Consider the following 53,422-nt stretch of genomic DNA (forward strand, 5'->3'; position numbering starts at 1 on the left):
TAATAAAAGAAAGAAAACCCCTTTGAGAACTTCAGAAAAAAGAAACGTTTGTGATTTCTTTTACCTTTATCACGTCGCCAAGGTCATGATTGTTATTTCATATCCATTCAAATCGGTGTGTTTAGGTCACTGATTTTCTAAATCGCAAATAAATTACTTTACTGTTTTAACGTTTTATGAATTAAATCTTTTTGTACAAATCGAGAAATACTCCAAGTTTTAGTGAATGAATGGATAAAGTTACGCCCATTGAGAAAAGGCCAGGTCGCGGTTTAAAGATAAAAAACTACACGCATGAAGTACTGATAGTTAAAGTTCGCTACTCAAACTGTAATGATTGATAGCTTCATTGGCTACTAAGCCCGCCTTCTCTATACGCAGTGAATAGCCCGCTCAATTCAGCTTACAACGATATGGTATAGGATTCGTTATTGCGACGTCCCTGCCAGAGTATATCAGACAAATATAAACATACGTTTTATGCTGAACATGTCGAGTTTTGCAATGAGAATCTAGTGATTGGAAATTATGCAAAATTGTACAGATAGTCGATTGTGTCTTTTGTTTACCGTGTGGATCTAATTGAAAAAATTCTGAATATAAAATGTGAAAGCTCAGAAATGATTATTCAGAAAGGGTTTGGATAAACCACCTGTCGGATTATATTTTTATCAATAATTTTGGAATTTCATATTAAGCTATGAACAGATATGTGATGTATAATTTGCAATTAGATTTAAACAGTTAATGTATAAACAATATGTATCAATGCTGGACGTTATTACTATTTGTTACAATGCACGTGCAGAGTTCTCTTACTGCGGTTGCGACGTTCCCAAAAGTTTCGTCAGGCATGCAGCTTAGTAAGCACGTGCAAAGTACGGCAAAGGAGGAAACTTCAAAAACGTTCTCAACAAACTGGCCAGGTGAGATTAAAAAATAATGCACAGTTTGAAAAACAACAAAAAATTGAGAAAAGTAAATAAATATAATCATTAAAGTCATATATCTTTTTAATGAACGTACTATTGAAATTAAGGCCTGCATTGCATCACTCGTTACGGTAAGAAACTTGTAATTTAATGTCGAACATATTTATCTTAATGTTTTAAAACGCCACATAACGCGATGAAGCACGAATACAACCTTACATTATTTACCTCACAAAACATAAAAATCAGAACCAATTTCATAAATTCATAAACGACAAAGTTTGATAAAAACACAACCTGTCAACAGCGCGGTGAACACTAACGCCACGTGTTCATCCCCTTATTAGTAATTCAATGATATATTTGTCAAAATAATATACATCCCCTAAAATTGCAATTCGACAGATTTCGCACTTGGAGTATTTTCTATTAACACGTACATGTGTGCCAATAGTTTATCGTTTTCTTCATAAGATTTATATTCATTCCCCTTTAAAATCACACACTATTTGATATTGGTTTCTCCCTATTCAATTTCAAAACCTGTTAATTCAATCGCACCCATATATTACAACATATGATCGGAAATTGGTAAATAAAATTAAACTACCCGTACCAGTCATGTTTAATAATGAATTTAAGAAGATCCTTTTAAGGGAGTATTTATTCAGAGCCATAATCAACTGATCCCATCAAATGAAGTATTTAGGAAAATCGACAATATTGCCTGCTATATGTAGACATGGATATACAATTCACGTTTGATCGAACAATTACCGAGCGTCATGCCACCCGCCAGAGGATTGTAAAAAAAAAAAGAAAATTACTATAAAACTGACGATAACACACCGTGAAAATAATTTATAATCACGTGAGCTCGTAGAAAACATTGAACAAAGATTTAATCAAAATTTAACATATTGCTGTATTTTTTTTTCTGATGGATGATTCAATGTGTATACAAACACATTATCTCACTGAATCATAAATTCTTAAATGTCTGTTTTCGGAGTATTTTATGTAACATTAAAAAGGGTAACGTCAACATATTCGTTGAATTGAAATAATGCGCCAGCGATAACCTGTTTAATAACATAGCTTTGTAGTATGCACAGAAACCTTTTAATGTGATTATAGAATGATTTTCTTTGCAAACGAAAACTATTCAATTGACAGTTGTATTTTTTTTCAAAAGTGATTCATATGCACACGTTTTATATTTGATTATCGTACAGAAAATGACGTATTTGTGGGATCTTAACACTGTTTTTAAGCATACAAATCTTGAAAGTTCACGGACGGACTTTCTTTTTCCATTTAAACGAGTAAACATGAGAAGTTGTGACATAAAAATTTAAAAACAACTGCTTAAATATATGCACATGTGTGTAAGGTTGTGTGAAAGGAATAACAAAATATTAAATTTTATCGAACGGCATTTTCCCCCTTCCCTACCTGATGGTTGCAGGATGCCGAATACAACGCTACTCGTTTCACGCACTGTCACTAAAGTTATAATGTACATTTACTAAATGGCTTTCTTATCAGTTAGATCGTAATAAATTTAGGTTAGGAGTGTTGTAAAGCTGTGTAAAACGGTATTATATTAGGGGTAAGCATTAGATAGTTTTGTTCTTATTTAAAATGCAAGAAAGCATTTTATTTAGAGCAACAAATGTCAAACAAGGGGCGCGTTGCTTTCATTCCTGTCCAGCATTTCCTCTAGATCTTATAATAAGCCATATGATATCTTTTGGGTTCAATGCCTGATTATGCGTGACTGGGGTCAATTTCACCAACTTTATAAACAAATTCAGCATTTACTTACACTACTACATCAATACTTTAAGTTTTATGTGGTGAATATATTTCTTTGTGCCATAAAGCATCGCATTATCTGGCCAACATAAACTGTAAAAGAACTGTAATTGTTCAGATTTCAAGCCATAAACATGTCAAACACCTATCACATTTAGTATATGAAAAATTGACACAATACTTGGGGTGCCATAAAAGAAACATCGTGCGTTCACCTCTCTTGCCATTTTGGCTACTTTATTGAAAATATTTGACATTTTATTGTCTTCGTGGACAATTTATCAGCGTTAATACGATTTTAAAACGTGCACACACATGCATTTCACAGGTAAATCAACAATAAAATGCATAGGGAATATTGGTTTTTGTTGTTTATCAAAACGAATATGTGAACAAATGTTTTAAAATTTATCCTCAAACCAAGTCCGTCATCCGCAACATTCTTGTATACTATACTGTAAACTACAAGGAAGATTCAGCATGCCCGAGAAAATGACAAAATAAAATTGCAATATACTGTTACAGGGAAATGCATATTAGTACAATAATATAGACACATAGCCCATCACATCTCTGTAACAATGCATACAAAAATTTTATCATATGAAATATATGGATTGTACAACAGCGAGCGGTTATTACTGATACATGATATCACTTTCAAAGTTTTGAAATAGGTCCATATTTCGTCATTTACAACATATAAACTGAGATCAAGAAACCGATAAGCCGTCTAAAATGAAATATAGTATCTTCTTGATTGAATATTTAACAAATTGAAAACATAGAAAAGTAGCATTCCGATAAATTGCTTTTTCAATAGGAATAACTGGTAGATAACCTAAGAATATCGAGTAACAATTTTAATAGAGCCACCTCATGTTTTTTCGTATACTGCGACACGTGCATTCTACAGTTTCTTCTAAATACTTAAAATATGCCTTCTTGGACTTGTTTTTTTTTTTGCAACTGTGATACGTCTCCTTCAGTATCACGTCGTGTCTGCTTCTGCATCGGCAATTTGATTTTCCTGTATTTCCTATACCGTACCGTACTCTCTTCTGTGTTGTACTGAAGGTATTGTGTTCGATATTGCGGCATGCATTCTAACGGAACTGTGTTACCTTGGTCGGACTGCAATATAGTTAGGCATGTGAAATGATCGCTGTTTGACATCAGTTGATCAAGAGACGACATTAAATATGTCATTCAAATGTCATTTCAATACAATATTGTTGACCTTCAACAGAATTCCATGACGCTGTAGTGATCCCGAATGCTATAAAACTGCATTTTAGTGCGGTTTACTTCAAAGAGAAAAATTCCATCATGGTAAAATAATACACAAAAATAATTTGTTACATCACTTAGAAAAGAACGTTCGAAATAAAATCACTTTCATTGATTTTGTTTTAAAATGATAAATCATTGAAGGTACAATGTCACACAGTCGGTTACAGTGAAATATTCAGACGGCACTTGTCTGGTACAAAGTGTTCGGTATTTCTGTTGACTATAATAAGAGTTACAAAAATACGAAAGATCTCTAAAGCTGGCTCTTCTGTGATATTGCCATCTTCGCACCGAAAAATGACCGTTCTTATAAATGAACCATTATTGGAAGCGCACGAAAGCGAAACTGGTAGTATAGATTGTACATGTATTGAAACATGTTGTCGCTGGACCCTTACATTGCGATGCCATTCTGGCATTTAGACAACATTGCTTTGCCTGTATTTAAAATAGAATATAAAAGATTATTTGCATTGAGTCGCAACTGTGGTGCAGTATGTACAGTAATTATCATTGATTGATACTGGGCTACAATCTTCATTGTGTAAGACAGTACTTGGTGGCAAGTTCTGTACGTAAAACATGAAGACGACAAATTCTGCAGCCTTAAGCGGTACCACTTAGTAAATAATTGTAATTACTCAAAAGTGACCAGTTGAAAAAGAAGCAATTATTTTTGTGGCAGAAGAAAAAAAATCATGACTTAACATTTTATCTTTGTCATCAATGTAGTACTTTTCGTTCGCATTTTTACACTGTTTGCAGGAGGGCATGTCATTCTTCAAAAAAATCAATTGAGAGTATTCATTTCGCTGAAAGATGTCATTCTACCACCGTTGTTTCCCTCCTATGTTATCATTTACTTTACAGGAATTTCAATAATATTTAATTCTGTATGTCAAAGAATTACCTCTTACTTGGCTCAGCAATATATGACTGACATCTATTATGTTTAAAAGTAAAAATGTCTTTATAGATATTGACAAAATCAGTTTGCTCAACGATAATAGCTCGGTTTATTCACCCCTTTTCTAATAGAATGTAGCGATCATTTTAATCAACTTGCGACGCTGTGGCTATACCTTCCATTAAATCAATACAATGATTTGGTCTATATAAGTAGTACGTAGGTAAAATGTCAAAATGCATAAGGATATCTGTGCAGGGGAGCTCCAAACTACCCTTCGGACTATGTCAACAGTTAAAAGTTAAAGAACTTCTTATAGGTAATAAGATAGCACATTGTAAGGCTACCAATGAAGAGAGTGGGATATAAGTGAGCTGTATAAAATTTTGTTACTTAATCCAAGTGCAAAGTTTACAGATTGAAAAATATCGGAAGAGAAATTAAAGGTTGCATGTTCTCCGGTTCTAGTATAGGTCTGAACAACCTCAACAAACAGTAAAATGTATCATGAATTTGCAAAAGGCCTTCTGTCGATTTTTAGATGTTCATATTCAAACTTTTCTCACATTCTGTTAAGGAAGATTCTGTATTTTCACTGATACATATTTTCTTTACATTTCGATTGGACCTCTGATTGATTACCACTATATTCTGCAATTGTACAAACTGTCAGTTTCTTACACAATGTCTAGATAATTATGTTACATCTTGGTTATTGTTGAAGTTCCGCTTCTTACAGGATTCGATCGTGGATCTTGTAGCTAGGCAACCAAACCAGGTCGAATACCTTAATCACAGGCTTAGTGCTGTTGTTTTTATCTATGTAACACTTTTAAACTTCTTGCAGGTTGAGGTTCAAGGTTGAAAATAGTTTTACATTAATCTTCAAAGTGACGCACCTTGGTTATACATACAAAAAGATTTATCAAGATAGCGTGAACATAAATACCACAAAATGTATTGATGGTCAATTGCCGCCTTGACTGATCACGATCAAATGAAAACTTGACAAGCACCTTGTTTCTTTCGATCACCATATTTTTCCCACAAACTAACTTATGAATGAATTCGCCTGTATCAGTTGATTCACTGACACCTGAATGTTCATAATAATCAACCGAAGGTATGCTTTGATCCCAACAAACAGTGTGTCTAATATTAAATCATTATGAATGGACGATTGAATACAACAAGCTCTCTCAATATACTGTACGGTATTCTACATGCGTATGGCTTTTATGTTGAAATGATTTATTTAATTTTAGTGCATTTTCTTCACAGTTTCAAGCTTGATTCATAAATTATCATACAATTTGTCTGGCTGTCAGTACCCGTTCTGAGCGAATAAGAAGTTATCGAATCTAATTTGAAAGCAAAAAAAGATTCTTCTTTGTGAACCATAGACTCCCACATGCTATGGTATAGGATTTAAATCCATTAAACATAGAATAATTAATACGCGCAATTTAATTGACGAAACTGTTCGCATTGGTCAGTATGTAATTCTCCTTTTGTTATTATATAATCAACTGAATTGCACTTCCAGAAAACAGGTTTTTTTCTCTCTCTCTCTTAACCAGAATCTTGCAGATATATGTTAGACTTTCTATCAGTTGAATCAAGCCTCAGGTCAGAGCATTCATTTTGGGTGTTTTAAAGCAGTCAAATAGAATGACCTATCCACCTATAAAAATAACGTTTAATTTCATTCATGGGTTTATTTGTTTTGGATTTCATGAATGGAAACGTATTAATAAATCAAGGTTAATCCAGATTGTTGCTTATCCTTTTAACTTTTCATTTTTTCATAATATCATTATTATGTATTTAATACGATTTTAAACCACGGGGAATTTTTAGATTATATATGTACAGTGATTCAAGGACAGAAAGCATATTTTGTATTTCTGGCTTTTTCTGCAAAGCATTTTACAGTTTTACCTGCAACAGCGATGATTTTAGGTTCTACACTGTACATAAACCTTTCAGTAAAACGGCATCTAAAGAAATTAAATTTACCGCCATTATCGATGCATTTTCTTTCGATGAAACTAGTTTTACCTAAACGCTCGTATTACTTTTATTAAGTGATTTCACATTAAATTCACTTTTAAGCCTTCTATTCAGGAACAATTCGCTTATACAACGCTTATTTTTTTATACATACGAGTTATAATTAGAACGCATTTATCATATAAAACACAAGTGGAGAATTTCAAATGTAGCATAAAATATTTAAATGAAGAATTTCGTTAATAAGCAAAAAAAAAAGGAAAAGTAATAGTTACTTGCTTTTTTGTATAATTACTTTGTTGAATTAAAGTATTGTGTAATTGCTTTGCTGAATTAAAGTTAGCTGCTTCAAGTTTCAAATTGTGATTAATCGGACGCAATAATTATGCAAACATTATAAAAATGAACAGATTTGTTGAATATGAGATTAAGTTATATCTAATTACAAGTTATGGGTTAATGGCTGCGCCGAGCATAAAACAGTTCATATCGTATGCTTTCAATATACAGTTATAACTGAACTGAAATAGATCAGTGCTGCAATGAATTACTCGAAGAAAAGCAGAAAAACAAAAGCGCTGAAACGTCAGTTTCAGGTAGACAAAAACTCAGCTCAAATTAATTAACCCTTATCATGCTGAACACGATTGATTTTGCCTTTGCGACCAGTGTAGATCATGATCAGCCTGCACATCCTTGCAGTCTGATCATGATCTGCACTGTTCGCTATTCAGTCAGTACCTTTTTGGTAAGCACCCCTTTTTAACAGATAATGGTACTGTCCAAATTGAAAGATGGACAAGTTCATTACAGAAATTTAGCAGGGTAAGGGTTAAACTTCCAAAATAGTTAACCACATCGTAAAAAAAATGTTATACGTTAGATCACACGTCTTTAGATTAATACTAAAGGATGTTGGTGACTCTGCGATTACAGTATTTTTAAGCGTTAACACAAAAGTTATTTTAGGCTCTACAACATATTAAGGAGCATAAGTCACGGGTCATGAGGGTAAACTTCTACGAAATTACTTGAAAACAATGCTTTTGGAGAATTTGACTTAAAGAGAGAAGTTTAGGAAATGTTTTCAGTTTTATTCAAATAGCCTCCTTTCATTTTTAAGATCACCTTGACCAAAATTACGATTTTTTGTTACTCTGAATTGATTGTAGATATTAAACTCAACAGTGACATCTAAATTTTCATTATTTTGACGCGCAATGTAATGTTTATTAATGTGAGGCAGGTATTCATCTTATACAAGGCCATGTAAAAAATACATCGCTGACATGAACAAAAACATAAATGAATTGGTTTCATTATAAATCTTTATCGCCAAACATATGGTCTTGATTCAGTCCCTGTTCAAAACAAATCTACGTATTTGCACATCACTGACCCAAATGCTGTACCAGATCATGCTAATATAATCGCATGCCTTAAATGGCTGTACAGATCTCTAAGCAGTTACAAACGCCATTACGTACTACTTACTCTTTATGTCACTTATAGCAGTTACAGATTTACTGGTAATAAATACTGCTGACGTCATGATTCTGCCTCCAGTCAGTGTACGAGGGCTATAGCACGGAGTGGAGCCAAGATTCCTACTTTAGGTTCGAACTTATTCATAGTAAATAAGGCAGGATCTTCTGTCTATGCTGAAATAAGCCGGGAGACCGGTATCCAGATACGTTAGATGATGTCAGAAAGGATATTTGCGAGAGATTGCATCAGCTTCGTTTTTTTGCTCAGTTATGAATACGGTATTTTTTCTTTGGTTTAAACAATATTTATTAATCAAATAGCATATAATTACAATACATATTTACAAAAACTAGGGATCGAGTAGAAAGCTAATAAGCTTTTTCAGAAACTCTTTTTTCTTTATTGACCTTTCATCTCCAACAACAATACTCAAAAATAACCAACACATGTCACCAATAGACTGCCCATGATCTAAATACACCTTTAAATCAACTTGAGCAAAAACATCATGTTCAGAGGCACAACACCTGTACAAAATAAAAATAGTTGGTTTCTCATTTTACCGATCTTGAGACTTTTCCAGTAAAGCAATCGTTAACAAGGACTTTAATTACGTACAAAACGAAGGCACACCTTTTGTTTATACTAATTCATTTTAGGCAGATTTTGAAACAACTCATTCCTGATGGAATCAGTCGCCACAATAGTACGCGAGAAGAGGCCAGAGCTGAGCGCTCATGTAAACATGTACTGGTACAATCACGAGGCCAGGGGTTGAACCCACGACCCAGCACTAGAAGCGGAGGTCCTACCACTAGGCTTCATAGGCTGTAAAAAGAAAGTAAAATGATGGCAAACGTGACATGCAGCAATGACAAAAAGTATTGAGAGACATTTGTAGGTTTGTGGAGTCACAAATTCATTGAAAGCCACCATAGCATTCTGGTGACCTGCTTTTACCATCGTAAGTCGGTAACACTCGTACCTTTAGAACGTGCTTCGTTAGACCCAACAAGGGGTCCTCGACGAAATTTTATGCTCCACAATCACTCATTTCGATACAAATTGGAGTAAAAATGAAGATGAATCAAATGAATATTAATGAGAAAACCCGCATAAAAGATTCATTTTCTGAGATTTTATCGTTAACGACAGCCTTCAGCTGAGGAGGACAACTTAATCAAAATTATTGAAAAAGAAAATTAAGGTATATAGATACCGTTTACAGGTGATCTTGAACAAATACTTACTAATTTACTTGTTTGGAAATCGTCAAATGATTTACTTTCGTGTTCTATGGAAACTAAACAGAAAACGATCATAAAGTACTAATACTAATACGAAACATGCTTGATAAAAGGTCATTTAAAGATAACATAATGGTGTAGTTTCACAGATTCTATTTTTGTTTTGCACAAGCCTTAAGTGCAAAATGGTGTTATTAATACTGAATGCAAAAATCAGTGAAACTGTATCGTTACAAAAAAAGACATATCTTACAGATATAATAATTTTGCAATCATTTTTATAACAAAAAAACTGACACAAGTAACAACTAAAATACAGACCTATATGTTCACAACAGAAATAACATCGTTTTTTTTTCACTTCAGTTTTTAAATTGTCGAATTGCTCTTTACACAGGAAAATACTTCATGATATTTTACCATTTTTTATAATCTATACAAGCCACTGGTTTTGAAACTAATGTACTTGATGCAATTTCAACATTCAAAACTGACATTTAGGGAAAATGTTTTGGAGCAAACTTTTCGACAAAGCATGGCGCCTTAATGCCTAGTATTCATTGTTTTATATCGTTTTGGCGGCAAACAGATATGTCAGACTAGCTATTGTGTCCATTCAGTTTGTGAATGAACGAAACAGAGAGTAATTTAAAGTCGATAAGTAACGGTACAGTGGGTAAAGTAAGATAGTAATCGTGACCATTTGACAACTGAAATATTTCGTTTACACATGTACCTATATATACCATATATACAGCTATATCGACGGTTTTCGGGGTAAAATGTACCAGTCTTCTTAGATACCCTGTTTGATAGTAATCATAACAACTTAGTTTTATATTATCTACTTTTAAAAACTACTAAAATTGGTCATACATCAGCAATAAAACAATTCCACGTAATTTCCACGACACAGAACGTTGTATTCAATTGCAGAAAAGAATTATGTTTCTGAAACGGTAGTGCTTTTCTTAAGAGTTAATGAATACAAGTATTTCACAATAGAGTTTACCACACTTTAAAGACAACGTTTTCAAATATTTGCTTTAACAGGGAATTTTCTTATTTACAAGTACTGTACCATGTGCAAATAGTTTATGATATATACGCTATATCAATCACGTAAATTGGGCAAAAAGAACAATTTATTTGTAATTACGGTAATAGATCATGACAGTATTCATCTTTTAGTGTTTTAAAAATTCATATTGTTCTTTAATGTAAACTTACATGACATTGTATAGTTATCACTCTGGCAGCCTCCATGACAAAGTGGTTAAGGTCGCTGACTTCAAAGCTCTTGCCCCTCGCCTGATTGGGTTCGAACCTCGCTTGAGTCGTCATAGAATTCGTTATGTGAGGATGTTATCTAGCTGGCTAACGGAAGGAAAGTGGTTCTACACAGGTGCCCACTCGTGATGAAATAAAGCACAGAGGGGCACCTACTCCACCATCAAAAGCTGGGAAGTTGCCACATGACTTATAATTGTGTCGGTGTGACAATAAACCCAACTAAAATTGAAAAACAAACACACACAAATAAAACAACAAAGTCATCACTCTGTGTCTCTATACGAGTACATAAAATTACTCCGTGAACAAAGGGTTAAGGCCGCTAGCTACGAGCCACGTGTTCCTTCACTTCTGTTCGTTGTGTTCCATTTTTTTCCGAAGCACAGGACGCAAACAGGCACAATCATCACGAGAGTTAATGGAATTTGCAATAGCCTCACGTCCCTAAGCACTGACTTAAACAAATTTCTTTTATATGAATTTTAAATGGACTTTATGGTGCCAAAGGATCAAGAAAAGTAACAAAATCGAATGCAGGTACGGAGAGAAAGTTTACGGCCGCTACATAGAATTTTTTCCAGGAATAATACATGGAAGAAACAAGAAGCTTCATCTGTCATTCAAGCTTCAAAGTCTTAGTATAACTGTAACTTATATACCAAAAACAAAGCAGTTGTACGAAAAAGGACCAGTGTACGACCTTGACCGAAGTTACAGCAGTATAAAGTAGAATATACTGATAGAACATTTGTTCTTATATTATATATTTAGTCAAAAAGCCTTCTGAAATAATTTATATTGTATGGCACCATTAAATGGTATCATTTATTTGAAAAAAAAATGTAATTTTTGTCCCCAGTCACTGGACATTAAATCCGTATACCGTACAAACAAACGTATGGATTAAGATTAAATATCAAGGTTTCCACAGGGACACATATTTGTTGCATATTATTGCTTCGGGTAAATGCTGTACCTTTTTAAAACTGGTATTTAATGCCACACCGACCACGTAGAAGAAATACAAGTTGAACAATATAATCGTCAGAAATTGTGTAGATAAATCGTAACGAAATGTTAAGACAAGTAAAATACTGTGGTTTTTTTTTGCCATCTACAAAACACAATATCTACTAGTAACATACAAATAACGGATAACACCAAAAACATAGTGTTCGAAAAACTGTTTGCATGTGTCTCTGAAGTAGTTTTAAATCAAAGTTCTGTCACAATGTACTGTACAATTTATATACCTAATATGCTGAAAAGTGCAAAATGATATATTACAGTAACCGAGAATAGCGCATTAGTAGTAAAGACATAAACACAAATTATGATTAAACAGGATTTTATATTTCACGTTTTTTGCACAATTACAAAGCATTTTCTTCACAAATACATATGGAGCCAGCTGAAAATTGAACTGTCTAACATTGAGACAATAATTTGAAAGGGTATTTTAAAAAGATATAGATGTTTTCTCTTTGTATATATGTACGAGAGCTTATCTTAGGCTAAATAACCGTTACATGTGTTAGGGATTCACCTGATGCACAAAATTTTAAGTAATCTGTCCTGTGCCTTTGAAACAAGGCATGTTGCGGATAATAGATGTAGTTTTATTCATGGTGAAAATGTTGCTTTTCTGTATGTGTTTGTTTTTTCTCGTTATCTGTATGTTTTAATAAAAAAACAAACTTATTTCTGTGTACAGATCTAATATATGTACGACCAAACACAGACTGCTTTCAGGGGTCCGTTTGAAAAAAAGATTACGTTATTAAACTGTAGCTGTTCTTATTAAGATCGTTGTCCATCATTTTAAAAATAAATACATCTCATCAAAGTTTAAACTTTTTTTGGAATTTGAGGAATAGGAAGCAGTCTCAACTGACACGACATAGTAAGTCGTTCCCATGACATAGCTAACTCGTTACCACGACATAGCTATCTCGTTCTCACGAGTTAGTCAGCAAATCAAATTGTTTGTTATATTGATTATACCTGTGATCATCCTTCGAATCACTTCAAAGGGAACCCCTCTTCTCACCATGATATATTAGTCATCTTCCATAATGGCGACTTTATTACAAAGGGAAGTAACTTATCGTTTATAGCAAATAAATATAAATTACGCATGTTACGCAAAGTTTGATTGGTTGACTAATTCCCATGACATAGCTAACTCGTTCCCACGAGTTACTAAGTCGTTACCTCGACATAGCTAGCAAGCACTATTCTTTTTTATTGCACTATTCTTTTTTTATTACACTACTCTTTTTTGTTTTGCAGTGCAATACATTTTTTTAAATTGCGCTTCTCTTTTATTTATGTCGTTCCCCAAAGACTTAATAACTCGTTACCACGACATTCTAAGTCGTTCCCTCGAGTTAGTATCTCGTGGGAACGACATAAAAATAGAAAAGTGCAATTAAAAAAATGAGTAGTGCATGTCACCTCTGTGTCACCGTAATATCTTTATAGCTGATAATAAATTGCAGTCCCCATTAATTGAACGACATATATTGGCATACAAATATAAAATAAGGAGTAGTTCTACATTTTATCTGCCCATGAAGCCGCACAGGCATATTAAAACTCAAGAACACATATTAACGTACCATAACAACCATTTCTGAATCGCCAATAATGTTTTTAAAGCCAAACTTTATATGCAGAAAACAACAACAAAAATATAACGTAATGATGGTTGATGTATAAGATAAACCATATAAAAATATTTCTCAATCTGTGGCTCAATTTCAAATACATACAATTTACTATACAGATGCTCCTACGCTAATCAAGTGAAGCCATGCAATGCTGGCAAAGCTTTGTGAGAGCATGTAGTTGGAAATAAACGTCTTTTTAATGTACAAGTCATAATTTCACTTCCTTCTAGATGGTGCATGCAACCACATACAAGATAAAGTAAGCTTTGATATTTTTGAAAATAAAGCAGCATTTCTTTTCAAGTGTCTTTGAACAATGCAAAAATTGCATAGTGATTTTAGCTTCCGTTCATAAAATATACAAAGGCGCATCATGGGATACAAGAGACATTTCATATACATGTCTTAACCCTTAGCCTGCTAGCGACAAGTGATTCTGCCTTTGCGACCAGTACAGACAAAGATCAGCCGATACATCCGTGCAGTCTGATCATGGTCTGCACTGTTCGCCATTCACTCAATATCTTTTTGGTAAGCACCCCTTTTAACAGTTAATGATACTGTCCAAACTGAAAGATGGACAATGTCATTATAGAAGTTTAGCAGGGTAAGGGTAAAGTAAGGACATGAATATGTTTGATATGAGCCGCGCCATGAGAAAACCAACATAGTGCGTTTGCGACCAGCATGGATCCAGACCAGCTTGCGCATCCGCGCAGTCTGGTCAGGATCCATGCTGTTCGCTTTCAAAGCCTATTGCAATGAGAGAAACCGTTAGTGAACAGCATGGATCCTGATCAGACTGCGCGGATGCGCAGGCTGGTCTGGATCCATGCTGGTCGCAAACGCACTATGTTGGTTTTCTCATGGTGCGGCCCATATGACCTTTGGTATCCTTCACAGCAAAAATGGCAATAAGCAAAAGACACGATTCCTTAAACAGGTTCGTACGATGAAAAGAACTGTCTAACGACAATGCACTTGGCAATTTGAAAAATACATACCACTAGGTTACATGCAAGAGCTTTACCTTGAATATTCTTAGTCTAAAAAGACGAATGATGTTGCGAATTGTAAGACAGAATAAGTTATGGGACATTACACATACAGTCCCATTGATGCTAAGAAACGTGCTTACATAATTTTTAGTAAAAAAAGAAATGTAACTTTGACAAAATCTAAACCTATCCAGAGAGGTCATTTATTGATACTAAATGGCATTTGCGGAGTTTGAAAGTATTCGCCCAAGTATTGTTTGAGAGCTTATGTTAAAGATGTGCATAATTCTGTTAAAATCTAAGCGACACGTCTGAAACTAGCCCTGTGAAGTCATATCATGAGTGAAGTTACGGGCAAATTTTTCAACAAACGTTTAAAATGGGTATAATGTCGAAACAAATATAATTTAGACTCGTGTAACTTGATCTATGGAGTTATTTCACGATGCCTAATACTTTGGGATCTGTAGGTTCTGAGATTCAGAGAAGTCTGAGGACATGTTAAATTTCTGAAGCTTTGATTCGAACGAGTACAATATATCTAATATTTCAAATATTCAAAAAAATCGAGCTAAAATCTCATAGAAATAATGTTTTAAAGATGTTTTCGTTATAACATTTAAATACGCAGACGAAAAGGCAGTGAGTCATAGGCAATATACTAGAGAAAAAACGCTCAATAGATATATGGATGTCCTTGGTACATATATCATCTACTTCATATTCCATAATATTATCATTACTTTTTTCTGCATCTCAGAAATTACACTTGTATTGCGTATTTATGAGTTTCCAGTCATTTAAAATTAAAACCTCAAATAAGATTTGAAACCAGACTTGCTCAAGTGTAGCCAACGGGATAGTAAGAGCATTGTTCAAGGGCTTTGACATGGTTTTCTGAGTTTAAAATGGAGCGTTTCATTCTGAATGGATTTGTAGACATTGAATCTACATTAAATCGACTGAAAAGCTTTAACTGAAAGTGCGGTTGAAATTATATTATGTTTGCGACACGAAAATAAATCTTGCTATAAAGTTATGTTTGGTAAGGCATTACTGCACCAATACATTATAGATAGATATGCTCTAGTTTATGTTAGGCAGATGTCAAATTCACGATCATGAATGAATGAGATTGAACAGTTTATGGCAAACACTGTTTTTATCGTAGTCAAGATTTATACGATTGTTAATATATAAATACTTTATAATTACTTTTCAGATATGTTCTCTATTCTTACCAACAAATAAGAGACGCAGGGCCATTCAACCAAAATTAAATTACTCGAACTTAGCATAGGACAGAAATGCTTAGTTTCCATGCCCTTTTCTGGAAAGCTTTTCTTTAAAGCTAAGGGTAAAGATGCAAACACGCCACAGATGGTCGTTTTTTTACAGTGAAAAATATCCGATATATTATTTGCAGGGTGAAAAGTTGCATTTTTTTCTTGTTGTTGAAAAATATATATATATATATTTATAGACTTTGGTTAACACCATTCAAAACAGGTAATAAGGGGAATATTTATTTGATTTACATGTTAAATCAAGAATATTTCACTTATAAACACATAAGATTTTACACTTTTGCCCGTGACTAGCTAGAGCACAATATTGCATCTGGTGGTCACTCGGTGAAAGATATTTCGAACAACTCGTATCCTCTACCTATGTTTGTCAATGATATTGACTTACGGAAGGTCGGTGGCTCTACCCTGGTGCACGCCAGTGATGAACTTATACCCGGGGTCTTCCTCCACCATGAAAAAGCTGAAAGTCGCCATATAGCCTATAATTGTGTTGGTATGACGTTAGATCCAACAACAACAAAAATATCAATGATACTATCGAATATACCTCAATTTTTAAAATTCAGGGTTTCTCACAAGAAAAGATTAATTAATGCGATATGTGGTAGACCAAGTTCCTGTCTACATAGGATCTGTTAGCTACTGTCTGCCTTTATATTAATTAGTAATTTAAAAAAAAATGACGAGGATGAATGGTTTACAAAGATTTGATTGACAGGTCATTTGATTTCATAAAAAGTAATTCTAAACAACCATTGCTGGTTGAAGTAATAATTGTTGGAGCGTAAAATTTTAAAAAATGTTTTATTTTCTTTTTATAGCGTTTTGATATGATTCGTAAAATTTAAAGGTTGTTAAGTGAACGGATGTAAATCTTGGCAATGTACATCCTCCTGTGTAGACCTGTTTATATACTACGAACATGCTAACATTACTTTCACAATGCAGTCGTTTTTAAAATTTAAATGAGCATCATAATCAGATGAATATCAAAATTTATTCGTTATTGTCTTATCGATACAGAAAGACTTTTAACAATACCGAATACAGTAAATTAATGTTTATAAACTGTTTTACAACATATACACACTCTCTGTAACTACAAACACCATCATTAAGTAATTCTTTCTGGAACCAAACTATAACGGGAATAAGTCCTGCAATCACAGTCATTAAGTAATTATTGCTGGAATCAAATGTTGATGGGAATAAAAAGTCCTGCTATCACCCTATTTAAAAGTGTTTTTTTTTTTCTGGAACCAAATGTTTAAGCTTATAAGATACTACGCATAATAGTATTTGACTTATCTAAATATATCAGTATCTTTCCAAACTCAAGTTTAAGTAATAAAAAAGAAACTGGCATTTGGTTGTTTTTGTGTGTAAAACATTTAACAACAAACATTACAAATTGGTATCCTAGCACACAATACACACAGTAATGAATTTGAAATAGTACTAAGAAAAACCAAACCTTTCAGCTAAAATATGAGTCATAATAAAGAGAAGTTGTACCTTCGTGACCCAGTTAAGCCCCATTCAAACCGTTATAACCCGGAAGCAAGAAGACATGAACCAATGAAAATTACCCGGGTCTTTAATGATCAGTATTATGCTCATAATATTACCTAGATTGCTTTTTATAGATTTGTTTCTACACTCCATTTGTACTTGTTTTGTTCATATTTACTCGCACTTATACTTTGCCCTGTATTAAGACGGTTGATATGTAAAAGCCTTTGGAAACATTATATTTCTTACATGTACGAAATGATGTCACGACTAATGCAAAAGATAAAGATAATTTCAAGTTATGTTACACATTTATTATATACGATATTTTTACTGTTTGTGTCTTTTTCCGTAAGTCCGTTTTATTTCATGAAGGTAATGTTTCAATAGAAAATTTCTATAGGTTAACGATGTAATTACACAGGAGAGATCAATTTTCGTAAATGTTAATGCAAGTTTAAATGCTTCATTGTACAATTTCAATTTTTGATATTATCTCAAATCAGTTTAAGCGGCCGTGGCTTAACTAATTGGCTCTTTATTGAAATTGCTTACATCAATTCAGTCATAATTTCGCAAAAATTGTATTAGAGGTATTTTTATTGTGACGTACGTAATAAGTCAGTTGTATATTTCGGGTAGAGTACATCCGTCCAGTCCAATCACATTTTAATATTATAGAGCTTTATCATTATAAAAGCTGCTTTAAATTGTAGGTCAGTTTTGCCTAGATCTTTTGGAATAAATAATAAACATTTCGCAAGAAAAAAAATCGGTTCAATCGTTAGAAGTATATCAAGTGATAATAAAGAAATAGAAATAAATTTGATTCAACCAAAATAATGTTCCCATAGTGCAGAACGTTTTTGGGGTTTGGTGTGCAGCTATTAAACTTTGCTGAATAGCATATTGGGGAATATATTTCGAAATCTTTCTTCAGAAGAAAGTATAGATGTACTCTTTAATTTATTCGCAGAGGATACACCAAATGAGGATCACTTTACTGAAAAACATCATACATCCAGGGGAAAGTCCAAGTTGGATTGTTTTAAAGTTTTTACAGTCAAGTAAAATAATGACCATTCATCCCTTCGTCAATATTCTTTGGATCAAGAGTGTACACTGAATTTATGTGCTTTGTTCAGCCAACTTTAGCAAGTTGGAATAAATGTAGGAACAACATTATAACGAATATAACACTGTCACGATAATCAGTGTTACGTAATTAATTTATATTCAACATGGGAACCATTTGAAGATACTATCCTTTTTTTCCATTGTTGCATACTGCTTTGCTCAATCGCTCTCAATTCATAAAAACAGATAAATGAAAGCAGTAGAAAGGACGTAAATAGTGAGCTTGCCTATAAAGGAAAAAAAGTAAAGAGACCAAATGTTTACCGGGTCTATAAATTCGACTTTTAAGTTTTGTTGAAATTTTATCAGTGTTAAGTGAATTGCCGGCAATATTTGTTTAAGGTATTCAAGGACATGTCGGTATTTCATTGAGAAACCGCTATCGTCAATCAAATGCTCCCAATATACATTTATCAATGAATAAATTTTATGGTAACCTAAAAATGTCAGGATAAATGAGCAAATTAAATACATTTACAAAGAATTAACAAATAAACCTTTTCATAAGATTCGAAAGAAAGTGTCCTTTAGTATAAAATTATAGCCATCGAAAGATAATTTGTATCAAACCTCATGTTTTTAAAATGTAAGTTTAGTCTGACATTTGTAACTTTTGAACGAAAAACAAAACAAACAAAAAACAAGTGGTAAATTTCTCTTTGAAGTTAGTCAGGAATATTCGTACATAGGGACTTACCTCAAAATATTTTTGGCTTATATTCTCGAATGTTTCTTCGTGCATTTGCATCTTTTTGCCTTTGTGGAACAAACAAGCTTTATATGTCATGTTGGGTGCCAGGAAGGGTGGTGTATGCTACATTGTAAGCAGGTATTGCATACAGTAGACTCTTTATTAAATGTTTAATACGATAAAATAGCATCATGAAATTGCATCATTAAATATTCAGTCTTAATCCACAGCTATTTATCAAAACATATACAGCTTTACATATCATTCCGACACAATAAACAACAGTTTCACACGTAGGCTAGTTCATCTGCGCTAACAAGTAGCTGATCATATTCGCAAGGGAGGGGACATGTTTCAATTTCTCTAAAATAGCGTTACTGTCATTTCATTTGATCAGACTGTCGTGCGTTGTAAGCACTGACTTAACACTAAACTTTCATGCAAATGGTCAACTTAAGGGTTCCTTTTGAGCATGGCGTAGATTTATAATCAGTACAAAGTCCTTATACTCTGATGGTCCATGTGCATTTAAAGGTAGTTAATTTGCCTTAGCCTATTGAAAACGTGGTATCATTAACAGAATAAAAGTTCATTTGATAAGACTTCACAGAAACGAGGGCAACGACACAACCAGACTGAACATGGCAACCTGTATTGGTAATTGTCGGCGCATAGAGTCTACAGTCATTACAAACGAAATGCACGTACTTAACACGTAATGCGGCTCTTATCAGGAATGAGTCACACTCTTGTAACCGGTGTACGAGGGGTGGTCCAAAAATTCAAGTGACTAAAGATAATTTTTAATTCTGTTTTCAGTGAATTCAGAGGAATGATTTAGATAATGTAAAAGTATCGAGTAAACTGTTCACAGGTTATTGGGCGGTTCCAAATACAATTTCATAAACAGTTTTAAGCGGGCGCAGATGGAGACCGGTTTCTCTTTCGTTAACCTTATTGTCTGGGAAAGCGCGTCTTAGCGAATCCACAAATGTTAAAATTTCATAAGGAACATAAAAAGCTGAATCAAATATTCTATCTTATATCGGTGAAATTAAATAAAAGTTATTACGCTGGCACATCACTTATGTATATATATATATATCGATTATATAGATTTGACATAAGGTAAATGCTCTCAAAATTATGATAACGACTATTGAACCGGGCAGAATAATTGAACCCTGGCATAATCATTGGTGAATATGGCCATATTTCTATGACTAATCAGAACAGTGTTCTAAAAATTCTAGAGCAATCTTCCAATTGTTGTAAGAAGAATAAAACAGTACACTGTTCTCCTCTGGTTCCCAGGATTATTGAGATTATCCATAGGTGACAGGAACTAAAGACCTTCTTTACAGCGTCGTAAATATTTATCACGTGACTGTTCTGTCTACACCATTCATGCCATTGACTTAGTGTGTGCGAATAATGTTCGGAGCAATCAAAGGAATATGACCTATATTGTGTACTGGCTGAGGTCCAACATCGCAAAAGAGAAATGTTTTAATTCAAACATCATTCTAAGCTGTGTTATTTTTTATCTATTTATTCATTTGTTTATCTATTTGTATTTTCTTGATCGAATCTTACAATCTGTGAGCACTGTAGTCAGTATCGTGAAGAATAAACAAACAACTATAAGTATATGAATCAATAAGACAAACTATCAATAAGGACAGTTTGTCTTATAAGAATGGATATAATAATACATATTACATGATAAAGTTTAAACGTAGAGGATTGATATTGATTATGATTTATAAAACGGTAACGGCTGGATATAGCAAAACGTCACAAAGCCATTTAACACCCCTCTTTTACAACCGATGAATAATTATGTAAAATTTCTTTTTCATTCAATGGTAACATTAACACTGTGTGTTGCAAGATAATGCATTGTATAGAAAACACTAGTTCATTGATCTACGCTTATCAATTTATCATTTTCACAAGGTTGTCATTCATAAGTAAACAGACACATTTTGTAAGTTATCTTCAGCAAAAAAGGAAAGTGACCTTGACCTTGTAATATTTTTAGTACTATTACAAGTTAAAAGCCTAAGTTAAGATTTTAGCACTATCAAAGGTAGCAAGTAAACGCACTAATTATCGTGCATGGTCTAATGAGTTTAATGACAACGTTACTACACTTTTATACAAGAATGAGTAAGATACCAGGAAGAGGATGAGTAAGGTTTGATTATTTGTTAAATAAATAAACATTTCGTAAATAAAGATATAAGGCCTTAAATGATAAAAAATCTTGGTTACTGTTTGTAAATCTGTATCAGATTGTCGACATATTTAATGAAATATATGCAAAGTTCGAAATAGTAGTAGAGGGGCTAGAAGGCGTGGACGGTAGCATGCATTTCCACTACCGTCCATGAACAGGCTCGGTCAAACCGAGCCTGCAACATTTTCATTTATGTCGTGTTGGGCGGCCTGTGGTTTTCCACTTTTTTTAATTCTATTTTAATGCACAGATCAAGTTAAAACTCAGAACTACGAACCGTGCTTTGTGTTAAATAAAAAATCAAATTGGTTTCCCTTTTTAAGAAAAAAGAAAACAGAAAACAACAATTGATACTTTAGTGACTTTTTTCAGATCCATACACTCGGCTCATTTAAAGCTTGATATGTTATTATTTACATTGTGCAGCACGATTTTCTCTGTAATGCAAAATCACACCATAATTATCATATGAACGGATTTCGCATTTTAAAATCAGAATCCTATACAAGCAGATATAGGCACGAATTTCTTCATTTTAAACACAAATTAAGTTCAACATTCTTTTTATAAGCTGAAAAGTACATAAAGAAGAAACTTTTGTCATTAAGATAATCCTTCTAAAGGGCGATCCTAGAAAGAAATTGTTACAACTATACATTTTCAGATTCGGTGCTTTGTATTGCAGTTGCTCATGTAGCCGAAGTTTGAAATGACGAGAATGTACAAGTCAACAATGTCAAATAAGAAACAGTAGAGGAATCAGTAATGTGTACACTATCTAATCAACGAATTATTATATTTTCAGATGAAGTTCAGCTGGGCTGCAAAGAACTTAGAGCTAAACGATTTATCTCTGATGGATTTTGTACGTCGTTGAAGCCACTGAAGGAAGTTGTGTGTGCAGGACAGTGTATGCCTATCAAAGAACAAAATATGCCATGGTGGGCAGAATTTACCAAATATTGGGCGAACCCAAAATTCATGGAGTGGAGGTGTGTAGAAGCTGTAACTAAATTAAAGAAAGTGCAATTAATGTGTGAAAATGGCGAAACTAGAACCTATAGAATTAGAGTAGTAAAATCGTGTAGGTGTAAAAGTTACGAAAAAGGAACAAATGTGACTGACCTTAAGACAAAATCGCCTCCAAGAGGGAAAAGAGATAAAGATGAAACTAAACGAAAACGCAAACAAAGAAAGGAACAGAAACGAACGGAAAGAAGACGGAAAAGATTGGAACGTAAAAGAGCGAAGAAACAAGAACGAAAAAGATTAGGCCAATCGAGTAAGCATAGACATTCCGGTGACAGAGACAGCCGGCGAAGTAGACGGCAACATAGCGGTGACATTGACACTGTTAAAGGCTCTCAAAATAAGAATGAAACTGTTTCAGACTCTCAGAACAGAAATTTACAGCTTTTAAAAAATGAATCGCCAACAGTGTAAAAGTATGAAAGCATGATAGGAATAAATTGCAAAAATATGTTTATAAAGTAATTTTACAAAACAGGTGTCTAACAAAGACATATGTGTCCCAAAGAAAAGAGATGCCCGCTAAGTATTCTCGATAGGATTATAGGGATTATACGATGTAGTGGCGAAGATGTAATTTATTGAATTGTTAAGTGTAAGCAAAAACATCTATTAAATTAATAGTACCTGATTGTATGATGGATCCTGGGTGCTACAAGTGTGCCAGTGGTATCCATGGAATGTTTGAGGACCATATGTTACAAAAAGACAACAAACTAGCAAAATAAATGGAATGTGAAGGATTATATAGATGGGTATATTCTTGACTTAAATTGTAAAAAAAGACAAATGACAATTGTAAACAGTTTTGAATGGAGGTCATTGTGGAACATTTGTTCATTTATTTAAAAATGATATTCCACGGTACACCAAGTACACCATTCCAGTTATCAAAATTGACAAACGGTCACAAACTTTATCTAAAATATTCAACCTTTTTAAAATAAGCTCATTCTGTAAGTAAACATTCATTAATAAATAGTCATCAATGTGTTATTATGATTATTTAAGTATTTTTAATTAAAATCTACTTCAGTTTTTGTTCAATCTCATCAGTGTAAACGCACTGTTTTCTATCATTGTGTAATATTCCATTTTCTAACAGATGTAATGTCATTAAATCATGACTTTAAATTGTCATTTTAACTAATGCATTTAAGATATGTTTGCCATTACATTATATTAAATACACAAAGCGATGATCTTGGTGCTAAAGTAGCAAAATGTGAAGTATATATTTCATATAAAGTATTACAAATGGCGATGCTACCTTTAAGCTAGGCCTCATGACATATATTTAAACTACCAACCTGAGGCGCTGAAGGTAAAACGTACGATGCGGCTATCATTAGTCTGGCAGAAAGTTATGCTAGTGCATTTTACATTAGAAAGGTATGCAAAATTTATTTGTTCTTTATACAGGATGAGAATTTGTTCTTTATACAGAATGAAAATGTTAAGCTAAAGAGCTAAATATCTTACTTTTCCAAAGGTTATCCAGTTCAGGAATGATTTTGCTTAAAGCGGCATGATTTCTGTGCTTTAAAATGAATGCAAAGTTCAAGTTAAAAATATGAACACTTATGCTAAATTCAACTGAAGAAATGAAAAGCGTATTCAAAGTAAATATGAATTTACTTATTACAAGCGATGTAAGGTTGCTGCTACAAAGTCTTCTTGTTCTATTTTCAAAATCATTATTACATTTCACTAAATGTTACATGAAATATAATTTTCTGAGTAGGTTGCATGCAAACATGCAATCATTGTCGTATGTTAAACTTATTTCATCGCGCCAGTAGTATGTTAATAGTTATATTGTCGAAGTCGGTTTTGTCCATTTAAGCATTTTAATCTTGATGTTGTCATTTTGCATGTTTTGAAAGTTGTTAATCATTGATGTCAGATAGAAAATTTATCAGTTTTAACATCCTTCCATTTTATCACTGAATTTTCATCCATTCCCAATGCTTCAGTATCAGACCCTAAATAATGGTTAGAGGTTAAGGAACATGTATAAATACCTGCCCACGTCAATCGCGGCCTCAACAGCTCCAGTAAGTTTTTTTCGATTCCTAACAGCTGATATTTATTCTCAGTTACACGTATTGGATCAATCGTATTTCTATTTCTTGGCCTGCAATAGGTATCTTAATAGTTTGACCTATAATTCATACTATTTATGCACATTTTATGTTGAATTCTGTTTCCTTTCATAGGTTTTTTGTCTTCTGAATATTTGGAAATCGGAAGTACAATAAAGCAGAAAAAAAAATCAATATAACGGAACCGGATACAAATACACAGAAAATCTATAAACGGTCGAGAGTTTTTAATGGATCGTTGTCACGACTACAGGTTGCATCATGAACATTTGTTAACTTATATATACTGTAAATAACGGATCATACAAAAAATGTGCACACACAACGTTTTTACCTGGCATAAAATACATTATGAAAAGTTGAATTGTAGAAACAGTTGTCCGAATCTGATAGTATTTGAGCCGTGCCATGACAAAACCAACATAGTGGGTTTGCGACCAGCATGGATCCAGACCAGCCTGCGCATCCGCGCAGTCTGGTCAGGATCCATGCTGTTCGCTAACAGTTTCTCTACTTGCAATAGACTTTGAAAGCGAACAGCATGGATCCTGACCAGACTGCGCGGATGCGCAGGCTGGTCTGGATCCATGCTGGTCGCAAAGCCATTATGTTGGTTTTCTCATGGCGCGGCTCATTTATGATAAAATCAGATTTTATTACATCTTCATTTTTCATCGGATGCATTCCATATTGTTCGATGTATCAGTTAGGCATTTGTTTTCTTTTCAATCATTTTTGTTATGTTTGTTTTTGTTTTGCTCATGTGATACTATCAGGGCCATATATTATTTGTAAATTGTATTTAATTTGTAAATATTCATTTATGAAAAATTAAAACTGATAATATGTATGATACAATTTGTTTTCACTTTATATGTTCAGTTTCATCGAATTTCTCCTTTCAAATATATCAACATTCTAAGTAAGACGTAGTGAAATACTATAATATATGTTTTAGTTCTATATCATTGTACAATAGTAGTTACAAAATACTCATTAACTGTAATTTAAGTAAGTTTCAAGGGCTGTTAAAAGCAGTTCAAATAAAACAAAACTCATCTTTATACGCAGTAAAATACTTATTTAACAAAAATAAGTGTCAATGTTGCAGTAACTTTGAAAACATATTCTTACAGACAGTAAAAAGCCCCCATATTTCAGATCCATACCGAACAGAATGTGAAATAAACATTAAAACAAATAAAGTAGAATTGACATGAATGAGCTTCATAGACAGATGCAGGGACTTTTTCTGCAGTAACGGCATACATATAAAAAGTTTACTTTAATCTCTAGCCATTTTTATATTTTGTTTAATATTCCAACAGGATTTGTACGTAGGCCATTAACAAGCAAAACATTATGCCTTTGTTGTAAACATGAAAACACTCGAAAGAGCAAAACAACTAGTTTCTCATAATCAAACTATGATTCACTGTTAGTTATTTTCACCTTTGTCCGGTATCACACTATAATGGTGTTCAAGAAAGTGCGTTTCCGAATACAACCATACTTACGAATCTGAAACATAAACTTTTACACAAAAGAAAACAATTTTGTTGCAGCCTTCGTGTGTGTACCAAATGCTCAGCACTTTTTAAGATGTAAAAACCCAAATTCTTTCTAAAAAGGAGAAGTTATTGTAATTGTACTATTTCAGAGGTATACAGTAAGATCATAAATGAGACCGAGAACCGCCTGGATATAATCCCAGTTAAATGTCTGCTAGAATTAATGTTTTGAGTTTGTTCATTGTCTTGCAGTAACCCATCCAAATGTATGACATCATTTTAAAGTTCCTCTTTATATCACGTGTTGAACAATTCTTTTGCAGGTGTCAGCTTTCAGTTTGTCAAGAAGGTGGCGATTGTAATGAGCTGTTCTAATTGAACTTTGCATTTTGAAGTAACAAAACATTTTTGTATACAAGAATGATGAGATATTTTCGGTTTAATCGTCAAAAATACGAACAATTTCTCTGAAATTATTCACGAAAAATATACCTACTGCACTTTGAACCTAAATTGAATTTTATTTCCCCCGCATTTGTTTATGCCACCTGCAATTCTGTTCCTAATCTAAATTAAATTTCCTCAAATTTTCTCTCTACTTTGATGAAATAAACCTGCAAATGCATCAAAACTGATATCAACATACTATATCACCTGGCACAAATTATGTTTTATTGTCAATTTGCGTGTGTTCGGCCATAAAGACATAATTTGGTTCGTACTTTAACCTTCTATGGTCTAATTTGTAAACAATACTTATCATGCACGTGCTATTTAAACACAGAAAACAAAATAGCGGATGGATTTTATCAGTTAATAAATTAAGATGAAACTGTATCTGATCTAAATTTAAAGACGCTTCAAAGGTTAACAGATCCCGTAAATGGGCCAATTTGTTACGATGTTGTAACTTCAAACAGTATCGTTTAATCTATCTGTCAGAAGCATTTGGTGCTTAAATGTGAACAATGTCGAATAGTGATCCCAAATGATATCATTTAATATATTATAGACTACTATTTGATTGATTTTGTCACTACATTAAACTGTGGGAAGGAAGTACTGAAATCGTCGCTATATTACACTGTGGGAAGTATCGAAATCTGGCATTTCATTAGACTGCGAAGCCGAAAGACTGGTTCTGTCACTACATTGGAAGTACCAAAACCAGTAGACTGCTTTCGTCAATACATCAGATTGTGAGAAAGAAGTGACAAAACCAATAGACTGATTTTGTCGCTACATTAACTGTGGAAAGGAAGTACCAAATCTGACAGACTGCTTAAATTGATAAATTACAGTTAACTTTATTTTGAAATATATCTTTCAAAATAAATTTACAGCGGCTCCGCATATTATGTACTAAGAATATACGTCTATAAAAGATGCGTTGGAACCCTAGAAGACGACTGAGCAAAATGGCAACACACTGGATTTCATTGTGTCCGCTCACAAAAGCTAATGGAACTTGCTACACTTCTAGCATTGTCACAAGACGATCTCTATCATACAAGTACAGGTACATTTAATGACTTCGACAGAAACACAGTTTCCATGCTCGCGTACCTTATGGCGTGCACAGATTAAATTAATGTATGGAAACATTCAAATTTTCAAGAACTGAACGTCAAAGAAACATTGTGTGACTGAACATTGACATCGTTTATCTGGAGAATTATCTTAACCAAATAGTGAGAACAGTATATTAACGACTATTATTTAGACCTTAGCTGTTAGCACAAATTAAGACATTCCGATATATATTGTTGCAATGGTACGTCGAAAGATAGCAAATATCATCCGTTCCAATCTATATGTTTGTTTAAAAAAACGTTCAGTTTTAGTAAAGTTGTCTAATAAATCATTTGTAATTAGCCTAACCAAGGACACTTTCTAGCTGTCAGAACTATTTAACACTCCCATTAATTGTCTTTGAAGTACGAATCTTTACATCTGTTACTTCGTAAATTCTTAAGGTCAACACCTCAGATTATGAGGACAATAAATGTACTTTATGTCCTACGCCCGATGTTCGCGTTTGATGAGAAGATGTCAACAGTCAGTGAGAGAAAATGCAACGTAAAAAGTCGTATAACAACACAACATATCATGTATTGGACTTGCTTAACATATATTAGCATGTTCTAAACAGGTTTTGTTCTCCCACCATATCGCACTATGTGACCTTCCTTGCAAATGAAAATATGACTAAAAGGATGTAAATGCTATGTACATTTGTTTACGAATTTGTTACTTGTCCCTATACCACGAGAGAACGGTGAAAATCACTACTCAGCGTTTAAAATGATTATAATCTTAATCTCTTTCTAACATGATCAAGAAGGATCTACGTATTATGACATTACAGGTCAATGAAGACCTTGTCATTAAAAGAGATGCTCTTATATTTGAAATAAAACGTACAAATTCACATAAGGGTTGCCAAAACATAGACGATTAGGGATTGAACACACAATGATATTTATCAATTTGGTTACGTAAAGAGACTTAAGACATTGAAACAGAAATATAACATATTTTAATGCTTTACTGGTTTTAACCAGATACTTAAGTAATAAGTATAATTCCTTTTATGAATTTTCATAGAGCAAACATTCTAACTGTTTCTAAAGGTTTAAACCTTGATAAAATTTGTTGTAGTAGCTGTCTTAAGTTTATAACCGAGAAACTATTTTATTGTAGAATATTTTGTCGCAAGTTTATGCTCTGACAATTCTCTTTGAACACATTTCGTACAAATAAGTATCTTTTAAACATAACAATATCTTAGATTTGATCTATTTCGGAACGGTAACAAAATTATATGTAGCAAATATAATGTCAAAGCGCATGAGTGAACACTATAGTCCAAGTACAAATGTGAAACAAATTAAAGGACTTACAAAGTATTTGACACGCTACTGCATAACAATATAATTTCATACAACACTTCATCTGAACTTAGTACCCATACAAAACATTCTCCAACTCATATGAAACCTTCTTTCGTCATTTATACCTGGCAAATATACTAGTATAATCATGAATGAGTAATGAAGCGATGCATTTAATCCTTTTCATAAAATATTAAAGATAATAAAATGTAGAAAATAAATCTGACATGAGGAGGAGAAGAATCACCTGATACTTGGTTATCTGAGCAATAATACCACCATCATACCTGCCTGTGATCATGTGCCACCATATTCATTCTCTGTGACTTTAACTGATTTCATCAATCCTGTCTGTGATCACAATCTCTGTGACTTTAATGGCTGACTCTAATTTGATTTGGTGTCTGACATGTTATCAATGTGACACATGTGCAAGGGTCAAAACTCTCGCAAGTGTGCCTATTGTCGTATTTATTAAATCTCATGAACGTGTATTTTATGAATAAGTTTTGTAACGGTTGGTCTAAAAATATTGCCTTTAATGCGACAACAATGTACAATATTGCGATTTTAAGTCAAAGGCGATCAGTGAGACCAAAATATCTGCGAAGTACATATACTGGTATACCATCCACAAATTACGCGAAAAGGAAATAACCTTTATTTAGAAAGAGTCTCTTTTGGGTTTATGTATAGTAACAGCTGGTTCTCGGCTTGCCAATGCAATGCTCGCACAGAAAGCAAGGTAAAAAAATCATCTATGGTATTCGAAGGCTTCGGAGTTTTGCGTTGATTGTTTTAGAAAAAAAGTCTATCGTAATACAGGCCGTATTGATGAGATGACTTACCGGCAAAATGCCGTTATTGCTATTAAACTTAAAAGACTTACTCATTGTGAAAATAACGACAATAAATGAGCCGTGCCATGAGAAAACCAACATAGTGGGTTTGCGACCAGCATGGATCCAGACCAGCCTGCGCATCCGCGAAGTCTGGTCAGGATCCATGCTGTTCGCTAACAGTTTCTCCAATTCCAATAGGCTTTAAAAGCGAACAGCATGGAGCCTGACTAGACTGCGCGGATGCGCAGGCTGGTCTGGATCCATGCTGGTCGCAAACCCACTATGTTGGTTTTCTCATGGCACGGCTCAAATATTCCCTTCCTCAACGTGTTATATAATACGGGCTAATTATCTAATTCAAAAGACCACAAATATATAAATTCTAACTTTGCAGTATGGCTTTCACCCATTAATATTTATAAGGAAATTTTAACCGTCGCAGGTGCAATGCGTTTGTTTTGCCTTGATTTACTTTAGTGTCGATGATGAATTAAGTTTAATGTATTTCTAAACCTGACTGTTTATCGTTTACATCTGTCATAATTTTCATGCTTAACCCTTACGTCCAGAAATTATGCTGGGTATATATTTATCACGTGGTCATTTTTGCCGCGTCTACATATATTTCAGAGAAAAATATCAAAACAAAACAATAAAAGTATGACATTTAAACAATATAACATTCCACTGCAAATAAGTACAGGAAATATATATGTGGCTTCCTGTTTTCGTCGAATGTTGCGAAAATAAAATACGTTATGGAAACGTCACTACGACCAAAATATGAACTTTTCATACAACGATATTCTCAAGGGCTTGCTTGGAATTTACCCACTGTATAAAAGACTTGTACTACTAAATATATGCTTGCTTGATTTTGAGGATCGCGATTATTCAAACATAGGGACTTATTGAATGTTGTATTGATATATTTGCATCTTACTGAAATATAAAAACGGTGTATTTGTTTCGTTTGGCAATATAAAATTTCTTGAGAGAGGCGAACTACATGCAAATAAACTCGTAAGCATTTCTGACCATAGAATGGAAAAATTTACATTTGAACCGTGCCATGGGAAAACCAACATAGTGGGTTTGTGACCAGCATGGATCCAGACCAGCCTGCGCATCCGAGCATCTAATTGCAGTGGGCTTTAAAAGCGAACAGCATGGAACCTGACCAGACTGCACGGATGCGCAGGCTGGTCTGGATCCATGCTGGTCGCAAACCCACTATGTTGGTTTTCTCATGGCACGGCTCATTTCTCTTTACTCTCTTACGCATTTAATGCCCTCATTCAAATTCAAGCGTCGACAACAATTTGGAGGTAGTCTATTTTATTGGACGTGTGCCATGGCATGAAGCCATGAACCAACAATACACTAGTGTTTTCACCTATAATCTACCATTTTGAACATATTCAGCAATATGTCATGTGACCAGAATATTCACTCAGTCAAATTTTCATTCATACTAGTTTTGACAACTGAAAAATGAACACCTGTATAATTCATTTTTAAGTTATCAATTTTAATCACTTTGAACTATTTAAAGCAATAAAAAGGCTTGTCTATTTAAAGAAGATTCATAGACATTTATCTAAGTATGGCTCGAAAGATGAACAGAAAGAAAAATAAATATTTATTTCAATATTGCGATTACCATAAAACGTGAATATATATTATGTTTAAACGTTTAACAGATAACCTGTCAAATTCTGTAGACTATCAAAGTGATAAATAATAACCTCGTGTTCAAAGATTAGCCAGTATCGCTTCCCGAATTGCACATATTGCTAAAATTTACTAATTTTCTATGATAATTAATGATAACACTTGACTTAAGTTTTGAGCTACATTTTGACCCATCAGGTCTTTTGTAGGGCATTAAATGTCAAATAGTGTCAAGGCCAACAGATGCTGATTAACAAATATAACTTACAAATGAAAGTGTAACGTATTTCAAATGAACCAAATTTTTATTTCCTATCTGGTGACAGCTTGTCCGCGATATCTAAACTGACTGAGTTAAAGACCAACCACCGAATAAATGTATCTTTTTTTGTTTCCATGATTTGCATAAAAAATGAGAAATGCAAGTGTCAAATTTGTTTTTACAGATACAAATTGACAATGAAATATAGGAGGCCAAGACATTGTTCAACGTCTAAATACTTAACTGAATTAATCTAGCAGTATGCACAGTACTTAATGTTTAGACCACACTTTGTTTCTACACTGTAAGCTAGTTTTTTATTTGTAAAATTTTAAACTACATGATTGAATAGAAAAGCTAAAATAGTTAGCAGATAAAGTTGTGCAAGCACAAAAACTCAAGAAGGGCCTTAAATTATCCACCTGTCGTCTTGTATATCTGTATTTTACATGAATTATAGGAAGAAAAGTTAGATCACTATGTTGTGGTGGGTCTTCAAGGAAACAACATTCAGACAGTGTATGTTATTTGCTATTTCTTTTTTATATTTCTCTGATACGAACAAGACGAAGTACTTGCGTTCAAATCTTACATCAATAAAGTGCAGATCATTATTGGCAATTTAGATATATTTCTTCGGAAAATAGCATTTAATATGCCCTTGTCTTTAAGTTAAATAGAGGATCCTCAACTGTGGTAATGAAGAAGAATTCAGGGAAAAGCAACAAAGAAAGGGTACAAATGATATGTTGTTATTCTGGACAAAGCAATGACGACATGCACAAATGATTTAATGTTGTTCGGAATAATGATAAGGCACGATTGAAGGATCTCATAAAAAGGGCAAAACGCATCTGATGTTATTCAGGATCAAACAACGATGAAAGGGCGCAAATGATTTGCTGATGATATTAGAGATATTAAAGCAATAACGGAAAGGCACAATTCACAGATAAAGCAATGACGGAAAGGCACAATTCAGGGATAAAGTAATGACGAACTCGCACAATTGATCTGATGTTGGGATAAAGTAGTGCCAAAAGAGAATAACTGAAGGCTAAAACAATGACGAAAGGGCAGAAATGATCTGATGTTATTGGGGATAAAGCAATGGCGAAAAGGCACAAATGAGGCTCAAATGATGGATAAGGCAATAAAGAAAACGCACAATTGATATGATGTTAATCGGTATATTGTATATGACGAAAGGACACGATTGGGGAATAAAGCAGTGATGAAAGGGCAGAAATGAACTGATTTTATTCGGGATAAGGCACAAATGTAGGATAAAACAATGACGAAATCGAAATCACACATATGATTTGATGTTTTCGAGATAAAGCAAATGACGAAAGTTAGGGATAATGCAATAACGGAAGGACACAGTTAATCTTTTTTTAAATAAAGCAGTGACAAAATGCACAAATGATTATTCGAGATAATACAATTACGAAATGGCATTAGATACCTCTAAAAGAATAAAGAAAAAATTCAGTTAACGCAGCTCAAAATAAGCATACTAATGATTTAATTGATATAGCATATCCCAGTTAATATATATACACATATATTAATGTACATTTAAAGATAACTAAATCATATAACTAAATCATACGCGTATAAAAGTTCGGATGTTAATCCCAGTTTAGCTTTGAGAGACAACAATACATAAGTGAACAATATAAACCTACAGCTTCAGTAGTTCTAACTTTTCAGTAAACATCATTTAATTGTATGTCTTAAGTACGCATCAAGCGATTTAGAAATGAAGTTCTGCTATACTGTGCTTTTCTAATTAATTTACAAAATTATGATATCTGATAAAAATTTCCAATACATATTTCTATGGAACAAAATGCTCTGCTTTATTAATACTTGAGCCGGTAATATATCTGTGTCATATTAGATAAATGTGCATCAAAATAAATTAATGATTCTCGATTATAATCACAATCACTTCAATGACTGAAGCAGTATGGACTTAGGCCTAGTATATCTATGTCAGTATAATTAATTTTTAATAATCTATCAACTTACACAATTAACAATAAAAATAATACCGCTATCATCAACTGATGAAATTAACAGATCGCCTTGATCCGCCCAATGACATTTTGATCTTTTAAAGCTTACATAATTAATCTTTGGCCGAGTATATGTAGTACTGCTTAGTGCACAAAGGCAAAGAGTTAAAAATGTTTAAAAGTTTGCTAATTGGTTTTCTTGCTTAATGAAATTGATGAGATATGGTTAAAATGTATAGTACTGCTAATGCCTCCAAAAACAGAGAACACGAGGACAAAAATGCATTTGAGTGAAGTTACGGAAAACTCATTTGACTTATTTCCAACAATTTAAGTATATATTGAACATATTTGTTCGTGTAATTTAGAGGCATTACGTATCACTGTAAAACCAATAGGATTTAAAGTGAAAGGCCAATAAACTGAAGTCATTATCCAAAGTGAAAGAACAAGAAATGCAGAAATTTCACAAAGACAGGGAACCTTTTCAAACGGCAACCTTAGTACTTTGACCATGCCCTCGACCAAATGGATCTTTTGTGTGACCAAAAATAAGAGAACCAGTTGTGTGTGCCAACTTTGCTCAAATAAGGGCCAGGCATCATGCAAAATGTAAAGCAGAGGTTTTGTTCCTGTCTATCTAAAGAAAAACGTACTAAAACTTACCAGAAATTACCATCATTCTGATAAAATGCATGAGAGGGTTATGGTTTTGCCTACTTTGCACATCTAAAGGTGAAAGTTTTGGAATTTGTTTCAAAGCGGTAGCTTCTGTAGTATTAAAGTAAACTTGACAAAACACTTTAAGAAGGAAATAATGCATTTCTTAGTACAAGGAGGGACACCATTGTGACAAAATGTACCAGAGTAATAATTCCTGGTTGAATCACTAACCTAATAGCAGTTAACAAATGTACAGAGTTTTAAAGCAATAATTCTTATTCTATTAAAAAAATGAAGACCTATAAAAATATTTACGAAGAGATTTTCTATGTATAAAAAGGGTCATAATTCATAGGAATGATATGAGATGAGAGGGATTTTTGGCATACACTCCCAACTAATGAGGATATATAAGCGTACATATCTCTTACAGTATTCGAGACAAGTGGATTTAAACAAAATACTGACTAACAAATAACAACTTTTTACAAATTTTCAATAATCCCAAAATACAGTTGCGGTAATATTGACATCAAATGGTTCTCTTTTTGTATTATGAAAAAAGTCGCCATCACAGGAGTTTGAGCCGCTACCCATTACCAAGAGCTTTCGGAGAACGGTAAGCCTTACTTTTCAAAAGTCTTGCCACTAAAAAGTTAAAATAATGTATATAGACATAAAAACTTAGTAAGTATAAAGCGGCAACACTTCTGAGTCTCTTTTCGATCCTTACGATGCTTAATTCTAAAAGAGATTGCATAAAAATATGTAAATTGAAGAAGGTATATAGCCAACATTTATGGAAAGTGTGCAGTACATGTTGTATCATAGTAAACGAATGTGTGAAGATCAATTCATTTCAATAAGTAGTTACTGAGATACCAGTTTACAATACAAAAAAAAATGAAAATGTTATTCTAGAAAGGGCATAACTTTGTAAAAATTCAGAACAGATTTATTGAAGCTGCCCATTGCAGGACAGATTATAACAGTTAACGTTCAATCCATTCCCATTAGGCGATGCAGATATACAAGTATACATACCAAACTTGACCAAAATTTGCTAAGGCGAAAACGGGAAATAACTTTGTAGAAATGCAAATCAGAGTTATGGAAGATGCATACTACATGTCAGATCATCAGAGAGAACAAGTGTGTGGAGTTTCAGTCCATTACAATCGGTGAATACTAAGATACCATCTTATATACAACACTTAACCAATTCAGGACGCAGTGTTAGGAGGGAATGAAGGTTGTTGCACACTACATTACATCTCGTGGACAGACTCAATCTAACAGAGTCAGCTACTGTTGCTTTCTTTACATCTAAAGGACCTTTCTCTTACATACTTAACAACATTTTAACTCAACACGTTGTATTTCATGACTATCTCTGTCAAATATTGACATATTTTAGTGAAATATTGGACAAAAAAATTAATAATCATTCTATATAGGTAAAATAAAAATAATAGTAAAAATCGGAAGTAGAGTATTTCATTGAGCCATAACAGTTTAAATAATGTGAAAATCTCAAAATGAGCGTAACTGGCTGGTAGTGTTGCCTGTAGGATGAATTGATTTCGCAGCTAACCCTACACTCGTCAACGAGCTTGAAGAGGCTCTTATGCGACATGGGAGTCTGTCTCAAAAGTTTACATTAGCAACTTATCAGTTTTATGTCGAGAAGTATGAACGAGTTCTGCACAGGGGATATTGCGCGACTTAAGGGGCAAAATTTGCACAGGGGATTTTGCGCAACTTAAGAGGCAAAATTTGCACAGGGGATAATGCGCGACTTCAAGGGCAAAACTTAAGAAAGAACTAATGCATATTTCTCAAAGCAAGTTTTACTATCTTTTGCCCCGCTTTTCCATGTTAGCAGTTAATATGATATATATTATTTTTTGACTTCGTACAACTAAAATTACGGCCATAAGGTACTTCTAATGACGCAACAGACATTTATGACGTCAGACACCTGACACTGTATTATTTCCAGAACAAGAATTTTATACTTAACGATTTTAAACATACATTAACACATTACTTGAATACGTGAGTGAAAAAGTGATGATACAATGCTATATATAGTTGGATTATCCTCGAAACCCTTACCAACCTCTTCCATGTTGATTATTTTGTGAAGTTTTGGTTATACAATATTGAAAATGAAACCTCTGTGATCTATTTCACTTTAATATTTTTGTGAATTCTTGACACTGGTTTTTTGATTAATTGTCGATAAGGGCTGTTTCAGAATTGTTGGAAACGTGCTAAACTAAATGAGTTTCAGTTGAATTTATTTCCTTATGGTGAGCTAATGGGTGCAAATATAAAGTATAAATACAGTTGCCAGGCGTCCATAGATGGTCAATATTGTCATATAAAATACCTTTATTTTTATTGAATATAGCGAAATTATTGAAGCAATTGTTTATAAGGGAAACAAAACTGAACTTGCCATTGGGCTACAATAAAACCGTAAATAAATGAGTGAATTTGCTGTATGACAAGTATCTACGTAAACTAAGGCCACTGCATACAACAGAAGTTCTCTCTGATGTCCTACGTTTGTTATGTTAGAGCACATACACATTCAATTCTAACCATCCACACCGTTGGTTAAAGTCCAAAATGAATGAAAGTTTAATACAGCATTAAATCCAACAGAGACATCTATTACCACATAGCTTTTGTGATAAATTAGCATCGCATGGTGAAAATGTTCTATGTAGGGGATACGTAAACAAAAGAAGGAACAATGACACTGAACTAGTTATAATTAGAATGGATTAGGATCAACCAAACTATTTATGCACAAGAGTCAGAATTGTGGATTAAGACTTTTCAATGGTGTACTAAAACTTGATTCAAGACCAGGATTAACATTTTTCCGCGCTGATCCCCTAATTATGTGGATTTGTGTTAAATGAGCTTACCATGCCACGTTCTATATGTTACATATTTACTTAAGCCTATAACAATAGATACATTCCTGATAATAACAGTATTAAATAAACAGGTTATCCATTCATACCGCCCTCTCGCACCAGTAGGTGGCCATACCTCAGTTCAGTACATTGTACCTGTCAGATAACCAGCAATTTGCTGACCGGGAAGAATATTTCAACAAGTGAGTTCATATTATAACACGGACATAGTTGTCCTTTTTTAAGAAAAATATGCAGTAGATGAGGACTGAAGAAGCAAATCTCAGAGTCCATCAAATTTTGACAACAGGTTGTATCTTACGTTGTTTATTAAAAAGTCATAACGGTCGACATATGTAAGCTACCTTTAGCTTTTTCATAGCATTACTTTATTCAAGCGACTTATAAATTAAGAGCAATTTCCAAAAAAAGTAACAGAATATACGGCTGTTTTCTTATATATCAAAAACGTTATGAATTGCAATAGGTTTCCCCGCTTCATTATAGAAATGTCTGCTATATGAAATCTTTTCCTCAAAAATAATTTTCTAAAACGTATACCGTATATCGTCTACCTGCTGTTAAAGCGAAGGGAATGCCCTCTGGGAAATACTGCTTCTCTAAAATTCTGATGTAAATATAACACAATTTACCGAACGTCGTTTCAAGCGACGGAAGAAACGCTTTGTTTCCATGTGGGATGGTTTTAATACACTGATAAAATTCAGTTAATTTGGGGATTTTCAGATTTAATTGTGGATTAACATAAAATGTGTTTAGAAGCACAGAACACATCCAAACAAATAACAGTAGACACTGTTTGAATAAGCCTGGCCATGAGAGAGGCAATTAAATGTGCAACCCCCCTCATGCTTCCTAGCACCGGCTTAATATAGAGACTCCATGACTAGAAATACATCATAATTTTGTCCAAATATGAGGATCCTTTTTACGACTGCCACACGGCACTCAAATACTCCTGATTATAAATTATCATTTTATGACTTATCTTCTTGTATAAGGCTATCTTTATTAAAGTTAGTAATATCATCTATTAGCAAAGGCCTTTGTAAGGTTTTTGATACCCCCTTAGAAGAAACGGGTGTATTATACTTTTTGTTCGTTGTCGGTCTGTCGGTTCGTCGGTTTGTTGGTTTATCCGTCGGTAGACCATTTGGTTTCCAATCATCTTGGTCTCACATTGATCAAACTTCATAAGATGATTGGTCCCGGTAAACAGATGTGCCTTATTGTTTGAGGAACAGTGGGTAAAAGGTGACCTCGAGACTGGAAAAGTGTTTCGCCTAATACCTAAATAACGATCTGGCCTTCATCGGATAATTGCCTGTGATCAGTAGATTTATCCTGTTGTTTTGATGGTCGGTAGATCAAACATATATATCAAAGAAATATCGAGATTTTACAAACAGCTCTTGTCTATTATATAATGCCACAGAATTATGCTTAAAACAATTCATTACTTTAAATGATATAAACGCAAAGTAAATATTACCAAATTGAATGTTAATTTCAATAAACATCTGGTCAAACATAAATGAAGTATTAATTCATTACATATACATATAATTACTTCACTTATCAAAAGGATCATAAAATATTACACAAGTTATATTTTTCATCAGCAAAATCGTATCAAACGGTACATGCTTTAAATTCATTCTTTCAAACTACTGACCAATATGATATTGTGTTTAGCTCCTTGGTAGAAATTAATTGACAAGAGAGGATTGTTCTACGTGACAATGTCTGATTCATATATTAATAATATCAAGAAAATGTTTGTTATTGACTTGAGAAGAACAGAAACAGTTGAAAAGAGCATTGCATATATATCAAATTAAAGTAATCGCATAGAAACTGAATTACTTGTTGTTGTCTTTTCATCATTAATGGCATCTTGCTGCTTAGAACTGTCGGTATTCCTTGTAAATGTTGGAGAATGTCTGAAGTGACTTGATTCTGTAATAAACAATATACCAGTCAGGCACAAATTGCAATCAGTAAGCCTTTGATTTTGTCAGATTTTCAACTGATGTATTTAGGGTAACTTCAGCTTAAAACATGGACGTATGTTTATGTGTAAACGTGTGTCTTTTATATAAAAAATATATAGCCAGCAATCATTTTGCCTTTATATTAGTCACCAGAATAAATTATTAATCATATTTTAGAATGTTCATCAGCTAGGCTAATGAACAACGATACATGTATCGTATATGTGGAACATTGTACATATTAATTATATATAAATGTATTGTCATTCGGTCAAATTCAATCACAAGGGTTAACCATACCCGAGAGGTTAAGGTGTTTGACTTTGAACTACTTGCTCCTTACAGATGTCGGTTCTAGTGAGTTTGATACCTTACCTGTGATGTAGATTTTTTCATGAGAAGAAGCCCAGGAGGTTTGTGGTTCTACCCATTTGCCCGCCCATGTCTGAAACAATGCCTCGAGGGGCACTTGGGGATTTTCTTACATGAAAAAGCTGGAAATTTCCCCATATGACCTATATTGTGTTGGTTTAACTAGACCCAACAAAAATTCGCTAAACTTACAATACTCAAAGCAGCTTTCATTACATTTTATGCTACATGTTAGTCTGGTTGCTGACTAAATAATATTGTAAGAATTTTAAATACATGTCTTACTTTTTGTTGTTTTTTTATTATTATTGTTACTCGGGTGTTAGCAAAATTCCATGACGTCTCTGAATATCTACGTATGTTTTGAGAAGAAAAGGAAAATTTGAATAGGCTCACCAGTTATATCCCATAAACAAACCAGACAGGCTATGGTTCTTATAACATCCTTTGCAAACATAATTTTATAAAAATAATTTGGCTAATAGTACAGTGTCATTTGCAGACTATTACCGCCGATCATTCTGAAATCCTTCTTTATCGTGTAAGTAACTACCACGTAGTAAATCAAATGATACAAGTTAGCTTTCGTCATGCATATTATTATTGACTTGCTGTGCGCTCGCAGTAAAATATCATTTTACCTTAATGGAGATTTTTACCTTAAAGTCAAAACCCAAGGAGATCTGTAAGAGCCTTATCTTTTACTTATTTGATATACGATATAACTTTCTCTCTTGTTTTGAACCGCTGTTCTTGACAACGAATACAATATCTGCACGAATGATAGCATGCTATCTTTTGCAACATTTTAATAAATTATATAAATTGCTGCAGTTGTGTTGACAAAATTACTCATACAATTTATTGTCGATTATTAATTATTTAACTGTTTAGATCATCACTGACTCATCGTACTGTTACATCACCTTACAGTTTCCGGAACGTTACCCAGGACGGAAGCTATTACTGAGTCGTGAAACATCAAACTTGAGTCATCTGAAAAGATGAACGATTGTAGTAACGAATGGAGTAGTGCATTTTGCAGTAGGGAGTAAGCGTCCTATTGTAAAACTGTATTGCGTTCATATCCTTACATGTTAATAATTGAGAAACGTTGTTTTTTTCGGAGTTTTCGCGAAATGAATGATAGATAATTGGCAAACCCATAAATTGCGATTCAGAGTTTATTTGTCATCATTTTTTGTCGTTCATTTCGCATGCACTCCGAAAAAGATTATCTTATTTTTTATATTTAAATGTTGTTTCCTTCCTATCAGTTAAAAATATTTTACACAAATTGCACATTTTATTGCATTTAACATGAGCATCAGGTTTTCGGCGACAGAACAATTGCGACATCATCTAAGAAACATTATCCTTCTGCCTGACGCCAAAAACAGGAATACGTTTTCACTAAGCAAGAAAGCGGCGTTATCCTTTTGCGATGCAGGAAGAGTAAACGTCAGAATTTCTAACGGAACGAATTTGCAGAATGAAAATATTATAAAATGATTGATATGCATACGATGAATGATTAACTACCTTAAACAGCAAACTTCCTGGATAATTTCATTTCTGTGAAAGCGTGTACCTTCTTTTGATCAGGTTGACAATATATCGGTTAGAAATGTGCAATCTCGTACGTATAGCTCCCTGATTTATTTTCTACAGGTCAAAATGCTGATCAACTAGGTGAGAGGACGGATTCTATCATGTAGCGCATCAAATCAAATTATTTGCATATCGACATATCTGTCTGTGATTTAATTACAGCTGTTGGATTTTAAGCTAAACGTCACAATTTAGTTAATATGGTGACAATGTCATCTTTGAAAGCATGATTTCAGACGGGCAGATAGAACAATCAATAAGCCAGCTGGTTACCTTTCTTATATGAATGAATCATGCACCACGACTGCAGTTCGGACTCAAAGAGATTAAGTAAACGGCAACGAAGGCCCTGGATATGTAACTACGGAGACAAGATACTTTGATATGGTAAATAAATCCTTACCGCGAACGTGCGTCACCTACTTTCGAAGTTTTGGCTAATTATCATAATCGCACTTGCTAATTTGTTATGAATTGTATATTTATCACTTTAATGTAGCAAAAAATGTAAAATACATTAAGAGAAGACGGCGTTCTGAAGTTATGAATGAAAAGCTTTAGATTTATTTCTAACTCGTGAAACATTTGAAATTGCTTTAACTGATAAAATTAAACGATTGAAAAGCATCATTTCCCTTAAAACAATATATTTTTTTATTTATTTATTTACTTATTTAAAAAAATATCAAAATGTCTTATAAATCATTTATTGGCAAGTATCAATAGATCATTCTACAAATCTTGGACATGATACTGATATCCATTTGATAGTGTTTTTGTACTTCTTCGACTGTGGCGAAGTAGGATGTTGTACGGTCGTTTCTTTGTCAATTATTCTAACAGATTGGTATTATCGTATTAATTCATTAAATACTCAATGAAGAGATCGAGGAAGAGTTAAAAACAATCTGCATTTCTTTTAAGGCTATTTTGCCAAAACGAAGCCGAGAAAGTTCCTGTTTGTCAATTTGTTTCTTTGTGGATCATTCATCAACCACGATACCGATTTTGGCGATTCTGTTATGTCTGAGTGATTCCTTATTTTTTAAATATTCGAAATTAGCAATTGTCGTTCGCATTTAGTTTCCTCATAGTATTACATTTGTACGCTATTGCTATAAACGCTTCAAGCACTTCACACATCATATTAACCTTAATCGTATAATAATTCACATTTAAAGAGTTTTTATACATATTTTCAATGCTTTTTTTTCAAATATGCTGGTAAAAGCGAGATTGCGTGAACATATATCATTAACATTATTAGTTTGCCGACGCTGATTTGCTGTACTTGATCATTTTGCTAGATTTGTTTGTGTCTAAATGAGGCTTTTTATTGCAGAAATCGCATTTAAAACGCCCCCATATCCAATCTATATCATTGTACTAATAACGAGCGATATTTGTAAAATGATACAATAAAAGGGTATTTAAAACAGTGTAACAATTTCAGGTACTTCACAAATTTGTAGTCAATTTATTTCCAATTTTGGAACATTTCATTCATTAACAATATCACCATTACTGCTCTGATGTTTTTGTGACGTACTGAAATTGTAGAGTAGTTCTATTTTAGTATCCGTATAAAATGTAGTAAAACGTTTTGAAAAATGATACCCTTGAAGAATTCTAAAGGCAAAACTATGGCACACTGATATGTCATTGTTACTGCTTTAGAAAAAAACATCAATTCCATTTCGGTCATGAAACGCTTTAACTTAAATAGAAGTATTTACTAAACATTTTAAATGACAAAAAAGATCTCTCTCGGTAACATCAAGAGGAATAACTCTGAATGTATCAATAGTTTGAAGCCAAAATGAGCCATAAGCTCTTTTATTCAACAATTGAGCAATCAGATAAAATATAATCTATATTGCCATGCACACTTTAAACTTGGCTTTTATTAATTGTGTATTGTACGATATACTGCGACCCTGGCAGAATCTTTAGCTGCACAATGTTCAGAAGTACCTCAAAATTATTCTGTAGGAACTTGTTTTCATAAACATTTATCTTTTTCAAATCTCTTCAAATGTGCTTGAAACTCCATATCTCGAACATGCTTACCTCAAAATTCCGGCTATCTCGATAGTATTATCAAGTCCCGTCCCAAAATACGTGCGCAAAATATCATTTTAAGCCGAATTTCGGTTATCTTGAAGTAAAACACTCAATCCTTTGGAATCGACATACCAAGTTTCAACGGTATTTGCTTGCAAATTGACTGTAGTTTAACGTTTTTCAAAAATGTATATCTGGCGATGAAAATGACAAAAAAAGTGAAAACAAGTATTAGATACTAGTATAGTGGATATTACATGAGTTTCTTTTCATACTGAATTTATCAAACGAGTTGAATAAAACAATAAAATGTGAGGCTCTGCCGAAAACTTTATCAATTTTATTCAACGAGTTTAATAAATTCAATGTGGAAAGTTACAAAATGTAATATTCTTTTTATCACATGTTAGCTTTTCCTGCCGAAACATAAAGAAATCTCCTTTCTTTAACTATTATAAACAAGTCATTTGACCAAGGTCTGATATACTTTAAACGACGTCGCCGTCAAAGCTTTATTACACTATATAGTGTATTATCAATGTTTGTTTGACATTGTTGTCTTTTGGTCTGTTCATTCTATATAGGTCTTTGTCATCTCAACACCAACTCAAATACTGATGTATGGATTCCGTTTTTGAAAGGATGAGTTCTTGAAACTTAATTATTTCTGCTGAATCTTATTTTTATATATCAAAAGATGAAGAAAAAGCAATATGAGCCGCGCAATGAGAAAACCAACAGAATGGGTTTGCGACCATCATGGATCCAGACCAGCCTGCGCATCCGCGCAGTCTGGTCAGGATCCATGCTGTTCGCTTTCATAACCAATTGCTATTAGAGAAACTGTTAGCAAACAGCATGGATCCTGACCAGACTGCGCGGATGCGCAGGCTGGTCTGGATCCATGCTGGTCGCATACCCACTATGTTGGTTTCCCCATGGCGCGGCTCATATATATATCTAATGGATTAACGCACTGTGCCATCATTAAAGTTTGTCAAATGTCAAAGAAGTAACACTAAAAAAAAGTTGACTTTGGTTGTAAACGTAATGCCTTATATTTATTGTACATACATGTGCCTTCATGTAAATTAACAAAATTATAAAAGTCCTTGCCGTTCTATTCCTTTTCTTAAATGCGTCATTGAAAATATATATATTACCTTGGCATTTAAAGAGGACGATTATAAAGTTTTAATAAATACATTTTTGGGACACAGAATCAAAGTTGAGCTTTATAACAAAAAACAAATTCCTTATTGTACTGAAACTGTTGACTACTTTCATTAACGCACATTCATGACATGACTCAGTTGTTTTGAGGGCCCTCCATAGCCGAGTGGTTAAGATTGCCTACTTCAAATTACTTGCCCCTCACTGATGAAGACTCGAGTCTCGCTCGGGATGTTGAATTCTTCACGCGGGGAAGCCATCCGGCTGGCTTACGAAAGGTAGGTGATTCTACCAAATTGCCCGCTCGTGATGAAATAATGCATAATGGGGCACCTTGGGTCTTCCATCACCATCAAAAGTTAGTTGGAAAGTCGCCATATTACCTACAATTGTGTCTGTGTGACGTTAAATGCAACAAAAATCTATTTAATGTCTTTAAAAAGTGCACAGGAAAAACCTACTCAATTCTATTTTAACATCAATAAACCTTGAAGACTTAGTTTCATGTCCATTGGTCAGAAACAAAACAACGAACAAAAAGGTGCTGCTATATAACAAAAGTAGCTTGATCTGGAATTTGTATTTGGCATTCGTGGATTTTTTCAGGCCGGATCACGTTTGGCTCTTGCGTGGCTTGTGTATTTCGGCCAGGCAAAAACCACTCGAGTTAAATATACCCTATTGTATCTACACATTCTAGTATGATACAAATGTACTGTTTTTAATACGCTCGTAAATCGTCATGCGAAACACGCTGTACATAACCATGATATTTTATATCCCGGAAATCAGTCCATGAACAGGCTCAATCAAACCGAGTCTGCAATAGTTTCGTTTATGTCGTGTTGGGCGGCCTGTTGTTTTCAACTTTTCTATTTTTGTATATATTTTAGGAATAACATGACACTGAGTCACTTGGCAGCGGATGTCCCTAAAAAGCACCCCATGAAAATCGGTTCGCGGGTTTGTACATAATAACTGAAAAGTTAATTGAAAATGATATAACAAACATTTTGGTGTGTTTTCATCGAACACGAGTATATTAACAGATTTTATTATATATGCAAGATAATAATGAACGAGTACCAATGTTTTTACACGTGCAAATTTGTGTATTATATACCATTCCAGCTAAATCTTGTATGTGTGTAACAGGGGATACGTCTGGTGGCAAGTACAAGTATTCAAACATTTACACTTTCCTGTATCTCGGGAACAGAATGACACTTGGTGTATTATAAAATTGTTAGTGATAATTTGTCACTGACCGCTTTTGTTTTTTATGTCTTTGTTGTTTGCTTGTTGTACTTGTCTACATTATTTTAGTGTTTAAGTTAATCATTCGTGGACCATGATAACTCCTATTAGATGTTTGTCATTTTGTTAAATGGCGGTCGTAAAATGACATATACTGTGCTTGGACACAGTGTTGCAATTAGTTCTCTCTATTGGATCATGGGTTGCATTTAATGCTATTGTATAACAGAATTCTGCTTTAAGTCAGTGTAATTGTGTGCGAGTGATGTTCCATATTTCATTTACTTTTATTAACAGACTCGTAGAAACTAAGTCTGCTAGTATTTTGCTTGACTACGATCTATGCTTTCAAGCGATCTTATTACAGTTTTGCTCTTACCTTCTTCCAGAAAATAATTTGTATTCCAAGATTTTTCATGGTTTTGACACGTCTTTGATTAAATATCATTCTCTTTAGCACAAAAATATGTCATACAGAAAATAATCTGGAATATACTATAGTAAGACACTGTCCGGAAATAATTCAAACTAAGGCTTGAGCAGATTTTGGTAACATTAATACAGTAAATACGTGAAGAAATGTCAAGTGAAACAAGAATCCGCTTAACCCATACCCAGCTAAATTTCTATAATGAACATGTCAATCTTTCAATTTGGACAGTACCATTAACAGTTAAAAGGGGTGCTTACCAAAATGATACTGACTGAATGGCGAACAGTACAGACCACGATCAGACTGCACAGATGTGCAGGCTGATCTTGGTCTGCACTGGTCGCAAAGGCAGAATCACTTTCCGCCAGCACCAGCCTTAGTTTGAAATATTAATATAATACATGTTTTAGATGTCTGTTAATGTTATTTTCAGAAATTGAGCCGTGCCATGGGAAAACCAACATAGTGGGTTTGCGACCAGCATGGATCCAGACCAGCCTGCGCATCCGCGCAGTCTGGTCAGGATCCATGCTGTTCACTAACGGTTTCTCTAATTGCAATAGGCTTTGAAAGCGAACAGCATGGATCCTGACCAGGCTGTACGGATGCGCAGGCTGGTCTGGATCCATCCTGGTCGCAAGCCCACTATGTTGGTTTTCTCATAGCACGGCTCATTAATGTTTTATTTCTCATTTTCTGTTTGGATGGTATTCTTTTTGGACACCTTGGTTTTGTTTACAATATGGACGTGTGTTCTTGACCCATAAAATTATGAATAATGTCAGTAAACGCGTACGAAAATATTTACATTTAAAGTCAATGAAGAAAGTCGGCTGATATTACAAAAGTGATACTTTCTTTTTGGCCTTTGATCAGGAAAATAGAACAATACACTTTCAATAAGATCAAAGTTGACTGGTCCGCGATGGTTGTGTACAATGTGATATGTTACGTATTGTTCTAAGATTTCTTTGACTTCACTTAGAAACTGATTGACCATTTCATTCACTGTATGAAATGCCAAATCGGACTAAAGGCCAACAGACGCCAACATTAAATCGCCCCTATTGGATGTACGAACGTATTGAGTGTACTATATACTGACTAAAGGTTAGGGTTAAGTTTAACATAGGTTTAATAGTGTACATTCAATGCGTGCGTACACTCAATGCAGCAGATTCAATGCCGACCGCCAACAGACCAAACATGCAAGTCTGTTTTCGTTTAACTTAAATTTGCTTGTACTTCCGTACAAACTTCTTATTATCTAATGTCAAGCTGACCTGGCTAGACTAGGAAGCAGAATAACGTTGGATTTGGAAAAAAACTGATTGCGTGTGCATGGTATGGTAGGTCAATGGAGGTAATTTTAATTACGTACTTTGTCCATGGTACAGGCAGAAAAGAAATCATTGCTGAAATAAAGCCAAAGAAAAAGCAACAAAAAAGCGTCTATTGGAAACCAAATAACCTTCATAATAAATAGTCTTTTGTAGTTAATACACACAGAAAGTACGGCAGTAACGCAGTTTAGAGAAAATGTTACCATATCACAGAGATGTTTTATGTATTTTTATGTTCCACGTTCACACAAACATTCAAGGAATTTCAGAACGGAGACGTGCGTTAACAAAAGAAAAACATTTCAAAACGTCCGAGATTTAGATCGTGTAAAGTACAGTAGTAGCTGATATACATTTAAGGAAAAGGAATCATGTGTTTGGACTGATAAATCAAATCATTAACTTTAAACTTAAAACTTCTTCAAACATAGTTTATCTTGCCAGGTGTAGTTTTGATTGAGAACATTGTATTACTAATTTTAAAAGTAATCATTTCACTGGCACAACACAATCCATTATATCACGTGAACCAGGAAACAGCATATTCCGTCTTTGTTGTTTCTTATTTTGTTGAAGGTTACTTTGTAAAAAGTGAGGAATGTTTTATAACCGATATTTAATTAAAAGCAAACACAAACGGGTAAAGGTTGTGATAATATACTGAATATATCACAAATTGCTTTACTATCCATTTTTCGAAATTATCTCTCAAGATTTAAATCACCCGAGAGATAATTCTTGGAATTTGGTTTGTCACTATATTGACATTTAACTCTACGTCTAGCCACATAAAAAAGTAAACACGACTCTTCTTGTGTATTATCTGGCTAATACAATCATATATCAAAATCTCATTCCGTCTTAACGAAAGCAGATAACAGATATATTTACAGCACACACTTATTTGCCGAGGCACAAACAGTTGTTGCTGTTTCAAAATGATATATTACACTGTTAATAAGTCACTCTATAAAGTATGTATCATGGAAAAAACGGCTTCATAAAGAGCGAATGCTAACACTTTTGAGAAATGCGGGTTGTTACTACGACTGGACTAAGTACCAACAAAACATCTGATTCTGAATGGGCTTTGCAAGCACCAACAAAGAATCTGATTACGAATGGCCTTTGCAAGTACTAACAAAGAATCTGATTCTGAATGGGCTTTGCAAGTACAACAAACCATCAGATTCTGAATGGGCTTTGCAAGTACAACAAACCATCAGATTCTGAATTGGCTTTGCAAGTGCAACAAACCAGCTGATTCTGAATGGGCTTTGCAAGTTCCAACAAAGAATCTGATTCCGAATGGCCTTTGCAAGTACAACAAACCATCTGATTCTGAATGGGCTTTGCAAGTACATTGTACCAACAAAATATCTTATTCTGAATGGGCTTTGCAAGTACCAACAAACCAACTGATTCTGAATGGCCTTTGCAAGTACAACAAACCATCTGATTCTGAATGGCCTTTGCAAGTACAACAAACCATCTGATTCTGAATGGGCTTTGCAAGAACCAACAAACCATCTGATTCTCAACAAACCATCTGATTCTGAATGGCCTTTGCAAGTACCAACACACAATCTGATTCTGAATGGCCTTTGCAAGTACCAACACACAATCTGATTCTGAATAGCCTTTGCAAGTATCAACAAACAATCTTATTCGGAATGGCCTTTGCAAGTACCAACAAACCATCTGATTCTGAATGGCCTTTGCAAGTATCAACAAACCATCTGATTTCGAATGACCTTTGCCAGTACCAACAAAACATCTGATTCTGAATGGCATTTGCACGTACCAACAAACAATCTGATTCTGAATTGGCTTTGCAAGTACCAACAAACCATCTGATTCTGAATGCCCTTTGCAAGTACCAATAAACCATCTGATTCGGAATGCCCTTTGCAAGTACCAACAAACAATCTGATTCTAAATGGCCTTTGCAAGTACCAACAAACAATCTGATTCTAAACGGCCTTTGCAAGTACCAACAAACCATCTGATTCTGAATGGCATTTGCACGTACCAACAAACAATCTGATTCTGAATGGCCTTTGCAAGTACCAACAAACCATCTGATTCTGAATGCCCTTTGCAAGTACCAACAAACCATCTGATTCGGAATGCCCTTTGCAAGTACCAACAAACAATCTGATTCTAAATGGCCTTTGCAAGTACCAACAAACAATCTGATTCAGAATGGCCTTTGCAAGTACAACAAACAATCTGATTATGAACGGCCTTTGCAAGTACAACAAACACTCTGATTCTGAATGGCCTTTGCACTGTATACGATTCGTCCCATCACTGTCCCTTTGTTACGCTTAACTCCTATTAGCTGTTTTATTTAATTCAAAATTTTTTTGTTTTTGGTTTTGTTTTTCGTTCATTTGACCTTCATCACATATTCAAAATTAACGTGTTAAACATTATTATGATATAACTTGACTTTCGAATTCATTTTAGTATTAGTAATAACTGCGAACATATAAACGAATTCAAATATACATACATTTATATAAAATGCGTTATAAACAGCCTTTGTAAATGATCATTCAAAGAATCATGAATATGATACTTTTCTTAATAACTTCCCCATTTAATTTATTTATTTGATGTAAGCATATTTAATCTTTATCATAAAAGTCATGAAATACCAATAGTCTTGTAAGTGCCGTATTTTCAAAGTCCATTCATAAACTTCATAACTTACCTCTCTGCATGGAATCACGCCGGGTCTTTCCATTGAGAAAATTCATTTAAGAGCACAAAAAGAAATGACCCGCTTCTTTTTGCGTATGAATAACAATGGTGTCAGTGTAAGAAAATGAAGGAATCTTTTCATAATTTGATTAAGTGGGATAGTAGGGGGTAAACAGGTTTGATGTATGTTATCCATTTTAGTGTTTCTCTAAACTGTAGTAAAATTGTATTTCATTGCAAGGATAAATGGTGTTTATATAAATGCACTTTGTCATTACCGATTTTCCCGTCGTTCGATGTCAAACAGGCAAGGTCGATCAACTTTCTTACCGTCCGATTTTTTACAGTTTGTTGTTGAAACAAATGTTATCAATGATTTTGTTATTTATATTACATTTCAATGTTCCATAGAAGCGTTTGCGGGCATGGCGATTTTCCGCTAACTGCCAGTCAGTTGTGTTCAAATGCATCTTTCAACGACTGGCTACTCCCTACAGTAGCAGAAAGGGGATCGTATATGGATTCTATAGCTTAATATTTGTAGAATTTAACATAAACCTGTGGTCTTGGGTATCATATATAGAGGATATTTGTTTGTTTTAGTGTAAGATTGAAATATCTTTCACGACTACAAACCAGATGCAACATTTTCGCGAATGTAAAACAAACAAATTTTATTCTTATTTCATATTTTGACTAACTGTACCTATTTTATAGTTGTTTTTTTTTACCAGTGCGAAATATATTTGATATCTTTCACTGTGAAATTACTAGGTATATTTCAGTGTAATATTTAGATAATTCACTGAAAAACATGTAATAAAATGCCTTATCCGCCATTCATAGTTTCACTGAAATTTATGACAATAGAAGCAAGGACGAAACTTGAATAGATATTTTCGTTTCCTAAAAGACAAATCTTGGGATATGTGGTAATTCGCGAATATGATTTAATTCTAGCTTACTATGATACTGATTTATCATAAAAAGCAAGAATAAATATCAAACAGGGAAAGCCGCGTTTCCAAATACGCAGCCTCCCCACGAAAACGAAACCGACAGCACGCAGAAGTGCACACTTCCAACATATTTCAACATACACACTCACATACAAAGCAAACACACAAGTACAAAACAAATAAAGGAACACAGTGGGGCACCGCCTTGGAACGGTCAGTGGCATAAACACCATTAATTCGCGAATATGATTTAATTCTAGCTTACTATGATACTGGTTTATCATAAAAAGCAAGAATAAATATCAAACAGGGAACGCCGCGTTTCCAAATACGCAGCCTCACCACGAAAACGAAACCGACAGCACGCAGAAGTGCACACTTCCAACATATTCCAACATACACACTCACATACAAAGCAAACACACAAGTACAAAACAAATAAAGGAACACAGTGGGGCACCGCCTTGGAACGGTCAGTGGCAAAAACACCACTAATTCGCGAATATGATTTAATTCTAGCTTACTATGATACTGGTTTATCATAAAAAGCAAGAATAAATATCAAACAGGGAACGCCGCGTTCCAAAATCGCAGCCTCACCACGAAAACGAAACCTTCAGCACACAGAAGTGCACACTTCCAACATACACACTCACATACAAAGCAAACACACAAGTACAAAACAAATAAAGGAACACAGTGGGGCACCGCCTTGGAACGGTCAGTGGCATAAACACCACTAATTCGCGAATATGATTTAATTCTAGCTTACTATGATACTGGTTTATCATAAAAAGCAAGAATAAATATCAAACAGGGAACGCCGCGTTCCAAAATCGCAGCCTCACCACGAAAACGAAACCGACAGCACGCAGAAGTGCACACTTCCAACATATTCCAACATACACACTCACATACAAAGCAAACACACAAGTACAAAACAAATAAAGGAACACAGTGGGGCACCGCCTTGGAACGGTCAGTGGCATAAACACCATTAATTCGCGAATCTGATTTAATTCTTGCTTACTATGATACTGGTTTATCATAAAAAGCAAGAATAAAAATCAAACAGGGAACGCCACGTTCCAAAATCGCAGCCTCACCACGAAAACGAAACCGACAGCACACAGAAGTGCACACTTCCAACATACACACTCACATACAAAGCAAACACACGAGGACAAAACAAACAAATAAAGGAACAAAGTGGGGCACCGCACTGGAACAATCAGTGGCGAAAACACCACTGGGGAGCTTAAACTGTAAACAGGTTGAACACTCTAAACCGATTCTAATATCACAGACATAAGATAGATGGTAATAGCTGACACGTTATGGTTTTTGGATGATAACTGTGACTAGAGTTTGACCTCCTTAAAGCATTCTACAATATACATGTTGAAGCAATATAAGCACAAAAAGTAGTATATTAATTATCAGTTTGAATGAAATTCAACTTTTAATTCCAGTCCACATAAAATGTAATATCATATTGTAAATTATTTTCTGCTGCACCGGAAAATATTGCATTCTAAACTTTAAAATATCACATCATATCAAATGGTTCAATGGTCAACTTTTGTGTAAGATAAGTTTATACATACATGTAATTCAAGAAAAACAACAGATTATTTATATCACAAGTTGCTTATTTGACACAATTTTTGCTATAGCTCATTAACATTGTGACTGATTTTCCTTTGCAAATTCATTGAAACAAAAAAAATATTTACTACGTAATCATTATCATTTGCCCAAGCCATCCATCAGAGCGGTCAATCAGTATTCGTGTGAATGAACTTTGATTTAGAAACAAATGTCCTCATTTATTTAATTTACGGCTGATGAATGACGTACTCGTGCCTCTAACAAGGCAAACTTACTTGCAACGTAGAAGGTCACATCAGTGCATAAGTCAACTTTGAAGTTTGTTCATGATCAATTTATCTTGTTTTCTCTCCTCTACCTCCATAACAGCAAATAAGGAATAGTG

General features: G+C 33.9%; 1 protein-coding gene across 1 annotated transcript; it reads left to right on the forward strand.

The window, feature by feature from the left end:
• Nucleotides 1–387: 387 nt before the first annotated feature.
• On the forward strand, nt 388–25,537 carry LOC123561706 (sclerostin domain-containing protein 1-like). The gene is made up of 2 exons (XM_045354251.2): nt 388–926; nt 22,359–25,537. The coding sequence occupies exons 1-2, from the start codon at nt 761–763 to the stop codon at nt 22,994–22,996; spliced, it is 804 nt and encodes a 267-aa protein (XP_045210186.2). The 5' UTR covers nt 388–760; the 3' UTR covers nt 22,997–25,537.
• The last annotated feature ends 27,885 nt before the right edge of the window (nt 25,538–53,422 follow it).

This window comes from Mercenaria mercenaria, chromosome 10, assembly GCF_021730395.1.
Source record: "Mercenaria mercenaria strain notata chromosome 10, MADL_Memer_1, whole genome shotgun sequence".
Taxonomy (NCBI): Eukaryota; Metazoa; Mollusca; class Bivalvia; order Venerida; family Veneridae; genus Mercenaria; species Mercenaria mercenaria.

Bases quoted from the DNA above. Each gene is read 5' to 3' on its own strand.
- LOC123561706 (XM_045354251.2), top strand. From the start codon at position 761: ATGTATCAATGCTGGACGTTATTACTATTTGTTACAATGCACGTGCAG. The intron at 927-22,358 runs GTGAGATTAAAA...TTATATTTTCAG, and splicing joins GTTCTCAACAAACTGGCCAG to ATGAAGTTCAGCTGGGCTGC.